Below are 72,089 nucleotides of genomic sequence, written 5' to 3' on the forward strand. Positions count from 1 at the left end.
CTATATATGTTGCATAAACTCTTGACGATTCAAGAAACGTGCCCAAAAAATGTATGGTTTTAGCAATAAATTACCAAAACAAATGTTGTGTTAACCGCAAATCACGTTATTATCATATGATTGAGAGTGTATCGTAAATATCAGATGCTCGAACTTATTTATCTTGAGCGGTAGACAGACAATCAGAACAGGCTGAAAATTGTTTTTGTTTGGCAAATTGATTTTTTTTTTTTTTTTTTTTTTCAAATTGTTTTCAATTGTTTTGCTTTGTGAAGGATCCCAACAAGTTTAACACACGTGTTCACAAACTTGTTGACTTTTGTTGACAAGGTCGATTGCTGATGACAGTTAACGTGGAATTAACTATTAAGAAGGGTCAATTTGATACCGAGTAATGATTCATTGCCATTTTTTTATATAACTTTTCACCATTTTGCCTATGTGGTTAGGTGGTCTCCTATTACTTTTTGAGTTTTAAAAATAAAATAAGATGATGGACTACCTTGCTACATAAGTAATGTGGTGAAAAGTATGGTTGGCAATTCGGGTTCACGGGTCGGGTTCGTGTCAACCCGACTGACCCGATTACATAAACGGGTCTGACACGAACCCGACCCAATTATTAACCGGGTTGTGACACGTGACCCGATTAATAATCAGGTAACCCGAACACGACCCGACAAGCACGATTAATAAACGTGTCATCCGCTTACCCGACCCGACACAACCCGACCTGGTATCAATTTCACTGTTTTCACATGTTTCAATCTTCAATTTTAGTTTTTACCTTCAATTTTTTTTTTTTTAATCGAGTTATAATCGTGTTGGTGGGTCAACCCGCGTAATCGGGTTATAATCGTGTTGGCGGGTAATCGTGTTAGCGGGTCAACCCGCGTAATCGGGTTATAATCGTGTTGGCGGGTCAACTCGCGGGTTGACCCGCCAAACGCGATTATAATCGGGTTGACTCGATTATGATCCGAACCCGATTATAACAAACTCAAACCTGGTTTTTTCGTGTCGTGTTCGTGCCAGGTTCGCGGGTCGTGTCAAAAATTGCCAACCCTAGTGAAAAGTTGTACAAAAAGGTGGCAATGAATCATTACTCATTTGATACCACTGTTGATACCACTTGGTAGGGGATCAGGATCCATGATGCCTTAGAAAAGTGGGTAAATAAAATAATAAATGTATCTCTTAGAGTCTTATATTTTAATTTATTATCCGTATGTTTTATGATTTTTTTTTTCTCTGGCTTGTGTGAAAAATATATGTCAATAAAAAATTACTGTCGAAGAAAAATAAAGTTTACTTTCAAGAATCTCCAAAGCTCGATTGTAATTTTAATAAATGACTTCATAAAATTAATAATAATAATAATAATGATTTTTTTTTACTTGAGGCAAGCTTCTTTGGTTATACTCGTTACAAACATTAACTATTAAAGAAAAAAATAGAAAAAATAGAAAAAATAAAAAAAATAAAAAAAGACAAAATAAAATTACATTGATGCCACCACGCATAAGCTAAAAGCGGCCATAACAAAAAAGAGCCTTTGCTCAAATATTACAATGATGCCACCACGCACGCACAGAAATATTTTTGGGCCCGTTGACAATCTCCTCTCCTTTATAGTAGTGGCGGCAGTTACTTTATATTTGTTTCTATTATTATATTTAGAAAAAAAAAAAATTATGAAAAATATCAAAAAAACCTTCCACAACATATGTCCTATATTTAGATGAGAGAGTTGAGAATGAATAGTAATTTCTTATATATACATGTTTACTATTCATTCTCTGTATTATTTTAATATAAAAAAAGTCTATTGTGGGGTGTTTTTTTTAAAGGGAAGTAAAAAGAAGTTTTGTTCCCTAAATATAAGAAAAATGGTTGGGAATCTTGCTGCTAGTGCTCTTATATGAATCTTTGTAGCCTCACCAAGTTTTAATAAGTGAAAATACTCACCAATTTTAATGAGTAATATTCACTCACCAATTTTGTTTCTCATTTCTTTATCACATGATCATCACATTTTTTTTTTTTTTTTTCTCATTTTCTTCTCCTATCTCTCATCTCTTTTACACGATGATGTCCTTATTTCATGGACATGAAGGTTTATTTATTTCTGACATAAACTTTGTGGTTATTTCATTTATCTTTCTTTATTTCTTGAATTTGGTTAAAAAGCAAATAAAAACTTATGTGAATTTCTTAGCAATAATCTAATCTCAAGATGAAAATATATTGTAGCTTGTTGTATAAAAAGATTAAATAGAGAAAGAATAAAGAAATCTGAAAAAAAAAATTATTTAAATAAAATAGTGATAGTGAATAGTTAAAATAGTGAGGCTGGTAAGAGAATTTTAAAAAAGAAGTTCACTGGAATATAAAAAAGTAGTTTTTAACTACTTTAGTGAGTACAATTTGGCGAGGTTACAAAGAATGTAATTATATTGGGGGAATAATTTTTTTTTTTAGTGATAGTAAAATATGATTAATGTAATATAAAGTTTAAAGAGTTTATATATAAAAAAAAAATTATATTGTAGTGAGTTTTTTTTATTTAAATAGTAATAAAAAAATTTTAATGTAATATAAAAAGGGAAAAAAATTAACAAAGTTTTGAAATTGATTTTTTTTTTTTTTTTTGGACAAAAATGAAAATAAGAGAAGAGGGTGGAGGAGGGATTGTCAGACGGATTAAAGCGACCAAAGCAAAAAGGAGCTACCACCTAACCTTTCTATCAAGAGAAATGATACTTACACTCTTTGTTTACAACAGCCGCACATTCAGCAAATGCTTAAACTAGGCCCAAACTAAAGCATGTGTCGTCACCGGCCCCGACATATACAAGCTCAGAATTATCAAAAATCAAAGAACTAATTCAAAAATAAGGTAACTTTCATGAAATTAAACCAGAACCCATTATAACAACAGATACAACATAATGAATTTTGAAAAAAATTAATAAAGAATAAGAAACTAAATCTTAGTAAAAAAAAAACCTAAATTAATAAGATCATGAAAGTAGGTAAAGTAACTTCTAATTGGGAGTTATCATCGATTAGAGAATAAATAAAGAGAGTCACCGGAGGTGGAGACGGCATTGGTATAGAAGAACGACGGTGGAGAGAGACAGAGAACGGCAGTGAGATCTATAAACATGGAAAAACATTATACCCATAAAAATGTTAGCTCAACGGAGAGAGAGAGAGAGAGAGAGTACCTTTGTTTTTAGTGTCGCCGGAGATAGATCTGGCCGCCAAAACTGCCGGAGACAGAACGCCTGTGAAGGATGGTGGAGGGTGGCCGACCGCCGTGAGAGAAGCCACTGAGAGGGACGGGGACGATCGGCACCGGAGCGAGCGGGAGAGAGAGAGGGGGGCAGCGGTTTTTGGTGGAGGAGGCAGAACTCCGGTGAAGCGGCGCTGGGAAGGGGATGACCGGGACGACGGACGGAGGAGGCAGATCCGGCCAGAGAGAGAGAGAGGGAGGGAGGGACTGCCGGAGAGAGAGAGAGAGTGTGACGTCCCATATCGCCCAGGAATGAGGATGTGCTTATATGTATAAATACACCCTTTATGACACAACACGTTTTAAAGCCGTGATGACCATGAACCTATCAGAACTCCGCAGTTAAGCGTGCTTCTGCGAGAGCAATCCCAGGATGGGTGACCTCCTGGGAAGTCTGGTTTGGGGAGCCAAAAGCGGACAATATTGTGTCATTGGGAGTGGGTCGTTACAAATGGTATCAGGGCCATTGCCCAGCCTGAGATGGTGGGAGTGTGCACAAGCCCAATGAGGAACGCCAGCAGGGATGATAGGTCCAAAGAGGGGGTGATTGTGACGTCCCACATCGCCCGGGAATGAGGATGTGCTTATATGTATAAATGCACCATTTATGACACAACGCGTTTTAAAGTCGTGATGGTCATGAACTTATCAGAACTCCGCAGTTAAGCGTGCTTATGCGAGAGCAATCCCAAGATGGGTGACCTCCTGGGAAGTCTGGTTTGGGGAGCCAAAAGCGGACAATATTGTGTCATTGGGGGTGGGTCGTTACAGAGAGAGAGAGGCTGCGGGCATCGGTTTCGACGAAGGAAGAGAACTCCGGTGAAGCAGCGCCGACAAGGAGACTACCCACGACCGACTGTACGGAGGAGATTTCAGAGAGAGAGAGAGAGAGGGGGGGGGGGGCTGCGCTGTGCTGGAGGGGAAATGAAATTTCATTTCCCCCTCCCAACCGGTTTTGAAGCCAAAAAAAGAAAAATGAAAAAACAAAATAAAAACAGCCTTCCACGTCAGATTATTGTGCGGTTGTTGTAAACAAAGAGTGTAAGAATCATTTCTCTTCCATCAAATACATCATCCTCCTTTCCATCAAATATGTAACAAATATTACATCCGTGCCATCAAACTCCTTTCCGTGGAATACATCATCCTCCTTTCCATCAATATGTAACAAATATTACATCCGTGCCATCAAACTCATTTCCGTGGAATATGTAACAAATATTACCTCCTTTCCATCAATTATGTAACAAATATTACATCCATGCCATCAAACTCCTTTCCGTGGAATACATTATTCTCTTCCATCAAATATGTAACAAATATTACATCCGTGCCATCAAATTCCTTTCCGTGGAATACATCATTCTCCTTTCCATCAAATATGTAACAAATATTACATCCGTGCCATCAAACTCCTTTCCGTAGAATACATCATCCTCATTTCCATCAATATGCAACAAATATTACATCCGTGCCATCAAACTCCTTTCCGTGGAATACATCATTCTCCTTTCCATCAAATATGTAACAAATATTACATCCGTGCCATCAAACTCCTTTCCGTGGAATACATTATCCTCTTTTCCATCAAATATGTACCTCCAGAAAACTTTTGGAGAGTCAAAAGCTCACCCAGAAAACTTTTACGGACGTCAGTTCTGTATACAGGGTTGATATTAGAAAATTGGCATTCTTACTAAGAGAAATGATACATATATTTCCCTTCCATATCTAAGATTTAAATCAACGATTAAATTTATAAAATTCAATATATGTCTCAAAAATTTTAATTTATAAATTTAAAAATAAAATGTGTACGTGGAGGTATATCTTTCTCTTCTACAAAACTAAGACACTAAATTGTCCATCATCTATGTTAAATTACAGCTGCATTGACCAAAAAAACTAAAATGCTATGAAATGGAACAAACTTAAATTTAGATTTAGTAAGTAAATAATAAGCATAACATGTATAGAAGAGATCAAACTGCTCCCTTCAATTTTTTCTACAAAAAAAAAAAAAAAAAAAAAACTAAAATGCTATGAAATGGAAATATCAAAATAGAGAGCTAACATCAGGTAAAATAATAGAAAACAAAGGCCTCGCATTACAAACAATCTTTAGAGCTATCTTAAAGAACCACGGAACTACTTCAATCCTCAAAGTGACATGATTTAACCTAAGTTGAGAGTTCAAAATTCTTAAAATTAAATTTATGTTTAACATAAATAATAATTAAATCAGATGATGATAATTATTTTATATTTATGATAATTTAATCATAATTAAATTAGATGATGATAATTAATATTCTATAATTAAATCAGATGGCGGCATAATCCAGCAAATAATCTACATACCAAAAAGGGAGACTCCACACACACGGGGTATAATCCAGCAAATAATCTACTTACTAAAAAGGGAGACTGTACACACACACACAGATATAATGTCTTTGCCGAAGTCAATACACACACACACAGAGACAGATATAAATGTCTTTGCCGAAATTGATTGTTTCTATTTTGATAATATGTATATTTTTGAGATATTGTTTGTAACATCTATATATACTTGTTAGTAGTGCCCGAACCATAGGCCCAGCTCAAGGCCCAGACTAACCAAATCGAACCCAAGTTCTGTGGTGGGCTGGATGTATAGTGGCCTGAAGAACCTTAAGGCCTTTTTTATACTTGAGGCAAGCTTCTTTGATTATACTCGTTACAAACATTAACTATTAAAGAAAAAATAGAAAAAATAAAAAAGACAAAAATGGGATCATAATCGGGAATTTTGTACCATTAAGCACATATCATAAAGTTATAAACTCCCCCCTCCTCCCTTGTCCATGTATTCCTCAGAAAAAGGAAAAAGAAAAAAAGAGTTTACAATATGGGCCATATATAGTGAGAGTGGGCTGTACAAAGATGAAATATATACGAGGTATAATAACCAAGAGTACCAAAATCAGCGGACATTTCCTTTATATTGAAACTTTGGTTTTTATGTCGGTCGTCGTTTTTAGCTTTGCCGTTTTGGTTGGCTTGTCGAAAACGCAACGGCAACAAGGATAAAACGCAACAGCTCGACTTAGAGCATATTTGGGAATTGTGTTAAAAAAAATAGAGCTTATGAGCTTTTCATTTTCAAAGATTTTTCAAAAATGTGTTTTGATATTTTTTAGAGCAAAAAAGTCAAAAAAATAAAATAAAATAAAATAAAATAAATGAGTTCTTTTACCAAACAAACCATTTTTTACTTTACACAGCTTTTTATGTACTTTTTAAGCTCCTTAACGCAATTTCAAACATATCCTTACAAAAGTACGGAGATATTTTTTATATATACTTAATATTTCAAATAAAAATGGGCTACCCAATATTGACAGGTTCCAACAAGCTAGTTTTTTTTTTTTTTAATAAATGAATATTTCATTAACCACAACAAAGAATAACAGTACTGCATGTTAAACCAACATATCAAGGCTAATTAAATCCCAGTTTCGACAGAGAGCAATTTTTTCAGGGCTCTGTTGAACATGTTGCAGGTTCTTCTCTTCAGCCTTAGGAGGAGATCACCATGCCGAATAAGATTCATTTGCCACCACAGATTATATACAGCTGCACTCCAAGAGATCTTACCTTCATTTGGTTTTTATTATTTTATTTACCCACTTTTCAATACAATTGTACTCAGGGATTTTTGTAAAGGGGGGGGGGGGGGGGGGAAAAACTTATATAAATACATAACTACATAAATACAAATGTAATTTTTCTCTATGTGTGTGTTTTTATGTGTTTATGTAAAATAAAAATATAAAAGCTCTTAAATTTAATTCCATATTAAATTGTAAGTCATGTATACAAAAGTTACATGTCTATAAAATCATCTTAGAAGAAATCAAGAGAACTTTTCTTTGGAATACACAAGTTTCCTATTTTTCTATAAACATGTACAAAAAAAAAAAAAAAAAAAAAAAAACATAGCTTCTCCTTCAAGTTATGCTCAACAACGATCACTAATGGAATAAAATTTTGAAATTCTTAGCAATTTCTTTTTCAATATAAACTACCATATGGTCTGCAAGATACCTATCTTTCATATTACTACGCAATCTAGTTTTTATAAGTTTCATGATAGAAAAGTTTGTTTTGTAGTTGCAGTAGAACGAATCTAAGTGTTTTTTGCTAGCCCATATTTTTTTTATTAACTTCAAGAAAAATTTATGGACCAGGAATTAACCTGAAAATTTTTTATTAGAATTTCATTATAGTTCTTATTACTACTAAAAAGTGATATTTATTCTAGTTTTTATTACCACTAACAATAAAAAAACTTGAATAATTTTTTTACATCAAAGTACCCATTCGATTTGAAATTATAATTTCAAATTTTCATAATATCACAAATACACAATAGTATATACTGCCAAACACTCCATTGCCCTTCTTTATTTTCACTTTTCTTAAAAATAATCAACTTTAAAACGGTATAATCTTTTTTTACTTTTTATATCACATCAATATTTTTTATTATTATTCAAATAAAAAAATTTACTACAATACAATTTTTTTTTTTTACTTTTCCATACAATTATTTATACTTTATATTACATTAATCACTTTTTACTACTCAAAAAAAAAAATTTAAAATCAACGATCTTTACGTAACACCACCATAATCGAGTACCTATTCGTTTGTCTACGACCATGCATGTTTTAGTGCAACACTTTTTTTTTTTTTCCCCTCTGCAAATAAACCATTGGATTCAATATATATATGGTTTATTTAATTGTCTTTGATTATTGTTCAAGAAGTCGTAAGGAGAAACGAATTTTCACACACGAATATTTAGATAGCCTAGCTCTGTATAATACTCTCTGCGAATCCTGGAAGAAAGGACCTATCAAATCACTACAAAAATTTTGTCAAATTGCCATGTGCATTTTGACACGTGTACGGCACTGTACACGTGTCAAAATGTTTGCCACGAGTATTTTGACACGCGTCTTACGCGTGTTAGATGTACAAGACTCTAATTGCACATTTTGACACGTGTATTTAAATACACGTGTCAAAACGTTTTTTTTTTAAAAAAAAAAATCCAAATTGAATTTTTAAAACTTAAATTTAGAATTTTTTTCCAATTTAATTTTGTTATTGTTTATTTAAATTTATTTGGGTTAATAAATTTTTGTTTTTTTTTTCCAAATTTTATTATTTTCGACGACAAAAATACAAAAAAAACAAACGGTACATTATTAGAGAGAGAGAGACGTAGAGATCCAGAGAGAGACGGTACATTATTAGAGAGAGAGAGACGTAGAGATCCAGAGAGAGAGGGAGGCAGAGAGAGATAGGGAGAGAGAGAGAGAGAGTAGAGAGAGAGACATAGAGATACTGAGAGAGAGGCAGAGAGAGATAGGGAGAGATACACAAAGAGAGAGAGAGAGAGAGAGAGAGAGAGAGAGAAAGAGATAGAGAGGAAGAGAGAGAGAAAGAGATAGAGAGGAAGAGAGAGAGAGAGACCGAGAACCGAGCAGAGAGAGCTGGAGAGGGCGGCTCACCGGCGGGAAGGGCGGATGCGCAGTGGCCGGAAGCTGGCCGCTGCGGCTGTGACGGAGAGGGAGAGAGAGAGAGGTAGAGAGAGAGAGACCGAGTACCGAGAACCGAGCAGAGAGAGGTGGAGAGAGGGCATCTCACCGGCGGGAAGGGTTGATGCGCGGTGGCCGGAAGCTGGCCGGTGCGGCTGTGACGGAGAGGGAGAGAGAGAGAGAGGGAGAGAGAGAGAGAGAAAGAATTCAGATCGGAAATGGGTTTCTGCTACCCATTTCCGATCTATATATATATATATATATATTTAATCTATTATTATATTATTATATTATTTGAATTTTAAAAATTATATATATATATACACACACATATATAAGCGGGAAAAAACACATATAACCGGGAGAAAACACATATACACGTTCTGGCCAAACAATTGGGCACGTGTACAATCCGGGACGTGTATTTAAATACACGTCCCTAATTGTTAAAATTCTATTTAATTCAAAAAAAAATTATATTTGAAAAAAAATAACAGTTTGACACGTGTATTAAATATGCGTGTCCAATTGTTGAAATTCTATTTAATTAAAAAAAAAATTATATTTGGGAAAAAATGACAGTTTGACATGTGTATTACATACACGCGTCCATTTGTGGACACGGTACAATTAGACACGTGTATTAAGATACACGTGTCTAATTGGACGCGTGTCTACAGTAATCAGTACTGTAGACACGCGTCCAATTGTTGTGATTTTTGTAGTGAATGTAGAACCCTCTGACAGGGTAAATAGACATGGGCTCCAAATACTTCGGTGGTGAATACTGAGCAGTGAAGAAACACAAAATTCTAGGTGGCCGGAGGGTGGGAGATGGGTGGCTGAGTTTGTAGGCTCTCACTGTCACCAACGCCCGAGAAAAGAGAACAACAGAAAATGAAGTAAAAAGATAAATTTCACACTAATTCATAATCTCACCCAAATAACAAAGAGAATAGATTAAACTAGAGTCTCAGTGAAAAAAAAAAAAAAAAAAAAGTCGAAAGAATAATAGAATATCCTATCCGCAATCGACAAGTAAAACTGGCCGAGCTTTAGTAATCTTTTTCCATCTTACATTCTGAGCCCACAATATAAAGGGCATTGGCACCTAGGGTTGTTTTTAACCCCTGCTTCATTTCCATCCTTGTTGCTGTGGTTGTTTTTTTTTCTTTTCTTTTAGATCAACTTAAATTTAGATTTAGTAAGTAAATAATAAGCATACATGTATATAAGAGAACAAACTGCTCCCTTTTCAGTTTTTTCTCCAAAAATAAAAAACTAAAATGCTATGTAATGGAAATATCAAAACAGAGAGCTAGCTAACAACAGGTAAAATAATAGAAAACAAAGGCCTAGCATTACAAACAACCTTTGGGGCTATCTCAAAGAACCGCAAAACTCCTTCAATCCTCAAAGTGACATGATTTAACCTAAGTTGAGAGTTCAAAATTCTTAAAATTAAATTTATATTATGTTCTTCACTGATAACATAAATAATACTTAAATCAGATGATGATAATTATTATATTTTATGATAATTTCATCATAATTAAATTAGATGATGATAATTAATATTCTATAATTAAATCACAAGGCCTTTTTTTTAACTTGAGGCAAGAATCGAACCCAAGTTCTGTGGTGGGATGGACGTGTAGTGGCCTGAAGAACCATAAGGCCTTTTTATTACTTGAGGCAAGATTCTTTGTTAATACTCATTACAAACATTAACTATTAAAGAAAAAATTAAAAAGACAAAAATGGGATCATAATCGGGAATTTTGTACCATGAAGCACATATCATAAACTCCCCCCCTTGCATGTATTGCTCAGAAAAAGGGAAAAAAGAAGAAAAAAGAAAAAAGAAAAAAAAAATAGCACATATTATAAACAGTAGAAAAGAGGCCCATTTGGGCCATATATAGTGAGAGTGGGCAGTACAAAGATGAAATACGAGGTATAATAACCATTAACCAAGGTCCAAGAGTACCAAAATCAGCGGATATTTGCTTTATATTGAAACTTTGGTTTTTATGTCGGTCGTCGTTTTTAGCTTTGCCGTTTTTGTTGGCTTGCCGAAAACGCAACGGCAACAAGGATAAAAAATAGAGCATATTTGGAATTGTGTTAAAAAGAAAATAGAGCTTTATAGTTTAAATGAGCTTTTCTTTCTTAAAGATTTTTCAAAATACGTTTTGACATTTTTTAGAGCAAAAAAGTAAAAAAATAAAATAAAAAATTGAGTTCTTTTATCAAACATACTATTTTTTTATTTTACACAACTTTTTATGTACTTTTTAAGTTTTTTAACACAATTTCAAATATATCCTTACAAAAATACAGAGATATTTTTTATATGTACTTAATATTTTAAATAAAAATTGGGCTACCTAACCATTTTTCTAATTAAGTGGGTCATAAGTAGTCTCTCATAATCACCTGCTCGAATTTTCTCAAATTCGGATAAATAATTGTAGACGATCCTAAATCCCTCTAATATTGGTAGGTTCCAACAAGTTAGTGTATTTTTTTTTTTTTAAAAAAAATAACAATAATAAATGAATATTTTATTAACCACAACAAAGAATAACACTGCATGTTAAACCAACATATCAAGGCTAATTGAATCCCAGTTTCGACAGAGAGCAACATTTTCAGGGCTCTTTTTAACATGTTGCAGCATCTTCTCTTCAGTCTTAGGAGGAGATCACTAAGATTTATTTGCCACCATTGATGATATACAGTTGCACTCCAAGAGGTATTACCGTCATTTGGTTTTTATTATTTTATTTACCCACTTAATTTTCTATATTGCACTCAGGGATTTTTGTTAAGGGGGACTAACTTATATAAATACATAACTACATAAGTACACATGTAGTTTTTTTTTCTATGCATGTGTTTGTATGTGTTTATGTAAAATAAAAATATAAAAGCCTTTAAATTTAATTCCATATTAAATCGTAAGTCATGTATGCAAAAGTTATATGTCTATAAAATCATATTAGAAGAAATTAAGAGAACTTTTCTTTGGAATACACAAATTTCCTATTTTTCAATAAACATGTACAAAAGATTAAAAAAAAAAAAAAGATCCAAAAAAATAACATAGCTTCTCCTTCAAGTTATGCTCAATGACGATCGCTAATGAAATAAAATTTATCCATTATCATCTCTGAAGTGAGATTCTTAGAAATTTTTTTATCAATATAAACTACCATATGGTCTGCAAGATACCTATCTTCCATTCTACTATGCAATCTAGTTTTTATAAGTTTCATGATAAAAAAAAGTTTGTTTTGTAGTTCCAGTAGAATGAATCTAATGTTTTTGGCTTGTCCATATTTTTATTAACTTTAAGAAAAATTTATGGATCAATAATTAACCTAAAAAATTTATAGATGTATAAGATTTTTGTTAGAATTTCATTATAGTTCTTATTACTACTAAGAAGTGATATTTATTATAGTTTTTATTACCACTAACAATAAAAAAACTTGTATAATTTTTTTACATCGAAGTACTCATTCGATTTGAAATTATAATTTCAAATTTTCATAATATCACAAACACACAATAGTATAAACTACTAGTAAAATAAACTAAGAATAATTTATAGGGTCCAAGAAAATGGAACCTTTGGACGTAAACTCTTTCTCTTAACAAGATCGATCCCCCAAAACCCCTAACAACACCAATGATAAGAGTCAAGTCATAACAATGTTGCAATGTGCATGTAAGATTAAATGACAAACCCATTTAAAAAGTCAGAACGAATTTGATCAAATATATAAAATGGAAATTGAGAAAGTACATGGTCCATAAAAAATGATAACTCTTAGAAAGCACATGGTCATAATTCGAACAGCTACTAGTAAGAGAAATAAGTAACAATATTTATTTGAGAGCCCCTTCTATAAGGACCATCTGTAAAACTCCCATTTTACAACCTCCATTCAAACTTTGCCACGTTAGCTAAAACCACCATAAAGAAAAAGGATGAAAGCAGCTAATCCCTTCATGGATATGAACACCCACGACCCTCAACCACCGACGACTGCAGCAGTCGGCTCCACCCTCACTACGGTCGGTGCCACCCTCAACCACGGCCAGCACTTTCTTCTTTTCCTTGACCCCTGACCCACCGCACCAGTCCACCGAACTACCTTGTCGGGCAGCCTTCATTGTGATACCCAACAAGCCACCAACGACGAACACCCAAGCCTCTAATCTGGAAATCATTCCACCACCCTCAATCCAACAAAGCCAATACCCAAATCCCAGCTGCCGTTGATACCCAAACTGCAAAACCCACAAAGAGAAACCTATAAACCCCTCACCACATTGCAATCCACCACCGCACATGAAGTGGTGTCCCTGCCTCCACCCAAAATTTCATTTTTGCTGCCATAGCTCCATCAACTGGTCCTTCGGCGACAGAGAGAGATTCTGGGAGATTGAGAGGTGCGTGGCTTTCAGCTAGGAGAGGTGGGGCAGTGGCGTTCGGCTGGGGTGGTTTGCAGGTTGCTCGTTCTTTGGGCAATCCATGGGAGATTAGAGAAGAAAGTAGGGAAAAGATTGAGTATTTTTGTGTTTATTGTATTTTTTTGGTTTTTATGAGTTGTTCGCTTATAATTGGTTGCTGTAAAACGAGGGTTTTACAGCCCATTCTTATTGAAGGTATTCTTTATTTATTTATGGAGAAGCTTAAGCATATAATATTTTAAATTTCTAATTACTATAATGTTGGCAGAGTGCTAGTCACAAGAACAAGATGGTGCCATACTGTAATAGAATTAAAAAATATATATGTTCTTGGTGCCATACTGTAATAGAATTAATATATATATATATATATATATATATATATATATATATATATATTCTTGTCAAAATGCCAAATTAAGAGTACCATAAAAAAAAAAAAAAAAGAAAAAAAAAAAGAAGAAGCTATAAGAGATTAGTCTTTCACTTCACTTGGAATCTTAAAATTAGAAAGGAAAGATTGAATCGGAATCCTAAACATCAAGACTACAAATAAGAGATTTATAGTCAAAAGGAAAAGCTATTATCAAACTACATAAAATGAAAACCATGTTAAGAATTTATAAATATGAAGCAATTTCCAATACGGAAGTAAACGGCCCCACCCAAAGCTAGAATTGAGAAAGTAGAGGAGAAAAGAATGAGAGAGAAGATTGTTTACACGATTAATATCATGACATGATAGAGTCATACTATACCGCTAGTCCTGGCAGACGTCAGTAGTAGAAACAAGGGGAATTTTTGTCTTTCAAGATGAAAGGGGTCAAAATGTAGAAAAAATGTTTTAGGGAGGACAAAAAAAATTATTTTAGGACAGATTTATAAATTTACAAATTTTAAGATTAATTTCAAAACTTTTGGGGGACGAATATACATGCGTGTGGGTCCGCCCCTGGCTGCCTACTCCAAAAGATTTTACTTTCATTTGGTTTTCATTATTTTATTTACGAGAAATGCTTGGTTGTACACTCTCATCCCACTCCTATCCCACCTTTGTCTACTTGGACCAATAATGTTGTTAAAAAAAATGGGTCCCACTACACTCTCTCCACTATCTCTAACATTATTGGTCCAAGTAGACAAGAGTGGGATAGAAGTGAGATGAAAGTGTACAACCAAGCATTTCTCTTTATTTACTCACTTTTCTAAAAAGCATCTACGTTGACTTATTGTTTTAATTTTTACTATTCATTTAATATATATAAATTATAGATTGTTACAATGGTCAGCAAACTCTTAATCATTGTACGAAACACCAGGGGAAGGTTCCTACGGCCTACCAGACTATCAGTCATCTGCTTCATATATGTTATATATACTAGTCGTATCATCACGACATCTGCCACTGCCAGGCGACCAACAAACCACCGGCCATTACCTTCTCCACGGCAACGGCAAAGCTATATATGGCACTCCAAACCGCACCCACGCCGACGGCTCCTCCCGCCGCCATAAGCCCACATAAGTACTCTCTTAGCTCTCTCGGTCGCACCCTTGCCATGGTCACGGTTCTTACGATCTTCACCATGGCCATTACTGCCATCGCCAAGAACGTGGCGATTTATGTGTTTTCCAAGTTGAAACAAGTGCTCACTGGCTCAGCTGCCGACCAACCTGCTTTCCCAACTGCCGACACGGTGGATATTGATGAGGAGGCGCTTTCGACTTTCACTTCGACCACTCCGGTGGCCAGTGAATTGAATAGTCCAGGCTATAGCGGCGTCTAAATTGGATTATTCATTTCGCTTTTCCTTAGGTCAAGTATATTGACGGGAAAGATTAAGCGGATTAAGCTGTTGTTTGAAAAAAAAAATATGTATATATAATGAATAATAAATATTCATTAGAAGTTGATACATGTCACTGCCTTGCATGCATCTCGTGTTTTGGCATATATATTTTTCATTCAAAATATACTCAATTCGTAACCTGCCACTTTTGTAGTATGCAGTATTTTTCAAGCGTTTCTATGTTTAGAAATGGATAAAATTATGTAATTTAAAAATTTACAATTTTTTTAAAAAGTGATAGGGATCCTTATCCGACTTGGTGCGTATCTAGAGAGAGAAAAGCGTTTACACGGGTGATGCAGAATATATACGATCGATCGAGTACATATTCTTTTATCTACGACCTTGCATGTTTTAGTTTTCTAAAGAAAGAGAGAAACTTAACGCAGGTGATGCAGAATATAATCGAGTACATACTCGTTTTTCTACAACCATGCATGTTTTAGTTATCTTTTCTTGGAGAGAAAGCATTTTTTATACATGCACGCCTCAGCGTAACACTTTCTTAACATTTTTTATGATTAGTCTGAATGTTTGAATAGTGTGTTTCGTCGTGATGTTGTGTTGTTTCTTTCTTTCTTTCTTTGCTTTTCTTTTTTGAATGAATATATATATATATATATATATGGTGTTTTACTGTGATTTCCTGGTATTCTTTTGGTTTTTGAATGAGTGCCTTGGGTCTTGGGGTATTCTTCCTCCAGTGGTGCTTCCACTTCGTGAGGGAGTGATACCGGTGAGGGATCTAAGAAACTTTTGTTTCAGGGGCGAGGAAGTTATTGTGAAGCCCGAACACTCAATTTTTTTTCCATTTCGCAACGTTTCTATGCCGAGACGGGCAAGATACTTGGCCGTATTGGGTCTGGGAACGTTCGACACCGTGGAGGAGGTGGCGCGTGCTCACCATATAGTGCGTCTCATTGCCAACTTCACATGCACGTATGGCACTGAGCGTGGTATGCACAGTAAGTGACCCTCCTTAACTCGTTTCTTTACCTACAAAGTGATTGTGCTACCAACACGCGCACGCGCGTGGGCTGTTTGGGTGGGAATATCCAAAAGCCCATTGAGAATCTGATTTTATAATAAATTTTTGCTCTAATATTCGTTTCATAGTTATATAAAATTACTGCATGCTTGTGTCCTGCAAAAGTTTCCTTTATAATTTTTTTTTTTCTTCTGTTTTTCTTTTACCCTTGTGATATATTTATTTCACTGTGCAAATGCATTTTGGGGACAAAAATTATCATTGGCATAATACATAATGACGTTTTTGTCCCGCAAATCGGATACCTCCCGAAAACTTGTGGAGGGCAAAAAGCTCATTCCGTTGGCAATATTTATTGTCTTGCCCAAAAATTACGTACTTTCCGCAAGATTTTGGACAGTTTCTAGAAGACTTACGAGCTCAAAACCGCATTTTATGACAAACTCAGTCCAGTATACAGGGTTGTTCTTAGAAAATTAGCATTTCTACTAAGAAAACTGATACACTAATAAAGATATATCTTTCTCTTCTACAAAACTAAGACGCTAAATTGTCCGGCATCTATGGCAAATTACAGCTGCATTGACCCAAAAAAAAGTTCTTTGGCGAAGTCTGCATGATCATTCCCCATGATCACCTCTATTTGGTTCTTAATAGAGACGAAGTAGCTTAGTTAATCTGACAAAAGCATCAAGGCCTAAGGAGATTCTGCAGAGTAATGTCCTAATTAAGGCATATATACTAAAAGCGAAACATGATCGAGATGCAATAGCTCACATGTGGTCAACATTTAATCCAGTTCTCTATGTATCTTTTTGCATTTTGAAAAAAATAATAGAAATATAACTAGAGAGTCAACTTCGGTGGATGCTGAAATAAGTTAGCATAATTCCCATAGTAATTGCCATTTAGATTTAGTAAGTAAATAAATAACCATAACATGTATCAAAGAGAACAAACTGCTGCTGCCTTCAGTTTTTTCTCCAAAAATAAAAGACTAAAATGCTATGACATGGAAATATCAAGACAGAGAACTAATAACAGGTAAGATAATGAACATCTTCTTGGAGATAACTTTAAAAACGACGATCATCTGTATAGATAAAATTAATATTACATCTTCTACAAAACTGTGTTCCAACATGCAAAATATTAATTAAGCATTGCTTCATCCATCACACCTACCCTACAAAATTATTGCTGAAGAAGGAAAATTAAGTTTATTTCCAAGAACCACCAAAACTCGATTCTAATTTTAATGGATGATTTCATAAAATAAATAATAATGATAAAAAAAAAAAAAAAAAAAAAAAAAAAAAAAAAAAAACCCTCAAGAAGGGGAAATCATTCTCAAGTCATTCTCTCAATTGTTGACATTTTCAGTGAGATACTTGTGTGAGAAAATCATCCCAAGTGATAACATCATTACACTTTCCAATTTCCAAGCTTCTCTGTTGGGTGGCATTAAACAGCCACACCATTCAATCAATGTGAAAGTCTTATGCTCAAAATCTAGATCTTGATGTGGAAGTAATCGGGGTCAAAGTGATGCAACCGTACATAACCATCTTCGCCTCCGCTTGAGAAACTATAAGTTGAAAAATATCAAATAGGTAAGAGCTACAAAATTTAAATTTTAATTCAAGACATCATGTCATTTAAACGATACAAATTTCCTCCAAATTGTATATAGGGCAATTTTGGTCAATCAGATTACAAAAGCATTTAAAGTGAAGGCTAATAGAACTACCACTAATAGGAGAAATAGAATGTGCCTTGATTTAAACTGAACAATTGAATACGACTGGTTTCAACAAATGATTACAGAAAAGCAGCAAAAATACGAAATGTGCATAAGCCAATTATAGATTGATGCATGCCATTCCATTTCTATGGGAAACTTGAGAATATTGATTTAACTCCTATTCCTTCACTAGAGATCCAAAACGACCATCACACAATACTCTCTCTACCTTTAAAGATACCAATACTACTTTTTTTTATAAGACCTTTAAAGATACCAATACTACCAAGAAAACAGTTAGTACTACTTCAAAAAAGTCTCCACCAGCCTAAGTTACAACCCAATTTAAGACAGATACATATTTATGTATGCAAATAACCTAAAGACTCATAGACCTGATACATATACCAGAACACCTATATAAACATAACCTATCGCTATTATCATAAGTTTCCACCCAAATATCCCTGCATTTTATACATATTAAGGTAAAGTACAATTGTGCTTCTTCAACATTAGATAATGTTTCAATTTGGTCAAATCTTCCAATTGCGCCAATGTCACCCTTCAAATTTAAGCATTTTCAATTTCATCGTTCGGTCTATATCCATTTGAATTCATCTCACTCAAGTAGACACATGCGAGTTATATAAATCAATGTTACGTTCTAAGGAGACATATGCTTTTGTAGCATGAAATCCTTCTTAGTGTTCATAGAGCTCAGAGCTTATGTTTGTGGCAGATTTTGACGATTTAATATTTTAGGTATTTTTAATTGATTATTTATGAAAAAATTTACTCGGGGCAAGACAAGGAGCCTTTAGTCAACACTAATTTAGAAAACTTAATTTGCTAGAAAAGAAAAGAAAAGAAAAAAAAAAACCTTTTTCCATCAGGGTTGAACGCCAGAGCATTTATCAGTCCAAAATGCCCTTTCACACCTCAAATTTCTTCTTGAAGAATCTACGCATATGAAAATGAGAGTACATCATATACTGAGGAGACTAAACAGCCACGGACTGTTATATTATTAGAGAACTTTAATGAAAATATGATTCTACCTTCTCAAAGAATTTAGCCTCAAATTTTCCAGCACAATGATCAGTAGTCGTGACATTAGATGCATCTTGACCACCTCCAAGCACCACCTAAGAAATAAAGCATAAAGGCATTGAAATGGATTAGATGATGTAAAATGATGTAAATGCATAAATAAGAAATATAAACCAATCAAACCACACATGGCCTGGAATTGTATAAGAACCTAACACTGCCAGAAACATTTTGTAACACTCACTCCCCTCCCCACAAAAAAAAAAAAAAAAAAAAAAAAAAACAAGCGCACAAAAGTTCACCTTTTGTATGTGAGTGTGTTTAACCTTGACAACAACCTAGACTAGGTTGATAATTCTTCAATCCCAACACATCAAATGACAAAGAGCCTTCACCTCAAAGTACCACAAAATCATATCCATCTGCATAATTGAAGGTTTTTAACCCAAAGTCAATAAACTCAGAACCTCAGAAGAGAGAACCTTTAGAGCTATCTTAAAGAACCACGAAACTACTTCCATCCTCAAAGTAACATGATTTAACCTAAGTTGAGAGTTCAAAATTCCTAAAATTAAATTTATGTTCATCACTAATAACATAAATAGCACTAAACTCCCCATTGAAATACTAACTAATGAAAGGTCCAACCATAGTCCAAACCCTTAACACAACTTGAACACTCAAGCCTGAACAATTTGGGCATATAAATTTTGAATGGAAGTTGTCAAGGTTGCTTGGTTGTTTAAGTTGACTTCAAGCTATAATGTTGTAATAAACCTGCTACCAATCCCACATACTCGTGGTCAACTGTTGAAGGACTTGCATATAACATCAAACTAGAGTAGCTGAACGACAAGAAACTTTATAACAATCATTATATCATTGATAGGTAAACACAAGCATGTTCTCATATAGGATTGAATCAATGACTTAATTCACCACCCAACTCTTTTTTATGTGGGCAAGAAATGTCATTTGGTCCAAAGATCATTGATGACTTCCACCCCTACCAATCATGAAGGTGTCATCCAGTCCCAAGTCATCAACAATCGGCCGAAGACTTTACCAGAAAGCTAAGGACTTTCACAATCCACCATCTAAAACCACCCAATTGCTTTATCCAAGTTGCAATTTCATTCAAAACTTTCAAATTCCAGCCCAATCAAATCACATTCAAAATGAGTGCTACTTCATATTTCCTCTTCCTAATCAAAATAATCCTTAAATGTACAATTTGCTTTACCAACATAATTTACCCACTCACAAACACGAGTATAGTATGGGAAAAGAAAATCTGTAGATTATATAATACTATTCAAATCTGAATTTCAAATAACAAAACTTAAGCATACATTTAACAGTCCATGTAAAAAATAAAATATAAAAGCAAGGAACATAAGAAGTGATGAGGGCATTAATGCAGCAAAATAAAGTGCTTTACTAAGATTATAGTCGTGCAAAAAAGAGTGATAAAGAGATACATTCATTGTTCCTCAATCAGCAAACCATACTAAAGTTCACATTTATTGAAGGATTAATACAATGACCCCCATGCCCAAGTGAGATATTGACACTTTGCACTCACATCACAATTCAACCTAATATTCACGCAGGTTTCTAACGAGTACACTAACATATGTCACCAATGTTTCTATGACCAACATTAAGGTGTTCCATCTAATGAATCCTTAATAATTTCTCTAAACATTTCATCATTTCAGTTTAGATCTTACATCCTCAACAACATTTTTAGTGAAATAGCAGGTTCTTGGTTTGAAGTAGCAACAGAATTGATTTGAATTTCTAAGAAAACTTTGTGAGGTAAGCAAGCAATATCACTGGTTCAAATGACACTGCTATTTGACTTCACGAATGCATAACAACATTAAATACTACTCCCTCTATCCCATTCTGTCCTCTCAAAAGCCGACTTTACAAAGATATAAAGCATTTCACATACAAGAAAAACTTCTTAATTACCCATTCTTTTTCATTTTATTTGGCTTTAATTCCAAAATTGAGGATAATACGGTAATCGATACTCTGTAGTAAGTAGACAAACAACTTCTGAAATCCCAGAGACGATTATGAGACTAACGAAATAAGAATGGGGGAGTATAGATAAGGATAATGTTCTCCTATTTGATTGGTTTTCAACCAGTATCTCTCGTGTAATTTAGTTATACTTTACAATATTTCATGCCAAATCTTATGATTCCACGTTTATGCTATTCATTGTCTATGTACAATTACCATACATAAAAACATGCAATCAAAACATACAAGATGGGGCAAGTTCTGTTACAAAACTTGGCAGAGCTCCAAATATGCTGAAATATAATATAAAAATATGTTAAGACATTACTTTAAATAAGTTCACCCCAATATGTAAACTATTGTATTTTCAGAATCCAGGTGTTTGAAAAGCAAAAGAAAGCAAAAAGATTCATCAATTTTCACAGTATATCTGTCGGAAGATATCAACTAGGACTATGCTCAGTTGCAAATAGAACAAAGGCCTCTTCAAAACCCAAAACAAAAACATAACACTTTCAATACAATGCTGAACCCCGTCAGGGCCATCATATTTAAATAAAGGTCATACAATGTAGTCATAATGCATAGATGCATGATGGTAATGTCATGAGTGCAAAACTTTGCATTTTAAAAAGCATTACATACATGATCAAGAAGTGGAGAAATCGGCGCTCGGTCACATACGTCTTGATAAGAGTCAATGTCCTTATGTCCCAAAGCTAAATATCCGCAAGAAAACAAATAAGAAACAGGTAGAAAGACAGATAAACCACAAGTCATGAAGAAGATTTTAAAATATATATAAAAAATAAAACAAAAAGAATGGAATAAATGGATTGTGAGAACAGTGCCTTATCAGATTTATCAAGTGAACCAGTGAGGAAATGAGAACCATCTACAGATTTTGTAAGTGCCGTAATTGTTTTTTTGTGGCCAGATTCCTTGTCTGACTCTTTAAGCTGTTTTCCCGTCTGCACGTTTGATTAAAAGAAAAAAAGAGCACAGCCAATATAAATGTTAATCAAATAAACTTCAGAGAAGAACGATAGCCAAAATGGAGTCACTGAAGAGTAACGAGCAAACTAAAACTTACGTTGCACTTTGAAGAAACCCAACATGAACCCAAAGAATAGCAGTCACAAATAGTGAAATGCTAACTGTAACCAAAGCACCACCAAAACGATTTCTTTGAAGATAACAAGGCAACCATCAAATTCATACAGTCACTTACCTCAGAATCCCATATACGAACCAGAGCATCTTCTCCAGCACTTATGATTGTCGTATTCAGAGGACCCCAAACAGCTCTAGCTATTAATTCTTCCCTGAGGACCCTTGATCGTAAGAACAGATTCACCAGTCTCTGCAACATGAATGATTGATGATTTTAAGTCGGCAAAAAGCTCATTTGAGATATTAAAGCTTCCAAAGATCTTACGATACAGAAACACATAGCATTCCTCTAAGATCTTCATTCAAAGCAATGCAGCTAAAGAGTCAAGGAACCCAAGATTGCAAGACCAAACTTTTATAGTATAAAAATGCAATGGTACTGGATAACAGTTATTCACATGCTATATCAATTCAAAACAAAATTGCAGGGAACAAAAATAAAAAATAAAGATTATCCAATTCGTTTGATATAAGGGCCAGTTCTTTTTTGATGAATAATTCAGACCAAACTTTGATATAAGGGCCTGTTCTGAAACCTAAAACAAGTAATGCAAAGGATCAAATTAAGCAATCAGGACATATCACTGCAACTTATTCAGCTAAGCAATGAACAATGACAAGGTTGCCGGCTCATCTGGTCCCTCCTGACTGATGCCCAGCGGATAAAATAGTACTATGAGTACCGCTATGGGTCTAGGCAGGGAGTTCCAGCGCCCGGTTATGCCCTACCCTTTTTTGTCAGGGAAAAAAAACAATGATAAAACTCGGTGTTCTTGGTAAAGAATTCCAAAAAATACTACAACGTATAGGAAAATCAAAGTAACGGTTAATCTAAGACTTACCACATGCAATTCTCCTAAACTAGACTCTAATATCCTACATCTCAAGAACTATCCACGAACCACTCACATATATTCCTCAATAAATTACATCAGCTATACAACTATCACCCGTTTGATACACAAAACATATGCCAAAAACGTGGATTTTATTGGTAAAAGAAATTGACATTGACTCGACAAACCAACTACAATTAGCCCTTTCGAGCATAAATTCATGAAACGGAGCATAATAAAGCTTACGGTCAGCAGGGTCTCTGGCGATGATTTTAACGTGAATGGCGGAAGGAGAGTCCATGAATGGATCGGTGGTAATGACGGCGAGCTGATCCCCGACCGCGAGGTCCACAGCCCTGGCCGGAGAGCCGAAATTGAAAGTGAACAATTGCTCCCCAGTTTGCACATTCCAAACCTTCGCCGTCTGATCTGCGCTCCCCGTGATCAGCGTCATGGAATCCCCTATATTTCAAAAAACCAAACAAATTTTTATTACAGAAAACCAAAGAACATGCAGTGAATGAATCAGAGAGCGAGAGGGACTTGCTTGAGACGTCGCAGCACCAGACTGCGCCGTTGTGGCCGCGGTAGGAGCCGAGGCGGTCGCCGTTGTCGGCCAACCAGACGGTGGGGGTGGGGGTGTGTCGGCCTCATCGCTTTCACGCAGAGTTCCAAGGAGGAGAAAAATCACGTAACCGTAACGAGAATTTGTCTTCATTATCAATCGATCCTACCATCGAATTATACACAAATTCTGTCAATTTTTATTTCTTTATTTTTATGGAGTCTGTATAAAATTAAAATTCTACACTTTTCAAAAAGAAAAAAGAAAAGAAGTAGAAGAAAAAAAAAAAAAAAAAAAGAAGCAGATGGGTGGTTGCAACTTGCAAGCCACCCTTTTATCAAGAGAAGGTCTCAAGTCACTTTCAAATCTCTAAGAAGGATGTCTCAAAGTCACTATTAAATCTATAAGGCCATCTCCAGCAATAAAAGTTATAATAGGTGAAAAAAGCCAACTCTCTACTATATACTCCTTCAATTTCCATGATAGATTGCCAGTCCCACCAACAGAAGCAGACTACGGTACTACCTAATTGGCTAAAGCCTAATTGTATTTGTACAACAATATCAACAAACAACACAAGTCCGGAAGTCCCACGACTTAAGCAAGAAAGATTCAAACTCACCATTTAGTTTAATAGGAAAAATTGAAGAAATTCATATATATATAATTATATATATATGAAGCAATTATGTGTACTCCTATAAGACAAATCCACGGTCCTATCACCTGTAACACACACAAAAAAGAAAAGAAAAGAAAAAAAACTGAGTTAATTTAAACTCCCTTGCATTACTTACACAAGTGCTATATACTTGGTAAAAATGTCAAGGGAGGTTTAATAATACACAATTTAATGTGCCTAAATCATTAAATAGGAAATCATAAATTACCTTGAGTCTTCATGCCTCCAACAAAATAATATTGTACAAGATCTTCAACAAAATAACATTGTCCAACATAGTCTCCAGACCAAAATATATAGTAACATTACAACACTTAAAAAAATAAATAAAAACACTATCAATTAATTTGCTTCTGGTTCTAGCAAAGTTACCACCACCTTATTATGATCCTCCTAACATAAAAAATAAAGGAGTAATTAGTACAATGTAAAAAGCAAAATTAAATTAACAGACACAGTTAGGAAAAAAAGAAGAAACTCACTGCGAACTTCTTTTTAAGCCCATACATTGATCCAACCCAATCTACCCCACATAATAACTTCTGAACTGTCTCAGTTGATAATGAAGCTATGTGAGGATCTATAACTCTTCCTCCAGCACTAAAAGTAGACTCCAAAGTTACAGTACTAATTGGTATTGACAAAATATCTCTTGCAACTTCAGACAAAATACGATACCTATAGGTATTTATTTTCCACCAGTCCAAGGCATTAAATTCCAAACTCATATCTGTACATATACTCTCCTCAAGATATGTATCTAATTCTGATTTAACAGGTTGATACACCGTATTATCACTTTTGAGGAATGATTGGTAACGTTGCAGACCACTCTGATCAACTGCACTGATTGGACAATTACTTGAAGAGCATTCTTGAGCATTGCTTGCAAGATTCGGTTGCACAAGATTTGAATTATGTTTAATAACATACAAATCATATATCCAATTCAAAATTTTTTGGACATATTCAATATTCTCTTGAGCTTCAGCCTCTTCATAGATCTTTAAAAAGTAAAATTCTATCAACGTCATCTTAAACCTTGGGTCCAAAATTGCTGCAATTGCCATGATCAAACAGTTCTCACTAAAGTATTTATCAAACTTGGCTATCACTCTTCGTGTCATGGATCTGATGTAGTCATTTTGATCATCACATTTCTGGGTTAGGACGAATTTCAGATTACAAATTTCAGGAAGGAATAAATTTGATGTTGGATAGTCACTCTCAGATATAATCTTGATTACTCCGTTGAAAACCTTCAAAAGTTCACACACAGATTCAACTTTAGCCCAATCCTCATCCGATAACACCCAAGTAAATTGTTGATCTATGCATCTATACCTAGAAAACACCTCCCTAAACTCGCAAGCAGTTGTTAACATCAAATGCGTGCTATTCCAACGAGTAGGTACATCCAAAAACAGCTTCTTGGAAGACAATTGCAAGCTCTTTGCAATTCCACTAAATTGCATTAAACTTCCCTCCGATGCTACCAAGTATTTGATACCGTCCCTCACACAATCAACAATCTCTCCAATCTCACCAAGACCATCATGAACCATCAAATTAATTATATGCGCACAGCAGCGCACGTGAAACAGCAGCCCCCCATCAACTCTAAAGTGGTTCAATGCTACATCATTTGACTCTGCATTGTCTACGGAGATTGAATAAATTTTTTTCTCAATACCCCAGTCTCTAAAACATTTAAGAAGGGCGTCAGCAATAAGATCTCCGGATTGTGGAGTTGGAATATTGCAGATGTTTAACACACGGCTATTTAAATGCCATTTAGAATCTATGAAATGACATGTCACAACCATATACAAATATTTTTGACAAGAAGTCCACATGTCAGTTGTGATGTGAACTTTGGGAACCTTATTTATTGAAGCTTTCAATTTCGTCTTTTCTGATTCGTAGGTGGCAAAGCAAAGACTTTCAGTAGTAGCTTGAGAAATTTCTCGCCAATGCGGTGTGCAAGCCTTCATAAATTTATTAAACACGACATGCTCCGCAATTCTAAAAGGATACTCATGGCAGAGGAGGATCATGTGAGAAAAAAGTTCTCTCACCTTACTTTCATCAAATTGAAAATTTAATGTGGTGCTTACACCACCAGACTCGGTACCATCAACCGACAAAATCTTCTGTATCTTTTTTGAGTTTTTGTGCTCCAAACATATCTCCAAGTGTCTACTCAAGGAAGTTGTAGAGCCTGATTTTGATTGGGTGAAATTCTTATTACACCGTTTGCATTGATTCATTTTTACACCTCCTACCTCAACTTTTGAAAAATCATCCCACACTTTTGAGCCCTTCCTCTTCAACTTTCTTTCATATGCATTCTTTTGCGCGCCTCCTTCATTTGGATCCTCATTAGTAGGAGTAGCAGCAGTATTTTGAACCAGCTCAACAATTGCTTCAACAATAGAATCAAGACTAATTTCTAAAGAATCCTCTTCCACATCCTTTATAATTGAAGCAAGTTGAAGACGTATAGCCTCCGCTTGATGACGAATAATGTCTTTTTGTCGTTTTCGAGGGTCCTGGTGCGATCCTTTTCCCACACCATTACTACCCAAAAGAACAGTAAGTAATGAAACCCATTTGTCAACCAATATTCTCAAGAAGAATCATTTCTTATCTTAAAACCAAAGAAGAAGAAGAAGAAGAAAAAAAACCCACCTAGCACTAGTTTCACCAACATCGTAGAGTGAAGGGCCTGGTTGGTGTTGAAGGGCAAGTGGAACAGCAAGTGCCCCAGCTGAGACTGCAAGGGCCGCAGGAAGCAGGGACCAGAATTGGTTTCTATGTCTTGAGCTATTGGAGTGGAAGACATGCGTGGTGAGCCGTGCTTTTGGAGTTTCAAGATTCTGGAAACGTGAGCTTCGGATATTGGAGTAATCGAAGCCCTGTAAGGGGGAACGTAGACAAGAAAACCGAGACGAGAAAAACAGGACGAACAAACCCCGAGCTGGAAAATACAACACTATGTCTTCGATTTAACTTAAATGCAAGTAAAAGGCCAGATGTGCAACACTAAATATGTCTTAGATTTAACTTAAGTTGAACAAGTTAAGTTATGAACAATGCTCCTTACACTTAGGGAAAAGGCAAGCTTTCCGTAGTGCTGGACGTTCATAAGGAGCCACCTGGAAGTATAAGAAAGAAGAAATTAGCAGAAGTCCCATATAAGTTTACTCAAGAGGTAAACTTAAGCAAGTAGCAAGTAGTAGTAATTAAAACAGTTTCGAAAGTTAAGCAAGTAGCATAAAATTGAAGGTTGCTTTGCCAATGCCTTCAAATTTCGAATATACTTAAGTGGTTAAAATTGAATTCATGCACTTAAATCTAATTGGGGTCACGGGTGTTGTAAAGGGCTGTTTTAAGAGTAAAATGAAAAATTGCGAGCTGAATGGAAGCTGGGTTGTATTGAGTAAAGATAAGGGCTCTTAGAGAGGCCCGATCTCTCAAGAAGGATGAACAATTCAAGTCTATTCTCAGTCTACCTAGCTCTCCTTCCTTCCTGGTTTAAATAACCCAATCGGTTAGAATATATTCTAACCGATTGCCAGCTCTTCCTTCCACGTAAACGTAAAACAAAACAAAAGGAATACAAATAAAAGATGCTCCTAGGCACACCGTTACAGGGCTAAAGCAGTAATTTAACATAGATGAGGTGGACTTATTCTAGAAGCTCAGAGAAGATCTCTTCTGCTACCGAAATTCTTCTATCCTCCGGGCTGTATCCTTCTGTTACCCGGATCCCTCTTGTCATCATGGGCTGATGCTGTCCAAGGCTACTTCCGACTATCCCCTCTAACAGGCCCATAACAAGGCCTCCCCCATTAAAGCACCTTGCCCACAAGGTGCAGGTATTGTTTCTGTAGAGTCCACAAGAGCTCCCAAGTGTCATCTTCAACTAAAGCACCCCGCCAACGGACCAAGACCTCTGTCGCTGCGCGGCCCTGGTGTTTGATCACGCGACGATTCACAATGAGCTTCGGTTCCGGACAGATCTCGCCGTTAGTATCCACAGGAAGCAGTGTGGATAACGGGGATGAAGATAGGCCTATTTTTTTCTTCAAACACGAGACATGAAAAACAGGGTGTATGCGAGATTCTGGTGGAAGTTCTAGGCAGTAAGCCACAGTGCCAACTCTGCTCAAAACTTTAAAGGGACCAAAAAATCGAGGTGAAAGTTTGAGATGTTTCCGCATAGCCACTGATTTCTACCTATATGGTTGGAGCCTCAGGTACACCCAATCCCCCACATTAAATTGACGATCTGATCTATGTTTGTCTGCATAAGTTTTCATGCGGTTTTGGGCGTGATGTAAATGTTCTTTGAGCAATGTAAGTACCGTTGTGCGGTCCCTTAACTGAGAATCAACAGCCAAATTTGCCGAGGTGCCCGGGACATAGGAAAGGAGGGCTGGTGGCGCGTAGTCGTAGACGGCTTCAAAGGGAGTGTACCCTGCGGAAGAGTGGTGGCTGGTGTTGTACTACCACTCTGCCAATGGTAGCCAAGTGCTCCAAGCTTTAGGTTTGGCCCCCGCGTAGCAACGGAGGTAAGTTTCGAGGCACTTATTGAGGGCCTCAGTTTGTCCATCCGACTGCGGGTGGTAAGCTGAGCTGAAGGCCAGAGTGCTGCCCTGCAAGCGGAAAAGCTCTCGCCAAAACGAGCTTGTAAATGTAGGGTCTCTATCCGAGACAATGGTAGCTGGCATACCGTGCAACTTAAAAATATTGGCGAGAAAGACTTGAGCTACTTGTGAGGCAGAAAAAGGATGAGCCAATGGAATGAAATGGCCATATTTGGTCAATCGGTCCACCACCACCAAAATAACTGAAAAACCATTAGATTTTGGGAGACCTTCAATAAAATCGAGAGAGATGTCCGACCATACCCGAGAGGGAATGGGTAATGGCTGTAGTAATCCTGCCGGTAAAACAGTTTCATGCTTATTCTCCTGGCACACCCGGCATTCACGGACAAAAGCCTTGATGTCTGACTTCATTCCTTTCCAAATGAAGTTGGTCTTAGCGCGGGCAAGGGTTTTATGATAACCTGAATGACCTGATGTTGGATTGGAGTGAATATACTCCAAAATTTGATTTTGAAAGGGAGATCCTTTGACAAGCCAGAGACAACCCTTACAGAGAAGTAAGCCTTGCTGGAGAGTGAATCCATTAGAAGTGGGTATACCCTTCCGGAATTCCTCCAAAAGAGTTTGGGCCTTCTTGTCACCAATGTAAGAGGATTTTAAGTTTGCAATCCAATCCGGAGTAGGAAAGGAAATCAAAGAAGCTGAGAATTCCTCCTGGTTAGACTCCTCATCCCCTTGCCTTGATAAAGCATCGGCGACCTTGTTATCTCGGCCAATTTTAAACTCGATGACAAAATCGTATCCCAAGAGCTTTGTCAACCAACGTTGCTGGGCCATGGTACCGACCTACTGCTCTAATAGAAACTTAAGGGCCTGGTGGTCAGTACGAACAATAAAAGGATGCCCAAGCAAATAGGGTTGCCATTTTTGAACAGCGGTGACCAAGGCGAGGAGCTCTTTCTCATAGGTGGATAGAAAGAGTGTTCGACCTTTCAAAGCTTTACTAAGGAAAGCAAGAGGTCGACCTTCTTGCATTAAAACCGCTCCCAACCCCGTGCCACTTGCATCACACTCGATAACAAATGGAAGGGAAAAGTCTGGAAGGCACAGAACCGGTGGAGAAGTGACTGCCAATTTGAGAGCTTCAAAAGCCTGTGTAGCCTCTGAAGTCCACACAAAAGAATTCTTCTTCAACAGGCCGGATAATGGAGCTGCCAGCAGGCCATAATGGCGAATGAACTTCCGGTAATACCCGGTGAGGCCTAAAAATCCACGCAAGGCTTTAATGGAGCGTGGAATAGGCCAAGAGACCATAGCTTCCAGCTTAGAAGGGTCTGCCCGCACCCCCTGCTGCGAAATCAGGTGTCCAAGATACTCGATCTCAGGTACAGCAAACCGACACTTTGAAAGTTTAGCAAACAAGTGATGTTGAACCAAAACCTGCAGGACAGTTTGCAAATGCAATAAATGGTCAGTCCTGGAGCTACTGTAGATCAATATGTCGTCAAAAAAGACGAGAACAAAACGTCAGAGAAACGGTTTGAAGATTTCGTTCATAAGGCCTTGAAAGTTGGCTGGTGCGTTTGTAAGGCCGAAAGGCATGACGAGGAACTCATAATGTCCCTCGTGAGTCCGAAAAGCCGTCTTAGGAATGTCGTCTTGATGCATCCTAATTTGGTGATATCCCGAACGTAAATCCAACTTGGAAAAAACCACTGCCCCATGAAGTTCATCAAGCAATTCGTCAATGATCGGAATTGGAAATTTGTCCTCGATTGTTTTGTGATTAAGGGCCCGATAGTCGATGCCAACTACCATCTGGTTTGCGGACAAGAAGGACAGGGGCAGAAAATGGGCTTTGGCTAGGGCGAATGACTCCCGATGACAACATTTCTCGGATAAGTTTTTCGATTTCAGACTTTTGGAAGTAAGGGTAACGGTAAGCTCGAACATTGATGGGATTGGAACAAGTTAACGGAATTTTGTGGTCATGGGAACGAGGGGGTGGAAAGTCAGTGGGTTCAGCAAATGCAGATTTATAGGTAAGAAGAAAGGATTTTATATCAGGTGGGCATGGTGGACATGATTGGTCGGAAGTGCCACAAATGAGTTTAAGAAAATGACCCCCATCCTCCATAGAGAACTCCATAGGCCCCAATCCTTTTAACAAGACCGGTACTCCATTGGAAGAGTACGCCATGGTCATAAGGGAAAAATCCCAAAGAACCGGTCCAAGGGTTTGTAACCACTGAACCCCGAGGACCATGTCACATCCGCCCAAGGAAATGAGGTAAAACTCTGCCTGAATAGGATGACCCTGCACTTTGAGAGAGACAGCTGAAACACGACCAAAGCATTGAATGGTATCCCCATTGGCGATCTTCACTTGCAGCCTGGGAGTAGATAGAACGGGAAGGTGTACTTTGGCCAAGAAAGTCGGATCCAGGAAGTTGTGGGTACTTCCTGAATCAATGAGGATGCTCACCACCTGTGACTGCAACACTCCCATTAAACGCATGGATTTGGACCCTGAAGAACCAGAAATTGCACTGATAGAAATTTCCGGATCTTTGCACTCCACCACATCAAATTCTGGAACCGAATCAACCACATCGGTAGAGTCATAGTAAACTTCATCAGAGGGGTCATCCGAAGGTAATTCCAATCCGGACATGAGGAATAACCTTGGAGATTTACATTTATGTCCCGGAAGCCACCTGTCATCACAGTAATAACAGAGACCTTTGTCACGTCTCTCTTTCATCTGGGCGGGAGAAATATGTTGGATGGGTAGCCCGGAAGCAGCTTTGGCTGGTATTGCCATAGTGCTCGAAGTATGGGGCTGAGATGAGCTAGGGGAGCTACTGGACTGTCCCCAAGATTGATGTCGGCCAAAAGAGAAGGAAGAAGATGAAGAACGGAGGGGTTTCCGGAAGGTAAGGAGATATTCCTCCTGCAATTTAGCCAACCCAAACGTCGCCCCCAAATTAGGCGGGTGTAACATTCTCACAGGTAGGTGGATATCATCCTTTAGTCCGCTAAGAAAACAGCTTAGTCTGTTCTGTTCCGAAACACCTCGCAGCCGATTGGACAAAGCCTCAAACTGAGACGTATACTCTGCCACCGTGGAAACTTGACGAAGCCGCATCAATGATTCCATCGGGTCATCATAAGTTGGCCCAAAACGGGTGAGCAGGGCCTGGAGGAAAGCATCCCAAGTGGGAAATTGGCCAGCGTCGTCTGCGTCCTGAAACCAAATAAGAGCCTCACCCTCCATGTGGAAGGAGGCCATGAGTAGACGGTGATATAAAGGAGTTTGATAGAATTCAAAAAATTGGTCCGCCTTGTAAGACCAATTAGCAGGGTTGTCACCGTCAAACCGTGGAAACTCTAAACGGAAAGGACGAGTATGGAACAACTGATCCTCACGTCGATCGGGAAAATCATCCTCAAACCTGAGTTGGTGATCATCATGCACATCCCAACCATCCTGGCCTACCGGCCGTCGAAGGATACGAAGACGATCCTCACGGCCTTCCGGGCCAGCACGACCCTCACGGCCAGGGAAGCGATGGTCCGCACGGCCATGAGCAAAGGGAAGCTGAAAAGGAAGTGGCTCGTCAGGAGGTGGCTGTCTGGGCTGGGTAGCTAAAAACGTGCGGAACATGTCAGTGAGCTCTGTTAACTGCTGCTGGACAGCGACATTGGTAGTTTCTTGTTGGGCAATGTGGTCATGGCAAGTTTTGAGGGATTCAGTGAGGTGAGCGAGTCGAGTACCGTCAGCCATGCAGGAAAGAAAAAAAAATTTGGGCAGGGACGAACAAGGCGGAAGCAATGGGTAAGAAGGACTGGCTCTGGATACCACTTGTAAAGGGCTGTTTTAAGAGTAAAATGAGAAATTGCGAGCTGAATGGAAGCTGGGTTGTATTGAGTAAAGATAAGGGCTCTTAGAGAGGCCCGATCTCTCAAGAAGGATGAACAATTCAAGTCTATTCTCAGTCTACCTAGCTCTCCTTCCTTCCTGGTTTAAATAACCCAATCGGTTAGAATATATTCTAACCGATTGCCAGCTCTTCCTTCCACGTAAACGTAAAACAAAACAAAAGGAATACAAATAAAAGATGCTCCTAGGCACACTGTTACAGGGCTAAAGCAGTAATTTAACATAGATGAGGTGGACTTATTCTAGAAGCTCAGAGAAGATCTCTTCTGCTACCGAAATTCTTCTATCCTCCGGGCTGTATCCTTCTGTTACCCGGATCCCTCGTCATCATGGGCTGATGCTGTCCAAGGCTACTTCCAGCTATCCCCTCTAACAAGCCCATAACAGGTGTCTATCATTTTCTTTTTGATAAGTAGTAAATTTTATTAAAAAAATAAGACGCCCCTACATACACATGAAGTATACACAAAAATAAACAAAACTGCCCTCGAGAAGAAACTCAAATGAACCCTCAACCCTAAGACCCCTCAAACCCATAACCCACATGAGGTATACATGCTGCAGCATGTGAGTCTTGCCTTTTCCTCGCCGAGAAGACAAGATTGCATTGCCGTAGGCCCGTAGTTAATAGAGCTATTTAGGTTCAACACCTCCCTCCTACCTTTGTTTTTTGGACGCGCAAGCTTTACAATCTAAAGAAGGTCCTCTTATCTTCTTGTGGTTGATCACATTATTTCTATAATTTCAAATATGTTCAAACTATGCAACGACCTTCATTTTCCCTATCTATACAAATGTGCTACACTTCAGTCAGAGTCTAATGTAGATTTTTTTTTTTTTTTTTTTTTTTTGAAAGAAGTCTAATGTAGATTTAAGATTTGAGCATAGGCTCCAAGAAAATCCATTTTGAGCTCAAAATAACACGTGTACGTTATTCCTAAATACACATCACATGAGCATTTAAAGTATTTTTGTTTATCTGCTCTGCCCATGAATTGCACAAAATATACGCCACAATAACAACACTAATTACCTGACCTTAATTTCTCAGTAGCATTACATTTCCACACAATCGAAAGCGTTCGCAAACTGAATTTAACATTAACCAGATAATTGACTATATATATAAAGGTATAAGAAAGTATACCGCCTCCTTGGAAATGATCGCCGGCTCGCGTGATTTAAGGACATGTTTGGCAAAGTATTCCCTAGCTCCATGTCCCTATTATGTCAACATGACTTAACAACGTCAAATTTTTGCATGAAAATTAATTTAGACAAAAATTATTACAGATAAACACGTACATCTAATTTGAGTCTAATTTTTCACTTCCTCGATTACCAAAAGAGAATGGAGATCCAAGGTATCATACTTCCTTCGCTTCATTTTCGGCCAAATCAAGCTTAAATTTAATTAAATCCATCATTATAAGAAATACTTCACTGCTAAAAACAACATAAAAAGCATATCGTTGACTGAAAACGCGCGCTGAGAAAAATAAAATAAAATCGGAGAAAAAATGACATTTAGATCTGTGTGAAGTATAAACCAATTAAGTGAGAACCAAATTACAGGGTACAGATCGACTATTCAAAATCCAAAACCACAAGCTCAAGAACATAAACCAAAATATCATCAGCGGTCCAATATCCAATAAAACTTTGGAATTTGCAACGGAAAACGGATATAACGACAAGAAAAACTATCTGATCGTGAAAATGAAATTGAATAAGGAAAAATACGAGAGCCGATGATCGAGAAACTCACAGCTGAGGCACCGCCACCGACGATCACGTGCTTGAAGCTCTTCTCCGCCATTGATAATTTGATACGATGACTGGAAAGCTTTTGGCCTTTGCTGTGGGCTCTGTGCTCGATCTGTGACTTTATAAGTGTATTCGAGAGATAGAGAGGACTCTTGTTCTCGGTTCCAATTTTCTTTTGCCTGCCTCGAGCTTGACACTAGCCTTCACTTTGTGTTCGAACTCGGCTCGTCAGAGTGTGATTCATGTACGAGTTCGAACTTGAGCATTTTGACCGAGCTCGAACTCGAGAATTCTGACCGAGCTCAAATTCGAGTATTTGGTGTTGGAGTCGGATATATTATTTAATTTTAGATTTTTATTTTTATTTTTATTTAAAAAAAAAACACATATTAAGCGAATTCCAAGAACACATTGAGCACACACGAGAGGTCCGACAACAGTCCCTTCCCTCCCCATTCACCCCTCGTTTTTTTTTTTTTTTTAAGTCCTTCCGGCCACTCGTTTCTGGCTGCCCAAGACCCGTCACTCACGCATTAATCAATTTATCCACCAATTCCAAGAACATCGAAGCCATTCGTTATTTTTAATCATAACCGTACAACCAGTAGTAGGCTTAACAAGATATTTTTAATGGAATGTGTTATACTTATGTTACATCACTCTATATTAATTTTACATTAAAATATATCGAGTGTAGAACCTACCTCTATATATATATATATATATATATATATATATATATATATATATATATATATATATATATATATATATATATATATATATATGAGAGATTTACATAGAGAACCTACATGTATGATCCACATTCTTTATATTTTGATGCAGAATTAATCTAAGATAATATAATTCATTTCCCATTCCCAATTCCTCTTATTTTGTATGTGCCCTCCCCATTCTCTCCTACCAACATTTTCCATCTTTCACAGACCACCTAAGAACCAAACTCCTTTGATCATATCTCCTCACTGAGGAATCACGGAGACTTGACACACTCTCACGGCTAGTGGTGGGCTCGTGCAGCATGCGTGTGCAACACCGTCGACATGATGATGCAGTTTTTCGAAGGGAATTCGTTGGTCTAAGTCTTCAAGGATGCGTATGGATCGTGGCTCCTTCAGCATACCGGAGAGGTGGCGCTCGAGTACTCGGCTCGACTCGACATAGTATTTTTATCGATCGAGCTCGAGCTCAAGTGAGGGTGTTTATCTATTGAGTCAAACTCGGATAAGGATTTTTAAGCCCGACTAGTCGAGCTCGATCGGCTCGTTTAGAGGACCTCTTCCACGGCATGAAGATTATCGAATGGACGAACGCTATAAAGAGATACCGAGATAGCCGGGGATTGTCAGAAAAATAATACTTCCACGCCCCCGCCTCTTAAACGACAGTCGACCAGGATGAAAGTGTACGGTGCTCCATCTCCTCTAGCTCCTCCGGGCCCCATAAGCCCACAGAGCTCCCATGCGTACGACCTCGCGAAGACCGCTTTGGTCTTCGGACTGATCATCATGATTGTGTTCCTTAAGAAGCTGGCGAATTACTTCATGCATAAGCATAACCAACACACCGGTGTGGAACCTGCTGGTCCAGCAAATGTTCACCCGCAACGTCTACGTCCGGCGGGCCCCGAAGGAATCGATCTGGAGCTTTCGGTCGTCTTGCCCGCATGCAACTGACCGGCAAAGCAACCGTCTGCGCCGGCTACTTTACTTCCTTTCTCCTATCGTCTGATTAGTCTGAATGTATGAATAATGTGTTTCGTCGTGAAGCTGTTCTGTTCAGCCCGTTCCGATCCTCCAGTGTTGTTTCTTTCTTTCTTTTTTCTTTTTCTTTTTTTTTCTTTTTTTTTTTGTAATGAATAGTAAGTGCGTCTATATCACTATCCATATATGGTGTTTAATTTACTGTGTTTTCCTGGTATTCTTTGTTTTTTTGAATGAATGTGCCATGGGCGGCCACCTTCAGCCCCCACTATTTTTTTTAATCCCCGGTAAAAGTCCTCCAGATAGTATTGTTTGCCCACCCTCTGCCACTCCCATCACGCGAGTCTCTGTATTTTTCTTGTTTTACAGTTACTGTTTCAAACATTTAGGTTAAAAGAAGGAAGACGACGACGACTTCTGAAGTCTTAGTTTTTTTACTAAAACGATGCGTTTTGATTATATATGTCAAACGAATTGTTACACGCGTATATTTCGGTTTAATGCCGACATCACTTGAATCCACGTAAATAACCCAAAACGTGGCCTGGAAATGGTTTTTGTATAGTATTTAAATAATGCAGATGTCTTAAAAAAAAAAGAGCGTAACATGAGATTCAATAGCTCACATGTGGTCGACATTTAATCCAGTTCTCTACAAGTCAATCACAATAGAAAATATGGTATTTATATATCTTTTTGCATTTTGAAAAAAATAATAGATATATAATTAGAGAGTCAACTTCAGTGGATGCCAAAGAAGTTCGCAAAATTCCCATTGTAATTGCCATTTAGATTTAGTAAGTATATAGATAAGCATAACATGTATCAAAGAGAACAAACTGCTACCTTTAGTTTTTTCTCCAAAAATAAAAGACTGAAACACTATGAAATGGTAATATCAAAATAGAGAGCTAACAACGGATAAGATAATGAACATCTTATTGGAGATAATTTTAAAAACGACGATTATCTGTATAAATAGAATCTTACATCTTCTACAAAACTATGTTCCAACAAGCAAAATATTAATTAAGCATTGCTTCATCCAACACCTACCCTACAAAATTATTGTAGAAGAAGGAAAATAAAGTTTACTTCTAAGAACCTCCAAAGCTCGATTTAAATTTTAATAGATGACTTCATAAAATAAACAATAATAATAAAAACCCTCAAGAAGGGAAATCATCATTAAGTCATGCTCTCAATTGTTGACACTTTCAGTGGGATACTTGTGCGAGAAAATCATCAATATTGATAACATCATTACACTTTCCAATTTCCAAGCCAAGCTTCTCTGTTGGGTGTCATTAAACAACCACACCATTCAATCAATGTGAAAGTTTTATCCTCCAAATCTAGATCTTGATGTGGAAGAAATCAAGGTCAAAGTGATGTAAACGTACATAACCATCTTCGCCTCCGCTTGAGAAACTATAAGTTGAAAAATATCAAATAGGTAAGAGCTACAAAATTTAAATTTAAATTCAAGACATCATGTCATTTAAACGAAACAAATTTCCTCCAAATTTGTAGGACAATTTTGGTCAATCAGATTACAAAAGCATTTAAAGTGAAGGCTAATAGAACTACCACTAATAGGAGAAATAGAATGTGCCTTGATTTAAACTGAACAATTGAATACGACTGGTTTCAACAAATGATTACAGAAAAGCAGCAAAAATACGAAATTAGCATAAGCCAATTATAGATTGATGCATGCAATTCCATTTCTATGGGAAACTTGAAAATATTGGTTTAACTCCTATTCCTTCACTAGAGATCCTAAACGACCATTACACAATACTCTCTCTACCTTTAAAGATACCAATACTACCAAGAAAACAGTTATTACTACTTCAAAAAAGTCTCAACCAGCATAAGTTACACCCCAATTTAAGACAGACACATATTTATGCAAATAACCTAAAGACTCATAGACCTTATACATATACCAGAACACCTATATAAACATAACCTATCGCTATTATCATAAGTTTCCACCCAAATATCCCTGCATGTTATACATATTAAGGTAAAGTACAATTGTGCTCCTTCAACATTAGATAATGTTTCAATTTGGTCAAATCTTCCAATTGCGCCAATGTCACCCTTCAAATTTAAGCATTTCTGTCTAATTCCATTTAAACTCATCTCACTCAAGTAGACGCGTGCAAGTTATATAAATTAATGGTACGTTGTAAGGAGATGTATGCTTTTGTAGCATGTAATCCTTCTTAGTGTTTATAGAGCTCAGAGCTTATGTTTGTGGCAGATTTTGACGAGTTAATATTTTAGGTATTTTTAATTGATTATTTATGAAAAAAATTACTCAGGTTTTCGATAATAAATGGTTTAGAGTATGGGGGCAAGACAAGGAGCCTTTAGTCAACACTAAATTAGAAAACTTAATTTGCTACAAAAGAAATAAAAAAATATACCTTTTTCCATCGGGGTTGAATGCTAGAGCATTTATCGGTCCAAAATGCCCTTTCACACCTCCAATTTCTTCTTGAAGAATCTATGCATATGAAAATGAGAGTACATCATATACTGACGAGACTAAACAGCCACGATTCTACCCTCTCAAAGAATTTAACCTCAAATTTTCCAGAACGATGATCAGTAGTCGTGACATTAGATGCATCTTGACCACCTCCAAGCACCACCTAAGAAAGCATAAAGCATTGAAATGGATTAGATGATGTAAAATGATGTAAATGCATAAATAAGAAATATAAACCAATCAAACCACATATGGCCTGAAATTGTATAAGAACCTATCACTGCCAGAAACATTTTGTAACACTCATAGTAATGTGCCTCCCCTCATCACAAAAAAAAAAGGGGGGGCGCAAAAGTACACCTTTTGTATGTGAGTGTGTTCAACCTTGACAACAACCTAGACTAGGTTGATGATTCTTCAATCCCTACACAACAAATGACAAAGAGCCTTCACCTCAGAGTACCACAAAATCATATCCATCTGCATAGTTAAAGGTTTTTAACCCAAAGTCAATAAACTCAAAACCTCATAAGAGAGAACCTTTAGAGCTATCTTAAAGAACCACGAAACTATTTCAATCCTCAACGTAACATGATTTAACCTAAGTTGAGAGTTCAAAATTCCTAAAATTAAATTTATGTTCGTCACCGACAACATAAAAAGCACTAAATTCCCCATTGAAATACTAACTAATGAAAGGCCCAACCATAGTCCAAACCCTTAAAATAACTTGAACACTCAAGCCTAAACAATTTGGGCATATAAATTTTGAATGGAAGTTGTCACGGTTGCTTGGTGGTTTAAGTTGACTTCAAGCTATAATGTTGTAATAACCCTGCTACCAATCCCACATACTCGTGGTCTACTGTTGAAGGACTTGCATATAACATCAAACTAGAGTAGCTGAACGACAAGAAACTTTATAACAATCCTTATACCATTGATAGGTAAACACAAGCATGTTCTCATATAGGATCGAATCAAATGACTTCACCACCCAACTCTTTTTTGTGTGGGCAAGAAATGTCATTTGGTCCAAAGATCATTGATGACTTCCACCCCTACCAATCATGAAGGTTTCATCCAGTCCCAAGTCATCAACAATCGGCCGAAGACTTTACCAGAAAGCTAAGGACTTTCATAACCCACCATCAAAAACCACCCAAATGCTTTATCCAAGTTGCAATTTCATTCAAAACTTTCAAATTCCAGCCCAATCAAATCACATTCAAAATGAGTGCTACTTCATATTTCCTCTTCTTAATCAAAATAATCCTTAACTGTACAATTTGCTTTGCCAACAAAATTTACCCACTCACAAACACAAGTATGGTATGGGAAAAGAAAATCTGTAGATTATATAATACTATTCAAATCTGAATTTCAAATTACAAAACTTAAGCATACAGTTAACAGTCCATGTAAAAATAAAATATAAAAGCAAGGAACATAAGAAGTGATGGGGGCATTAATGCAGTAAAATAAAGTGCTTTACTAAGAATCTAAGATTCTAGTCATGAAAAAATGAGTGATAAAGAGATACATTCATTGTTCCCCAATCAGCAAACCATACTAAAGTTCACATTTATTGAAGGATTAATACAATGACCCCCATGCCCAAGTGAAATATTGACACTTTATACTCATATCACAATTCAACCTAATATTCACGCAGGTTTCTAAGGAGTACGCTAACATATGTCACCAATGTTTATATGACTAACATTAAGGTGTTCCATCAAATGAATCCTTAATAATTTCTCTAAGCATTTCATCATTTCAGCCTAGATCTTACATCCTCAACTACATTTTTAGTAAAATAGCAAGTTCTTGGATTGAAGTAGCAACAGAATTGATTTGGATTTCTAAGAAAATTTTGTGAGGTAAGCAAGCAATATCAATGATTCAAATGACACTGCTATTTGACTTCACGAATGCATAACAACATTAAATACAACTTCCTCTATCCTATTCAGTCCTCTCAAAAGCCGACTTTACAAAGATATAAAGCATTTCACATACAAGAAAAACTTCTTAATTACCCATTCTTTTTCATTTTATTTGGCTTTAATTCCAAAAATGAGGATAATACGGTAAAACCTTAAACCTTAAACTAGTGGACAAACAACTTCTGAATCCCAGAGATGATTATGAGATTAACGAAATAGGACTGGGGGAGTATAGATAAGGATTATGTTCTCCTATTTGATTGGTTTTCAACCAATATCTCTCCTGTAATTTAGTAATACTTTACAATATTTCATGCCAAATCTTATGATTCCACGTTTATGCTATTCATTGTCTATGTACACTTACCATACATAAAAACATGCAATCAAAACATACTAGATAGGGCAAGTTCTGTTACAAAACTTGGTAGAGCTCCAAATGTGCTCAAATATATATAAAAATATGTTAAGACATTATTTTAAACAAGTTCACCCCAATATGTAAACTATTGAATTTTAAGAACCCAGGTGTTTGAAAAGCAAAAGAAGACAAAAAGATTCATCACTTTTCACAGTATATCTGGCGGAAGATATCAACTAGGACTAGGCTTAGTTGCAAATAGAACAAAGGCCTTTTCAAAACCTAAATCAGAAAACATAACACTTTCAATACAATGCTGAACCTCGCCAGGGCCATCATATTTCAATAAAGGTCATACAATGTAGTCATAATGCATAGATGCATGATAGTAATATCATGAGTGCAAAACTTTGCATTTTAAAAAGCATTACATACATGATCAAGAAGTGGAGAAATCGCAACTGCGTTGACTGGGCGTTCGGTTACATACGTCTTGATAAGTGTCAATGTTCTTATGTCCCAAAGCTAAATATCCGCAAGAAAACAAATAAGAAACAGGTAGAAAGACAGATAAACCACAAGTCATGAAGAAGAATTTAAAATATATGTAAAAAATAAAACAAAAAGAATGGAATAAATAGATTGTGAGATCAGTACCTTAGCAGATTTATCAAGCGAACCAGTGAGGAAATGAGAACCATCTACAGATTTTGTAAGTGCCGTAATTGTTTTTTTGTGGCCAGATTCCTTGTCTGACTCTTTAAGCAGTTTTCCCGTCTGCACGTTTGATTAAAAGAAAAAAAAAAGAGCACAGCCAATATAAAAATGTTAATCAGTCAATCAATAAACTTCAGAGAAGAATGATGGCCAAAATGGAGTCCCTGAAGAGTAACGAGCAAACTAAAACTTAAGTTGCGCTTTGAAGAAACCCAACAAGAACCCAAAGAATAGCAGAGTCACAAATAGGGAAATGCTAACTGTAACCAAAGCACCACCAAAACGATTTCTTTGAAGATAACTAGGCAACCATCAAATTCATACAGTCACTTACCTCAAAATCCCATATACGAACCACAGCATCTTCTCCAGCACTTATGATGGTCGTATTCAGAGGACCCCAAACAGCTCTATTAATTCTTCCTTGAGGGCCCTTGATGGTAAGAACAGATTCCCAGTCTCTGCAGTGCAACATGAATGATTGATGATTTTAAGTTGGCGTAATGCTCATTTGAGATATTAAAGCTTCTAAAGATCTTACGATACAGAAACACATACCAGTCCTCTAAGATCTTCATTCAAAGCAATGCAGCTAAAGAGTCAAGGAACCCAAGATTGCAAGACCAAACTTTTATAGTATAAAAATGCAAGGGTACTGATAACACAATTGCAGGGAACCAAAAAAAAAAGATTCTCCAATTTGTTTGATATAAGGGCCAGTTCTTTTTTTTTTTTGATGAATAATTCAGACCAAACTTTGATATAAGGGCAAGTTCTGAAACCTAAAACAAGTGAATGCAAAGGAACAAATTAAGCAATCAGGGCATATCACTGCAACTTATTCAGCTAAGCAATGAGCAATGACAAGGTTGCCGGCTCATCTGGGCCCTCCTGACTGACGTCCAGCGGATAAAGTAGTACTATGAGTACTGCTATGGTTACATCTAGGTAGGGAGTTCCAGCTTCCGGTTATGCCCTAACCTTTTTGGTCAGGGTAAAAAAATAATGACAAAACTAGGTGTTGTTGGTAAAGAATTCCAAAAAATACTACAACGTCTAGGAAAATCAAAGTAACGGTTAATCTACGACTTACCACATGTAATTCTCCTAAACTAGACTCTAATATCCTACATCTCAAGAACCATCCATGAACCACTCACATATATTCCTCAATAAATTACATCAGCTATACAACTATCAGCCATTTGATGCACAAAACATATGCCAAAAACATGAATTTTGTTGGTAAAAGAAATTGACATTGACTCGACAAACCAACTACAATTAGCCCCTTCGAGCATACCTACACTTTTGGATCACACCAATATTTAGCTACATTTTCAAACTCCTCACGATCTTCCATGGATGCAGGCTCTACCAACGCAATGAGACTTTGAGATGTCTCACCTGGCTGGATGTTCAACAAACGCTTTAGTTCATATTTATGCTCCTTCCTTCTCGTTCCCAACCCCTGGATGACTCTTTTTGACCACTTCTGGCGGCAAGCTAATATCAAAATATAACTTTCTCTACAATCCAAGAACCAAAACAATGTTAGTACTACATGATCTGCATGAAATACCTTAAATATATTTATAAAAATATTACTTACCCGCACGATTTCCCACATAGGATCCATCTTCTCATCGGGTACTGCCCTCCAGTTTGGGTAACCCATGGGGCAAAGACCCCATATTTTAACAAGTAAAGCACCAAAGCGGGCTAACTTCTCACTACCCACTCTTATTGCATGACCATTATTATTCAATTGAATAACCACTTGCAGCCCATCACGCAACCCCCATGTCTCCAGGTGAGGGCATGCTAATCGTCTAGCGAAATCCATTTTCATCTATAATTAAAAAAAAAAAAAAAAAAAAAACCTATCAAATGGTTATAATGTGTAAAATATAATTAAAACAAACTGTAATTAGCATACCTCTAGTGAGATTGTCTCCCGGTTGATAGCGATGTGGCGGTGCCTGTGCTGTAGGGGTAGACTCTGCCTCAAGCCCATTGGTGGAGGCGGGATGTATCTGCACATCATCATCTAAGTCATGTAGGTGGCCAAAAGGAGGTACATCCTACGAAATGAAAGCTCTTGTACGTGGATCTTACGTCTCCTCGTCCTCTATGGCTACTGCGGACATGTCCGGTACATATACTGATTCAGTTGTCTTACGTTTATAAATCATTGGCGTCATTTATACCTGCCTAATTAAAAAAACTTCAATCCCTGTAAACCCAGCCTGCAAAATATTTTCACAGAAAAATGTTATTGGACAACTAATTCTGAAATTGATGACAAAGAAAATGCACCGCCAAGCTACACTATCTAAAAGACCAGGAAGATCTCTATAGACAATAAAATCATGTATATACAACTAATTCTGACAAACATCCCTAGAGATTTTCACAACTCCAGAATTAGTGTTAATCTTGTCTAACAAATATAACAAATTCTACCAGGAAACAAACTCTTAAAAAATACAAGAGACCTAACAAGAAAGAAATTGCACTGAATACAAAAGCCAACTAAAGTACCTTTGAAATAAGGCTTCCAAAAGGACCACATCAACTGCCAAATAAAAACGACAACTAAGAGTCACAAAATTTCCAACCTCTGAGTCATTGTTCTCCAGGTTATTTTAACAAGCAGCTTCTTCCCGATGTTATGAGAAGTGAAGAAAATGAAATAGTACAATCTCTATCTCTGCTGAAGATTCAGCAGTTATTCTTTTGGTGGGTATCCCGTCAAGAACTAACCCCAACTTCTTCTAAACCAATCCATGTTCTGTTCAGATTCTTTTGAAATAATATATAAACTTTACATGAGCCCATTATTTGGAAACTTTACATAGCTTAACTACATTAGACAAAAACAAGCATATTCTGATTTAATATGATGTAAGATACATCCCATTACAGAATTCTCTAACACATTCTGATTTAAAACATATTTATTGAAAAAAACAAAGGATTAACAGATACCTCAACATATTCTGAATAAAAATGCTGAAAAGTAAAATAAAGCATGTAATAAAGCAGGTGATAAAGAGGCAGCTTAATAGAATAAGACAACTAACACAGAGCATTTTATCAGAGGAAGCAACCTCTGATAATATGATTGGAAATAACTATAAATAACCATATTCCAAACGCAGTGATACAGTGACACAGGAAAATCAAAGTACCTTGTAATCTTGGCAGGCACACGTCCTTGCCCTCATAGGGGATTCATACGCTGCCATCCTTTTTTTTTTTGTGGTAAATTGAAATACTCAGGAAGTTAACTAATACTTACAGATTCATTCAATGTACTCATAAATAATTCAATCATAAACAACAAATCACGGATAATGTCAATTTTTTTTTTCTCGCTTTCCAATATTTGAGAAAAAGACGGAAAAAAATTTTGAATCTTACAATTCTAGAGGTTTGAGGGGTCAGAATCCTAATATTATTTCTCTCTTTGTCTTCTCTGCTACTAATCCAAGCAAAAACAAAGCAGTGTATCGGAGGATGAGAGTGGAAGCGATCGAGAGAGAGAGAGAGAGGGGATAACATACGGATGGGTTCGAGAGAGGACATCGAGCTGGCGAAGTGGGCTGGAGTCGGCGGCGTCGCGAAGAGGTAAGGCGACGCCGGCGGTGAGATGAGTGCAGCGCTGCGTCCCGGAGGAGAGAGAGAGATGAGGGCAAAAAGAGAGATATATATGCCTGTTCCCGGGTTTTACGCGCGTGTCAGTTAGTAAAGGAAAACTGGCTAACTAGAATATCAAGCGGGTAAGGAAAATTAGTATTGGGCGGGAATTTTATTTTCGCAAAAATTTTCTGGCATATGCTTAAATGGCCGGAATTTTAATTTATATGCCATTAAATTATAATATTTTGGCACATATTTAAACGCCAAAAAAAAAAAATTACAATTTTCCTGATGCATAAAATTATGTATCAAGAAAGTTGAACATTCCTGGCACATTGTAAAATGCCAAGAATTTTTTTTTTTTGTTTCTTGACATTTTCCAACAATGTGCCACAATAAAAAAATATGAACCTGACATGTCTAAGAAAAAAATACCAAGAAGGGCCTTTTTTTTTTTTTTTTTAATTTTTTAGTAAATACTCATTTTACAAATCAAACGAACCCTTGGCCTCGTTTGGTTTGCGGAATATCTATTCCATTAGAAAAAGGAATAACTATTCATGGGAATAGATGAAGGTGGAATGGAATAACTATTCCTATTCTTTTGTTTGGTTGTAACGGTGGAATAGAACATTGCATATGTATTCTTTTGTTTGGTACAGTGCAATACATTGGTGAATGGAATCATATTATAATCAAATTTTCTAAAACACCCTTATAATACAAATATAATTTATATTCTTAAGGACATTTTTTTTTTCTTTATTTAAGAAACATAAACAATCATACTATGACCTTTTTTTGTTTTTTTTTTTTTTTTTTTAATTTCATAGAGTTCATGGCTTCTTTTTTTTTTTTTTTTTTTTTCATATACAATTACGCTACAAAATGATTTATAAGGGGGGAAAAAAAAAAAAAACACACACACACACACACACACACACACACACACACAGACATAATCATCATATCACCATCATAAAAAAATAAAAAAAAATAAAAAAAAATAAAATAGATCATCTGCAAAGCGCTTTTTATTTTATTCTTTTTTATTTGTTTTCCAGCAACAAACATTCATTTTTTGCTTACAAAGTAAAATGATTTATAAGAAAAAAAAAATAATCATCATAAAAAAAATAAATCATCTACAAAGCCCTTTTTATTTTATTATTTTTTATTTATTTTTCAGCAACAAACATTCGTTCTTTGCTTACAAAGTTTTTCTCAAACCTCCACAAGACAATCGAAGTCCCCCCAATATTAAGAGGTACTCGTTTTGCTACATCTAAGTGCATTCTGTAGTCTAAATCATAGGAGGAGGAAAAAAAAAAAAAAAAGAAAAAAAAAAAAGAAAAAAGAAAAGAAAGACTACCCCACAACAAATTAAGTTGGTTGAGAAACAGAGAGAGGAGGATGAGAATATAATTGCAGAGATGGAGAGAGATACTGATGGTGCATTTGAGTGATGAATTTTTGAAATCAGAATTAAATTCTTATTCTGTTTGCGAATTTTGAGATTTGACTTTTTAGAAAAAAAAAAAAAAATTGAATAAAATATGATTTGTTTATAAAAAATTGAATAAAATATAATTTGTTTTTTTAAAAAGTTGAATAAAATATGATTTATTTTTGAAAAAAGTAGAATCAGAAATATTTTATTGTCAAAATTTCGTATCCAAACACACCATGAGTTGAGAAACAGAGAGAGAGGGATAAGAGACTTGGGTGTTGAGAGGGTTGGGATTTTTGGGCAAAAGACGAATTTTATTTATTCCCACAGGAAAGGAATAGGTATTCCACTCCTTTTTGAGTGGAATACCTATTCCTCTTCGTAAGGGAATAGCTATTCCGTGGGAATAACTATTCCCTTAAATAATATACAACCAAACAAAGGAATAGCTATTCCGTAGGAATAGTTATTCCTTTCCATGGGTCTAATCCGCAAACCAAACGAGGCCTTAATGTTTTGAATATAAATTACCGCCAGAATAAGAAATGTTGAACACAACTGAAGCAAACTACGGTACTGGGTACTACCTAATTGTATATATATAACAATGTCAACAAACAACACAAATCCCACGATTTAAGCAAGCAAGCTCCAAACTCACCATTATTTTAATAGGAAAAATTGAAAAAAAACCATATATATATATATATATATATATATATATATATATCAATCATGTGTCCTTCTCTAAGACAAATCCATGGTCCTATCGCCTGTAACACAACAAAAAAAAAATGAAGAAGAAGTTAATTTTAACAATCTTACATTATTTATACAAGTTCTATATACTTGGTAAAAATGTCAAGTAATGTTTAATAATACACAATTTAATGTGCCTAAATCATTAAATAGGAAATTATAAATTACCTTAAGTCTTCATGCCTCCAACAAAATAATATTGTACAAGATCTTCAACAAAATAACATTGTCCAACATTGTCCTCAAACCAAAATATATAATTATATTTAACAAGATCTTCAACACTTAAAAAATAAAAAATAATAATAACACTAACAATTAATTTGCTTCTGGTGCTGGCAAAGTTATCTCAATCTCATCATGATCCTCCTAACATAAAAATAAAGGAGTAATTAGTACTATATAAAAGCAAAATTAAATTAAAAAACACAATTACGAAAGAAAAAAGAAAAGAAAAGAAAGAACAAACTCACCGCAGACTTCTTTTGAAGCTCATGCATTGATCTAACCCAATCTGCCCCACATAACAACTTTTGAACTGTCTCAGTTGATAATGAAGCCCTGTAGGGATCTATAACCCTTCTTCCAGCACTAAAAGTAAACTCCGAAGTTACAGTAGTAAACGGTGTTGACAAAATACATTTGGCAAATTTAGACAAAATACGATACTTAAGGGTATTTGCTTTCCATCAGTCCAAGGCACTAAAAAATTCGAAACTCTTATCAAGTTTATATATACCCTCCTCAAGATATATTTCTAATTCTGATTTAACAGGTTGATGCACCGTTTCAAAACTTCTGATGAATGACATATAAATTTGCAGACCACCACCCTGATCAACTGCGCTGAATGGACAATTACTTGAAGAGCATTCTTGAGCATTGCTTACAAGATTTTGTTCCTCAACATATGCATCATACATCTGATTCAAAAAAATTTGGACATTTTCAATATTCTTCATAGTTTCAGCCTCTTTATAGATTTTAGAAAAGCAAAATTGTATAAACACCATCTTAAACCTTGGGTCCAAAATTGCAGCAATTGTCATCAACAAATTGCACTCATCCCAATATTTATCAAACTTGGCTTTCATTTTTTGTACCATGGATTGCATGTAATAATTTTGATCATCACATTTCTGGGTTAGGACTTCTTTCATTCGCCAAAATTCAGGAAGGAATAAATTTGCTGTTGGATAATCACTCTCAGATATAATCTTGGTTACTTGGTTGAAGATCCCCAAAAGTTCACACACAGATTCAACTTTAGCCCAATCCTCATCCGATGGCACCCAAGTAAATTGTTGATCTTTGTATCCATAATAGGAAAATACCACCCTAAACTCATAAGCAGCTGCTAACATCAAATATGTGCTATTCCAAAGAGTAGGTATATCCAAAAACAGCTTATTTGAAGACAATTGCAAGTCATTTGCAATTTTACTAAATTGCATTAACCTTCCCTTCGATTTTACCAAGTATTTAATGCCGTCCCTCACACAATCAACAATCTCTCCAATCTCACCAAGACCATCCTGAACCATCAAATTAGTTATGTGCGCACAACAGCGCACATGAAGAATACTCCACCCACAAGCACTAAAGTGCATCAATGCTACATCGTTTGCCTCTGCATTGTCCACGGTGATTGAATGAATTTTATTCTCTATATCCCAATCTTTAAAACATTTATGAAGGGCATCAACAATAAGAAGTCCGGAGTGTGGAGTTGGAATATTGTAAAAGTTTAACACACGCCTATTTAAATGCCATTCAGAATCTATGAAATGACATGTCACAACCATATACGAATCTTTTTGACAAGAAGTCCACATGTCAATTGTGATGTAAACTTTGGGAACCGAATTCAATAAAGCTTCCAAATTCTTCTTTTCTAATTCGTAGGTGGCAAAGCAAAGACTCTTAGCATTAGCCCGAGAAATTTCTTGCCAATGCGGTGTGCAAGCCTTCATAAACTTATTAAACAGTACATCCTCCACAATTCTAAGAGGATACTCATGATAGAGGATCATGTGAGATAAAAGTTTTCTCACTGTACTTTCATCAAACTGAAATTTTTTTAATATGGTGCTCACACCACCAAACTCATTACCATAAACCGACAAAACCTTATGCTTCTTTTTTGAGCTGATGTATTCCAAACACGTCTCCAAGTGTCTACTCAAAGCAGTTGTAGAGCTTGATTTTGATTTGGTGAAATTCTTACTACAACGTTTGCATTGATTCATTTTTACACCTCCCACCTCAACTTCTGAAAAATGATTCCACACAGTAGAGGTCTTCCTCCTCGGCTTTCTCTCATGCACATTCTTTTGCGCGTATCCTTCATTTGGATCCTCATTAGTAAAAGTAGCCACAGTATCTTGAACCAGCTCAATATTTGTTTCAACAGTAGAACCAGGACTAATTTCAAAAGAATCCTCATTCTCATACTCTTCAAGCGAATCAAGTTTGAGTACTATATCCTCCAGATCATTATTAAGGTCTTTTCCAATGTCCTGGTCCAATCCCTCACCCTCAAACTCGGATCTACCATTAATACCCAAAAGAACAATAAGTAATGAAACCCATTTATCAACCAATATTCTCAAGAAGAATCATTTCTTATCTTAAAACCAAAGAAGAAGAAAAAGAAAACCCACCTAGCATTAGTTTCAATATCTGAACAGAATGCAAGGTTTGGTTGGGATTGAAGGGCAAGTGCTCCAGCTGAGACTGCAAGGGCCGCAGGAAGCTGCAGGGACAGGAATGGGTTTCTGAGTCTTGATCTGGAGTGGAAGACATGCGTGGTGACCAGTGCTTTTGGAGTTTCAAGATTCTGGAAACGTGAGCTTCGGATATTGGAGTAAGCGAAGCCATTTAAGCAGGAACGTAGACGAGAATAGCAGGACGAGAAAACCAGGACGAAAAAACCAGGAGCTGGAAAATACAACACGGAATGAAACCAACTTGATTTTAAATGCAAGTAAAAGGCCAGATGTGCAACACTATGTCTTAGATTTAACTTAAGTTTAATTGAACAAGTTAAGTTATGAACAATTAATGCTCCTTACACTCAGGGAAAAGGTAAGCCTTGCTTAGTGCTGGACGTTCATAAGGAGCCACCTGGAAGTAAAAGAAAGAAGAAATTAGCAGAAGTCCCATATAAGTTTACTCGAGCTAATAAAACCACACCAACTGCAGTAGTTGTAAAACAGTTTCGAAAATTAAGCAAGTAGCATAAAATTGAAGGTTGTTTTGCCAATGCCTTCAAATTTTGAATATATTTAAGTGGTTAAAATTGAATTCATGTACTTAAATCTAATTGGGGTCACGGGTGTATATCATTTTTTTTTTTGTTATCAGTAATAAATTTTCTAAAACAAAACATAAGGGGCTCCTACGTACTCATAAAGTATACATAGGAATAAACAAAATTGTTCACAAGCTAGAAGAAACTCAAACCCAGAACCCATGGAGTATACAGGCTACAACATGGAGTATATATACACACTACAACACCTGAGTCTTGCCTTTCCCTCGCCGAGAAGACACGCTTGCATCACCGTAGGCTCGTAGTTAATAGAGTTATTTAGGTTCAACACCTCTCTCCTGCCTTCGTTCTTTGGACGCACAAGCTTTACAATCGGAAGAAGGTCCTCTTCACGGGTGTATATCATCTTGAAGTTATATTGATCACATTATTTCTATAATTTCAAGTATGTTCAAACTATGCAACGACTTTCATTTTCCCTATCTATATAAGAAAATGCATTTTGAGCTCAAAATAAATTCGTAAATACAAATCACATGAGCATTTTTTTTTTCTCTGTTCTGCCCATTAATTGCACAAAATATACGCCACAATAACAACACTAACTACCTGAACTTTCTCAGTAGCATTAGATTTCCACACAATCGAAGCTTTCGCAAACTGAATTTAACATTAACCAGATAATTGACTATACAAAGGTATAAGAAAGTATACCGCCTCTTTGCAAATGATCGCCGGCTCGCGTGATTTAAGGACATGTTTGGCAAGTTCCCTAGCTGCATGTCCCTATTATGTCAACATGACTTAACAACGTCAAATTCAGCATGAAAAATAAATAATTTAGACAAAAATTATTACAGATAAACACATCTAATTTGAGTCTAATTTTTCACTTCTTCGATTACCAAAAGAGAATGGAGATCCAAGGTATCATACTTACTTCGCTTCATTTTCGGCCAAAACAAGCTTAAATTTAATTAAATCCATCATTATAAGAAATATTTCACTGCTAAAAACAACAACATAAAAAGCATATCGTTGACTGAAAACGCTAAGAAAAACAAAATAAAATCGGAGAAAAAATGACATTTAGATCTGTGTGAAGTATAAACCAAGCGAGAACCAAATTACAGGGTACAGATCGATTATTCAAAATCCAAAACCACAAGCTCAAGAACATAAACCAAAATATCATCAGTGGTCCAATATTCCAATAAAACTTTGGAATTTGCCCCGGAAAACGGATAAAACGACAAGAAAAACTCTATGATCGTGAAAATGAAATTGACGAAGGAAAAGTACGAGAGCCGATGATCGAGAAACTCACGGCTGAGGCACCGCCACCGACGATCACGTGCTTGAAGCTCTTCTCCGCCATTGATAATTTGATACGATGACTGGAAAGCTTTTGGCCTTTGCTGTGGGCTCTGTGCTCTGTGACTTTATAAGTGTGTTCGAGAGATAGAGAGGACTCTTGTTCTCGGTTCGAATTTTTTTTTGCCTGCCTCGAGCTCGACACTAGCCTTCACTTTGTGTTCGAACTCGGCTCGTCAGAGTGTGATTCATGTACGAGTTCGAACTCGAGCATTTTGACCGAGCTCGAACTCGAGAATTCTGACCGAGCTCAAATTCGAGTATTCGGTGTTGGAGTCGGATTATTTAATTTTAGATTTTTATTTTTATTTTTATTTTAAAAAAAAAAAAAAAACACATATTAAGCAAATTCCAAGAACACATATTGAGCACACACGAGAGGTTCGACAACAGTCCCTTCCCTCCCCAGTCACCCCTCGTTTTTCTATTTTTTTTTTTTTTGAAGTCCTTCCGGCCACTCGTTTCTGGCTGCCCAAGACCCGTCACTCACGCATTAATAAATTTATCCACCAATTGCAAGAACATCGAAGCCATTCGTTATTTTTAATCATAACCGTACAATCAAGTAGGCTTAACAAGATATTTTTAATGGAATGTGTTATACGTATGTTACATCACTCTATATTAATTTTACATTAAAATATATCGAGTGTAGAACCTCTATATATATATATATATATATATATATATATATATATATATGAGATTTACATAGAGGACCTACATGTATGATCCACATTCTTTATATTTTGATGCAGAATTAATCTAAGATAATATAATTCATTTCCCATTCCCAATTCCTCTTATTTTGTATGTGCCCTTCCCATTCTCTCCTACCAACATTTTCCATCTTTCACAAACCACCTAAGAACCAAACTCCTTTGACCATATCTCCTCACTGAGGAATCACGGAGACTTGACACACTCTCACGGCTAGTGGTGGGCTCGTGCAGCATGCGTGCGCAACACCGTCGACATGATGATGCAGTTTTTTGAAGGGAATTCGTTGGTCTAAGTCTTCAAGGATGTGTATGGATCGTGGCTCCTTCGGCATACCGGAGAGGTGCCGCTCGAGTACTCGGCTCGACTCGACATAGTATTTTTATCAATCGAGCTCGAGCTCGAGTTAAGGTGTTTATCTATTGAGCCAAACTTGGATAAGGATTTTTAAGCCCGACTAGTCGAGCTCGATCGGCTCGTTTAGAGGACCTCTTCCACGGCATGAAGATTATCGAATGGACGAACGCTATAAAGAGATACCGAGATAGCCGGGGATTGTCAGAAAAATAATACTTCCACGCCCCCGCCTCTACAACGACAGTCGACCAGGATGAAAGTGTTCGGTGCTCCATCTCCTCTAGCTCCTCCGGCCCCCATAAGCCCACAGAGCTCCCATGCGTACGACCTCGCGAAGACCGCTTTGGTCTTCGGACTGGTCATCATGATTGTGTTCCTTAAGAAGCTGGCGAATTACTTCATGCATAACCAAGACACCGGTGCGGAACCTGCTGGTCCAGGAAATGTTCACCCGCAACATCTACGTCCGGCGGACCCCGAGGGAATCGATCTGGAGCTTTCGGTCGTCTTGCCCGCATGCAACTGACCGGCAAAGTAACCGTCTACGCCGGCTCTGCGCCGGCTACTTTACTTCCTTCCTCCTATCGTCTGATTAGTCTGAATGTATGAATAATGTGTTTCGTCGTGAAGCTGTTCTGTTCAGCCCGTTCCGATCCTCCAGTGTTGTTTGTTTCTTTCTTTCTTTCTTCTTCTTCTTCTTCTTCTTCTTCTTTTTTTTTTGTAATGAATAGTAAGTGCGTCTATATCACTATCTATATATGGTGTTTAATTTACTGTGTTTTCCTGGTATTCTTTGTTTTTTGGAATGAATGTGCCTTGGGCAGTTGGGCGGCCACCCTCAGCCTTCACTAATTTTTTTTAATCCCCTGTAAAAATCCTCCAGATAGTCTTGTTTGCCCACCTCAGCCACTCCCACTACGCGAGTCTCTGTATTTTTCTTGTTTTACGGTTACTGTTTCAAACATTTAGGTTAAAAGAAGAAGGAAGACGACGACCACTTCTGAAGTCTATAGGTTTTTTACTAAAACGACGCGTTTTGATTATATATGTCAAACGAATCGTTTCATGTGTATATTTCAGTTTAATGCCGACATCACTTGAATCCACATAAAAACGTGGCGTGGAAATGGTTTTTGTATAGTATTTAAATAATGCAGATGTCTTTAAAAAAAAAAAAATTAAAAAATTAAAAAAAAGAGCGTAACATGAGATGCAACAGCTCACATGTGGTCGACATTTAATCCAGTTCTCTACAAGTCAATTACAATAGAAAATATGGTATTTATATATCTTTTTGCATTTTGAAAAAATAATAGAAATATAATTAGAGAGTCAACTTCGGTGGATGCCGAAAGAAGTTAGCAAAATTCCCATTGTAATTGCCATTTAGATTTAGTAAGTAAATAAATAATCATAATATGTATCAAAGAGAACAAACTGCTGCCTTCAGTTTTTTCTCCAAAACTAAAAAACAAAAATGCTATGAAATGAAAGTATCAAAATAGAGAGCTAACAACAGGTAAAATAATGAACACGATCTTCTTGGACATAAGTTTTAATTTAAAAACGACGATCATATGTATAGATAGAATTTTACATCTTCTACAAAATTAAACTGTGTTCCAACAAGCAAAATGTTAATTAATCATTACTTCATCCAATACCAACGCTACAAAATTACTACTGAAGAAGGAAAATAAAGTTTACTTTCAAGATTCTCCAAAGCTCGATTCTAATTTTAACAGATCACTTCATGAAATAAATAGTAATAATGAAAACCCTCAAAAACAAAAATCATTCTCAAGTCATTCTCTCAATTGTTGACATTTTCAGTGGGATACTTGTGTGAGAAAATCATCCCTAGCGATAACATCATTACACTTTCCAATTTACAAGCCAAGCTTCTTTGTTGGGTGGCATTAAACAGCTCCGCCGTTCAATCAATGTGAAAGTCTTATGCTCAAAATCTAGATCTTGATGTGGAAGTAATCAAGGTCAAAGTGATGTAAACGTACATAACCATCTTCGCCTCCGCTTGAGAAACTATAAGTTGAAAAATATCAAATAAGCAAGAGCTACAATTTTTAAATTGTAATTCAAGACATCATGTCATTTAAACGATACAAAATTCCTCCAAATTTGTAGGACAATTTTGGTCAATCAGATTACAAAAGCATTTAAAGTGAAGGCTAATATAACTTTTACCACTTATAGGAGAAATAGAATTAATGTGCCCTGATTTAAACTGAACAATTGAACACGACTGATTTCAACAAGTGATTAATTACAGAAAAGCAGCAAAAATAGGAAATGAGCATGAGCCAATTATAGATTGATGCATGCCATTCCATTTCTATAGGAAACTTAAGAATATTGGTTTAAATGAAAATATGATTCAACCTTCTCAAAGAATTTAGAATCAAATTTTCCAGCAGGATGATCAGTAGTCGTGACATTAGATGCATCTTGACCACCTCCAAGGACCACCTAAGAAATTAAGCATAAAAGCATTGAAATGGATTAGATGATGTAAAATGACGTAAATGCATAAATAAGAAATATAAACCAATCAAATTACCACATATGGCCTCAAATTGTATAAGAACCTATCACGAATAGGCCCAACTAGGGGTGTAAACGAGATGAGCTACTCATAAGTTTACTCAATATTGGCTCGAATAAACTCGACTCGTACTCGAATTGATTATTAAATGAGCTACTCGTGAACACGGAATTAATCGTAATCATTAAACGATGTAAACTCGTATAAAGTTCGTGAACCCGCTCGTATAAGGATCGACTCGTTTATTAATATATATACTAATTTGTTAATATATATAACTTATTTTTATAATATAGTATATTAACAAACAATATACTATATGTAAACGTAAATTAAGTAACAAATAACAATGGTTATTGGACAGTATATATTAATTGATTATATATAATTTATTGGTTATGTGTATATAAAATAGTAAAATTGAATAATATCAATACTTAATTGTAAGTCATATGATATAATGAGAATCCATATACTTAATTATATTATTCATGTAATATAATAAGATTATAGGACTATATAATCATATAACAATACAACATTGTGGCATTTGACATTTAATCACTTTATTATATGTTATAAGTATTATCATTAAATATTTAATAATCACTACATCATTTATTTTTATTTTTATTTTGTAAATTATATAGTTTATTTAACATACAATAAATATATATATTGGTTATATGTTATATAATGTAATATTAATTTTTAAATGAGATCACCCCTCTTTTTTGTATGTTAAATAAACTATATAACTTACAACAAAATTGGCCAAGCAGAGCTTAATTTTTAACATTCGTCATGAGTGCGCGCTCGACTTGAGCTCATTTAGTCGACTTGAACTTAATTTTTAAAACTTGTTAGGAGCTCGAACTTGGCTCAGGCTCGTGATAAATAAGCTCGAGCTCAGCTCGGACTCATGATAGATGAGCATGGCTCGAGATCAGGATTGTGGTAAATTTAAATGAGTCGAGCTTGCAAAAGCACTACTCCCTCAAACTCGGCTCATTTACAGCCCGTGGCCTAGACCACCCAAGTTCTGTGGTGGGTTAGACGTGGAGTGGCCTGAAGAACCTTAAGGCCTTTTTTTTAACACTTGAGGCAAGCTTCTTTGGTTATACCTTTACAAACATTAATATTGTGTAAATATCTACCTAAATAAATAGATAATTATTTTGTACGTTTTTCCCGCAAGTGCACAAGATCAAAACGATAGTATAGTAGGCAATACGAGATCATTCCCACAATGATTGATAAATTATGCTTAAAAGATTTCCTAAATAATTAAGATGAGTGAGAAGAAATAAAAATATTAATAAGATAATAAAAGAAAATAGACAAAAATATTGTGAAAATATAATAGAAGTAAGGTAGGCTTCGATATCCACCGCTAATCATACTCAATTAAGATTCACAATATCAATGCTACCATCATAACTTGATACTTAATGCTTACCAGCCATAAAGGAATAATATATTCTCCTAAAGTTATTGATTTCCCTGATCAACGAGTTAGGCATGGTATCTACTCTAACTTTTTTCTTCCTTTAAGGATTTAACATAGTATCTACTAAGTTGTTCTTCAAGAAAGCATAAATCTATGGAAACCGGCAAACACACTCAAATTGGAACATGGTATCTATTCCAGTTGTCTTCATGTTGATTAATCCAATGACCTGTGATGAGGTTCTTTTGTTACTTTATTATGCCCAAGACTCGGTCATCCAAATTGACATAAATAGCAAATCCATACCACATACATATGATGATCAAGCCTAAACATGAGAGGAATTCAAGAAAATAGGAAATAATTAAGTTAAGCATTAATATATGAATTGTAACAAAGGCACCAATTGAAAACCTTAACGAGACATAATTAGGACTTCAATCGAGCCCTAACTAAAGTATTAGTTACAATTAATATAAACTAAAATTATATACATGCAGAAAATAAATAAAAGAAGAAAGAAAATAAAAACTAGAAAGAACCTCCTTCTTAATGTAGCCTTTGATTATTCCTCAAAACTTGTGTGTATTTTTCTTCAAAGGTTAAAGGCCTATTTATAAGGATTAAAGAAGCTCTAGAAATCCTAGAACAATTATAAATAGGTCTTCTAGTCCAAGTAGAATAATTACAAGTCTTTTCCTTTTCTAAAATTTTCGTCAAAGTAGGAAAATGATTTCAAAATTCGTACAGATTTGCGGTCCTTTATTGCAGTGCGATTTTGATATAACAATAATTAATTATTGTTAATTAATAAGTGATTAGTAAATAAGTTATTTTATCAATATATATGCATATATTTATTAATAAATATATACGAGTCGAGTTAATAAGAGAGCCGAACCTTTTTACCAGTATGTTCGCGAACTTTAAACGAGAGAGCCGGGTTTTATACGAGTATGTATTGTTTAATAATCGAGTATAGTTTTGTGTCCACGAATAGCTCATTTAATAATTGAGTCGCGCACTAGCTGAGCCTTATCGACGCCTAGCCGGGAAGTACCTCGACTCTAATCCACAACGTCTGGGAATTTCTTGACGCCTAGATGACCAAGTAACTATAGGGCGGTGGCCGGAATGCACAGAAAATCCACACTTGCAGTCTTGATTGAGACGCCAAGTCGAGAGGCACTTCGGACTAAAGTTTTACAATTTTCAAAACTCCAGTTAAGACCTATAGAAAACAAAGAATCTCGAAGCCAAGGCACTTCAGCAAGCTGAGAGGCCATCCGGGTAACTTGAGATTTGTAGCGTATGAGACGCCGCTGCAACTTATGGAATTTGCCTTGCAATTCCTCAAGCTCTTGTAGAGCACCTTCTTGCTAGGACACAGCTAGATCTCGGGACTCCAAAGCTTTTCTTTTCTTAGCTAGTGCTTCATCTCTTTCAGCTATTACTTGATCTCTTCTTAGTATAGCCGCATCTCTGAATTCCAGGGCCTTGTTTTTCACAGTTACGGCCTCATTTCTCTCTGAAAAGGCCCAGTCCCTATCAAGAATTGCCTGCTTTCGAACAGTTCTTTCCACATCCCTCTCGGACAAAATACGATCTCTTTCGGCAAGAGCTCAGGCCTTCTCGTTCAAAGCAGTGTTCTTGGCAATCAAAGTCTCCCTCTTCTCGGCTTGAGAAGTTTGCGACTCAGCACGCAACGCCTCCCGATCAGCTTCAGAGACTGCCATTTTCGTTTGAACACAACTGAGTTTAGAGCTACAGCGCTCCACTTCGTTCTTAAGCGCCTCCGAACCTTCAAGAGTGTCATTTAAGGTCTTCTCGTATTCTTTCACGAGACTTTCTTGACCTCGACACCATTTCCTAGCCTCGGCCAATTCAGTGCATCGAGCCTCAATGATGGTCTCTCGCTCAGTTAATTTCTTTTCAAGCTAAGAGATCCGAGATTGTAGATGGACTTCGGGTCAGGGTTAGCTTCGCAGTATTTCTCGAAATTCATCCAAGAGGGGACAAAGTTCACTACATGCTGAAACAACATACAACAATAGTTAAAACAAATATGCGCATGGATGAAAGAAAAATGATAGTATGAGTCGAAGTTAATCGAATACCCCAAGTTCGGCCTTCATACAAGATTTGGCGTATTCACAGGCATTAGCCTGCTCAAACTAATCGACCAAAATGTTGGGAACAACTTTACTCACCGCCTCTAAAGGACACCCCAACAATTTTTTCCATTCAAAATGAGTTCGAGGTTTCCCAGAAGGACCAGGTTCGCCTAGGTTTTCCTCAGAATCCGAAAAATCTAGGTCCTCATTTGGCCCAACTCAAACTAAAGAGGGAGGACGGAGAGCGACTGCACAAGTGAAACTTTCGCCTAGGCCCTTGCGAGAATTGGAACCCAGGAGGGTAGGCAAGATGTTCTCATTAGAAGGCCCGAAATTTTGTTCTTGCTCCCGAGCAGCTTCGACTTCCATCTCGCCAAAGGCATCTTGTTGGTGTGGAATCTTGGAATCTCCAACCTGATCGGATATAAACCTAGGATCACCTACTGAAATACTTTCGGCCTCGAATTCGCTAACCAACTCCAAGTCCCCTATGGATGGAGCGAGTGTAGTGGCATTATGGGGGGTTAACGATTCCCCCAAGAGTTTGAATTCCGGTGGGGCATAGACTTGTGCCAACTCGAGTGTACGCCTATGGATGAAGTCGCCATCCTCCTCAATGTGTAGACTTTTGGAGACTTCGCCTTCAGCCTCTTCTCTAAACTCTTCTCCACGCTTACGCTTGGATGAAACTTGTTCGTTTGTTTGGGAGTGAGGACTTTGCCCCTTGGCAAGCGTGGAATTCTCGCTAATTCCCTAGGTTGGCTCAACTTCCAAGCCGTGGTCGCCTCAACGAGCGCTCGTCCGGCTATCCTCGACGAGATCGTAAAACATCGGGGGAGATCGTAAATTCTCCCTGGCTATCTCCATCTCTTCTTCTAACAAGTGGAATTGAGAAGTTGGGTCCTTGATGACCACAACTCGATTCGAAACTACAGCATTCCTGGTATAATCCTCTACTACGGCATCAGTTCGGGGCTCTCTTGGTATGAGAACCCTCTCAACAAGAGTTATGTCCGAGGTAGAAGGCGGAGTGAAATCCACCAAGTTTTCGGAACAAACCACACTCTGGGTTATAAGCGTTGCTCCAGGGTGAGCTTCTTCAACACTTGTACTTATAGGCCCTTCGACTCTTCCTTTCAAAAAGGACGTTGGTTGTGGGGCTTTCTTTTGTCCCTTCTTTTTCTTCTGAGAGGGGCCCTCGGCTGTGTCTCGTCGCTTAGCACTTTTGGAAGCAGAAGACTTGAAAGATTTTTCTTCCAAGCAGTCTTTTTTTAGGGCTTTTCGGCGCACCCAGACGCCACTTCCCCGGTAGTAGTGGCTTTCTTGGAGGGATTCCCCTTCTTGTCCAAAGGGACTTTACCTGTTGGAATGAAGTAGCCGAAGCGCCGCCTTAAAGTGTCCTCGGTAACAACTTGATTGAAGTCAAATCCGACCGACTTCTCGTCTCTCCAATTATGGCGATCCTATGAATGGCGTAACATTTCTTTAACTTCATCTTTTTGGACAGTCCAAATGTGGCAGAGTCTTTAAATCATCGGTCAACAACCTCCATTCCCGAGAAACTCTCTGTTTTTTAGAAAGCACGAGGCCTAGCGGACACTTCCATTCCCTGGATACACGGAAAATCTGTTGTTTCCAGTATCGATTGTTGGAGTATTTACCCCCATCCAAATGGACAAATACGGGTTCTTGTTATACTTGAATTTCCACAAGCCCATTCTTGCGGAAGGACGGTCGATAAATATTAAAAAATTGCTCGATGCTCATGCTAGTATCGAGCATATTCTTCCAAGAAATAAAGGTAACGAACAAATACCTCCAAGCATTAGGAATGATTTGACTCGGCGCGACCCCTAGGAAGATCAAAAGTTCCCGAGCGATATCTAGAAATGGAAGATGGAGGCCCGCCATAAACATCCTCTAATAGAGAGTGATTTCTCCATCTTCAATGGTAGGTGTTTCAGGATTTTGAAAATAGAGGCTGACAGAGGGCTGAATGTCGTAGTTATAGCGGAGGAATTTTTCATGACGAACAAACAGCCTAGCCTTTTCTCGACATTCGAGCGGTCTAAGACCCGAACTACCTCTAGATTGAGATGTCATCGGAGGAGCGGCGCTATTGAAGGATTGTTTAACGATTGTGGGAGGCTGGACACTGCCGAAAGCTCCAGAGCTGGTCCTGTGTCCATTTTATATGAGAAACAGATTGAAAAAGGGAGGGTTCAAAGAGAAGAAAATTGAGACTTAAGAAAGGCAAGAATGAGCAAAGTTTATAAGGATTCTACTCCTATGTAATTCAATTAATTCATTCAATAGAAGATTAGATCATCTTCTATAATTCTTGTTCCACACGTCTCTGCTTTCTCTGTTCTTTTCTCTATAGCTTTGCACTTCTGCAAAGTTTGTTATTAACCAGATAATTGACCATACAAAGGTATTAAGAACGTATACCGCCTCCTTGGAAATGATCGCCAGCTCGCGTGATTTAAGGACCTGTTTGGCAAAGTACTCCCTAGCTGCATATCCCTATCATGACTTAATAACGTTAACGTCAAATTCAGCATGAAAAATAATTTAGAAAAAAATTATTACAGATGAACACATATAATTTGAGTCAAATTTTTCACTTCTTCGATTACCAAAAGAGAATGGAGATCCAAGGTATCATACTTCCTTCGCTTCATTTTCGGCCAAAACAAGCTTAAATTTAATTAAATCCATCATTATAAGAAATATTTCTCTGCTAAAAACAACAACATAAAAAGCATATCGTTGACTGAAAACGCTAAGAAAAATAAAATAAAATCGGAGAAAAAATGGCATTTAGATCTGTGTGAAGTATAAAACAAGCGAGAACCAAATGGCATTTAGATCTGTGTAAAGTATAAAACAGGCGAGAACCAAATTACAGGGTTCAGATCGATTATTCAAAATCCGAGAACACAAGCTCAAGAACATAAACCAAAATATCATCAGCAGTCCAATATTCCAATAAAACTTTGGAATTTGCACCGGAAAACGGATAATGATCGTGAGAATGAACTTGACGAAGGAAAAGTACGAGAGCCGATGATCGAGAAACTCACAGCTGAGACACCGCCACCGACGATCATGTACTTTAAGCTCTTCTCCGCCATTGATACGATGATTGGAAAGCTTTTGGCCTCTGCCGTGGGCTCTGTGACCTTTTAAGTGTATTGGAGAGATAGAGAGGGAGGACTCTGTTTCTCGAAATTTTTTTGTTTGCCTGGCTCGAGCTCAACACAAGCCTCCACTTTTTGTATTCGAGCTCGGCTAGCTAGGATGCGAATCATGTGCGAGCTCGAGTATTTTAACTGAGTTCGAACTTGAGTATTCAGCTCAAGTTGGATTATTTAAATTTAATTTTTAATTTTTTTAAAAAAATATATATTAAACTAATTCTAGCAAAAGAGTTGCTTCTGTTTGGTCAGGACAGAAAACAAGAGTTTTATACTCACCAATAAAAGATAGACACATTAGTTTAGAACAAGAAAAACAAGTATTGGCAAAACATTGGATATAATCCCCTGTTTTTTCACTCTTTTAGTCTTAAAAGAAAAAAGAAAAAAGAAAAAAAAAAAAAACCTTCCCAACCACTGCCCACCTTAAACGCCGCCGCCACCATCGATTATCTTGCTCCGCCACCGACAGGGACGGAGTTACAAGCTCTTATTGGTAGGGGCCAGGGGCCAAAAAAAATTTGTTGATAAGGACCAATATGCTAATTTTTATTTTATTTTTTTTTAAGAAAATTGAGGGAGGGCCCTTGCCAGCCTCCCTAGTTCCGTCCCTAGGCCCACCAGTAAGTTCAACCCCCCCTCTTCCTTATAGAATCAGATGGTCTGATTTCAATCCATCTGTCTATCTATATTTATTTTAAGAGCAAACGGTCTGATCTATTTATTTTTTAAGACCAAACAATCTGATTTCGATTAGACGGTTTGATTTATATTTTTGTTATAGATCTAAACCTAGGATTTAATTAAGTAATCCAATTGCGTGGACTTAGGGTGTCTTCAATTTTTGTTATACATAAACAAGTATGTGCTTTATTTATTTGTTTATTTCACATTATTGCAGCTTGAAATAGTTCAATTTTTGTTTAGTTTTATAACATATGTAATCTACGTGTTTAAGTTCAATATATGTATTGATATTAAGATTAATCCAATATGTAGAAAATAATACTGAATTGATTAAAGGGAAAAACAAATTAAAGAATATAAATAGAAATATAAAACATTTTATGATTAGTGTAAACTGTAAAACATAAATTAAAAAATCGATGATAACCCTGTTTTGAATAATACTAATAATATAACTTGTCACAAAAATTTTCAAAAAAAAAAAAAAAAAAAACTTGTCGCAAAATTGACTATAGTATGATAGTATCTATAAGAGTATAAAAGCATGGACAAATTAAAAAATTTGGGACAATTAAAAAGATCACAACTATTTTACATGCGTTAGATTAGTAAAAAAAAAAAAAAAAAACACTATTTAGAAGCATATTTATGTTATCTTGATATGAAAAGCATGAGTTTGTTTGGTTTTTAATCAACTAAATTAAAAGACCACAACATGATCGACTTTGTTTAGTTCTCAGTCACTGCAATATTAATTTATACCCAAAGTTCAGCTTTCACTCGTTTCTCTTTGCCCGGGCTCGTACAGCTAGCATGCATGCGCAACACCGTTGTTATGACGATGCAGTTTTTCAAAGGGAATTTGTTGGTCTACGTCTCCAAGGCTGCGTATGGAACGTGATTCCTGCAGCAGAGCGGACTGGAGAGGTGTTGCTCGAGTACTACTCGGCTTGACTCGACATGGTATTTTTATCGAGCTCGAAAGATGGTTATCTAGCAGGCCGAATTCGGACAAAAATTTCTAAGCTCGACTCGAACACGAACTCGAGCTCAGCTCGATCGTTTAGACGAGCTCTTACCCGGCATGAAGATTATCGAATTGACGAACTCTATAAATTGAGAGTTAGCGGGATATTTGTCAGAAAAATAACTTCCACGCCCAGCCTCTTCAACGACAGTCGACAAGAATGAAAGGGTACGGCGCTCTGTCTCCTCTCGCTCCTCCGTCACCCATAAGCCCACAGAGCTTCCATGGGTACGACCTCGCGAAGGCCGCTTTGGTTGCAATCTTCGGGGTGGTCACCACTGTGCTCCTTAAGAAGCTGGTGAATTACTTCATGCGTAACCAACAAGTCGCTGCAGAACCTGGTGGCCCAGCTACTGTTCAACCGCCACGTCTACCTCCGGCGGACCCCGTAGAGATCGATCTGGAGCTCTCGGTCGTCTTGCCCGCAGACAACTGACCGGCAAAGCAACTGTCTGCGCCGGCTACTTTACTTCCTTTCTCCTGTCGTCTGATTAGTCTGTTTGAATAATGCATTTCGTCGTGATGTTGTTCCTGCCCACCGGAGTGTTGTTTCTTTCTTTCTTCTTCTTCTTCTTCTTCTTTTTTTAAATGAATAGTAAGTGCGTCTATATCATATACGGTGTTTTACTGGTATTCTTTGTTTTTTGAATGAATGTGCGGTGGCCGGGGTGGGGGATCTAAGAAACTTTTGTTTCAGACCAAGGCCGGCTCAGGCGACACCCCCAAGCTCCAGGGAAGGAAGGCTCCCAAGTAGATATATATACGTGATAATATAGATTAATTAAAAAAAAAAAAAAATTGGTCGCCTTAGTTCAATTATTCATCGAAAAAAAAATTGGTCGCCTAAGGCTCCCGGAGAGGACAGGTTTGTAACCAAAAAAAAAAAAAAAAAAACCCAATCATGTTGCACAACGATTTTCCTCACCCAAAAAAAAAAAAATTTGTATTACCTCTCCCTTTGGAGACTCTAGTTTGGACGGAAAAATTAAATGTGAGCCCAAAAAACACAACAATTTTGAGAAAGAAAAAGAAATAAAGTGATTGTGAAGCCCGAACTTAACACTCGAGTTCGTTTCCATTTCGCAACGTTTCTGTGCAGGGACGGAAATGATATAGGAAAAAAGGGTTCAGAAATGACAAAGAAAAGGAAATATTTCTCACAACTTAAGGCACCCCCATTTTGCCCAAAAAGCCACCCTTTTTTCTTTTTCATTTTTTTTTAAATTTTTTTAAAAAAAAGTTTAATATTTTTATTTTTAAAATTTTTTTATTTAATTTTTTTTTTTATATTGTACCACGTGTCACCGTCATTAGTTGACATGTGGCAGACCGTTAAATATTGGATAGAAAAATAAACAGAAGTACAAATTTCGTCTTTCCAAAACTTAGGAACCATCTATAAAGAAAAATGAAATTGAAGTACTAAAAAATAAAGTTTTCAAACCGCATGTACCAAAAATGTATTTAATCCTATATTTAAACACATCTTGTGATATATATATTTAACTGCAAATGCATTTTGGGGACAAAAAATATCATTGGCATAATACTTAATGACTTTTTTGTCCCGCAAATCGGGTACCTCCAGAAAACTTTTGGCAGGCAAAAAGTTCATTCCATTGGCAATATTTATCAGTCTTGCCCAGAAATTACTTACTTTCCACAAGATTTTGGGTGGTTTCCAGAAGATTTACGAGCTCGAAACCGTGTTTTATGGCAAAATCAATCATGTATTAGTATACAGGGTTATTCTTAGACAATTGGCATTTCTACTAAGAAAAATGATACACATATCTCCTATACATCTCCATACAATTAACCATTAAATCAACGATTGAATTTATGAAACCCAATACATGTTTCATAAATCCGATGATAGATTTTAAAATAAAATGTGTAAGAAATATGTCTTTCTCTTCTACGAAACCAAGACACTAAATTGTCCATCATCTATGGCAAATTACAGGTGCATTGACCCAAAAAAAAGTTCTTTGGCCAAGTCTTCATGATCACCTCTATTTTGTTCTTAATAGAGACGAAGTAGCTCAGTTAATCTGACAAAAGCATTAAGGCCTAAGGAGATTCTGCAGAGTAACGTCCTAATTAAGGCACACTAGCTAATTAGCATAACATGAGAAAAAGAAAAGGCGTAACATGAGATGCAATAGCTCACGTGCATGAAGTCAACATTTAATCTTCTCTACAAGTCGATCACAATAGAAAATATGGTATTTATATATCTTTTTGCATGTTGAAAAAATAATATAAATATAATTAGAGAGAAAGAGGTTAGCAAAATTCCCATTGTAATTGCCATTTAGATTTAGTAAGTAAATAAATAACCACAAAATGCATCAAAGAGAACAAGCTGCTGCCTTTAGTTTTTTCTCCAAAAATAATAAAAAAAAAAAAAACTAAAATACTATGAAATGGAAATATCAAAATGGAGAGCTAACAAAGGAAAAATAATGAACATCTTCTTGGAGATAACTTTAAAAACGACGATCATATGTACAGATAGAATCTTACATCTTCTACAAAACTGTGTTCCAACAAGCAAAATATTAATTAACCATTGCTTCATCTAACACCCACGCTACAAAATTACTGCTGAAGAAGGAAAATAAAGTCTACTTCCAAGAACCTCCAAAGCTCGATTCTAGTTTTAATAGATGACTTCATAAAATAAATAATAATATTTATTAAAAAAAACCCCTCAAGAAGGGAAATCATTCTTAAGTCATTCTCTCAATTGTTGACATTTTCAGTGGGATACTTGTGTGAGAAAATTATCCCAAGTGATAACATCATTCCACTTTCCAATTTCCAAGCCAAGCTTCTCGATCTGTTGGGTGGCATTAAACAGCCACACCGTTCAATCAATGTGAAAGTATTATGCTCCAAATCTAAATCTTTATGTGGAAGTAATCGGGGTCAAAGTGATGTAAACGTACATAACCATCTTCGCCTCCGCTTGAGAAACTATAAGTTGAAAAATATCAAATAGGTAAGAGCTACAAAATTTAAATTGTAATTCAAGACATCATTTCATTTAAACAATACAAATTTCCTCCAAATTGTAGGACAATTTTGGTCAATCAGATTACAAAAGCATTTAAAGTGAAGGATAATATAACTACTACCACTAATAGGAGAAATAGAATGTGCCTTGATTTAAACCGAACAATTGAATACGACTGATTTCAACAAATGATTACAGAAAAGCAGAAAAAATAGGAAATGAGCATAAGCCAATTATAGATTGATGCATACCATTCCATTTCTATGGGAAACTTAAGAATATTGGTTTAACTCCTATTCCTTCACTAGAGATCCTAAACGACCATCACATAATACTCTCTCTACCTTTTAAAGATGCCAATACTACAAAGAAAACAGTTAGTACTACTTCAAAAAAGTCTCCACCAGCCTAAGTTACACCCCAATTTAAGACACACATGTTTATGCAAAGAACCTAAAGACTCATAGACCTGATACATATACCAGAACACCTATGTAAGCATAACCTATCACTATTATCATAAGTTTCCGCCCAAGCATCCCTGAATTTTATACATATTAAGGTAAAGTACAATTGTGCTACTTCAACATTAGATAATGTTTCAATTTGGTCAAATCTTCCAATTGCGCTAATGTCACCCTTCAAATTTAAGCATTTTTCAATTTCATCGTTCTGCCTATATCCATTTAAACTCATCTCACTCAAGTAGACACATGCAAGTTATATAAATTAATGTTACGTTGTAACTTGTAAGGAGACGTATGCTTTTGTAGCATGTAATCCTTCTTAGTGCTTATAGAGCTCAGAGCTTATGTTTGTGGCAGATTTTGACGAGTTAATATTTTAGGTATCTTTAATTGATTATTTATGAAAAAATTTACTCTGGTTTTCGATAATAAATGGTTTAGAGTACGGGGCAAGACAATCAGCCTTTAGTCAACACTAATTTAGAAAACTTAATTTGCTAGAAAAGAAAATAAAAAATATACCTTTTTCCATCAGGGTTGAACGCCAAAGCATTTATCGGTCCAAAATGCCCTTTCACACCTCCAATTTCTTCTTGAAGAATCTACGCATATGATAATGAGATCGAAGTACATCATATACTGAAGAGACTAACCAGCCACAGACTGTTATATTATTAGAGAACTTAAATGAAAATATGATTCTACCTTCTCAAAGAATTTAGCCTCAAATTTTCCAGCACGATGGTCAGTAGTCGTGACATTAGATGCATCTTGACCACCTCCAAGCACCACCTAAGAAAGCATAAAGCATTGAAATGGATTAGATGATGTAAAATGATGTAAATGCATAAATAAGAAATATAAACCAATCAAACCACATATGGCCTGAAATTGTATATTAACCTATCACCAATATATATTCGAACCTATCACCAATATATCTTCTATCCATCGGATTAAATTAACCTCAAAATTTATATGTAATATATATTCCACTGCCGGAAACATTTTGTAACACTCATAGTAATGTGCCTCCCTTCCCCACCAAAAAAACAAAAAGCGCAAAGTACACCTTTTGTATGTGAGTGTGTTTAACCTTGACAACAACCTAGACTAGGTTGATGATTCTTCAATCCCTACACATCAAATGAGAAAGAGCCTCCACCTCAAGAGTACCACAAAATCATATCCATCTGCATAGTTAAAGGTTTTTAACCCAAAGTCAATAAACTCAGAACCTCAGAAGAGAGAACCTTTAGAGCTATCTTAAAGAACCACGAAACTACTTCAATCCTCAAAGTGACATGATTTAACCTACGTTGAGAGTTCAAAATTTCTAAAATTAAATTTATTTTCGTCACCGATAACATAAATAGCACTGAATTCCCCATTGAAATACTAACTAATGAAAGGTCCAACCATAGTCCAAACCCTTAACACAACATGAACACTCAAGCCTGAACAATTTGGGCATATAAATTTTGAATGGAAGTTGTCACAGTTGCTTGGTGGTTTAAGTTGACTTCAAGCTATAATGTTGTAATAACCCTGCTACCAATCCCACATACTAGTGGTCAACTGTTGAAGGACTTGCATATAACATCAAACTAGAGTAGCTGAACGACAAGAAACTTTATAACAATCCTTATATCATTGATAGGTAAACACAAGCATGTTCTCATATAGGATCGAATCAATGACTTCACCACCCAACTCTTTTTTGTGTGGGCAAGAAATGTCATTTGGTCCAAAGATCATTGATGATTTCCACCCCTACCAATCATGAAGGTGTCATCCAGTCCCAAGTCATCAACAATCGACCGAAGACTTCACCGAAAAGCTAAGGACTTTCACAATCCACCATCTAAAACCACCCAATTGCTTTATCCAAGTTGCAATTTCATTCAAAACTTTCAAATTCCAGCCCAATCAAATCACATTCAAAATGAGTGCTACTTCATATTTCCTCTTCCTAATCAAAATAATCCCTAAATGTACAATTTGCTCTGCCAACATAATTTACCCACTCACAAACACAAGCATACATTTAACAGTCCATGTAAAAAATAAAATATAAAAGCAAGGAACATAAGAAGTGATGGGGGCATTAATGCAGCAAAATAAAGTGCTTTACTAAGATTATAGTCATTAAAAAATGAGTGACAAAGAGATACATTCATTGTTCCTCAATCAGCAAACCATACTAAAGTTCACATTTATTGAAGGATTAATACAATGACCCCCATGCCTAAGTGAAATATTGACACTTTGCACTCACATGACAATTCAACCTAATATTCACGCAGGTTTCTAAGGAGTAAGCTAACATATGTAACCAATGTTTCTATGACCAACATTAAGGTGTTCCATCTAATGAATCCTTAATAATTTCTCTAAACATTTCATCATTTCAGTTTAGATCCTACATCCTCAACTACAATTTTAGCAAAATAGCAGGTTCTTGGATTGAAGTAGCAACAGAATTGATTTGGATTTCTAAGAAAACATTGTGAGGTAAGCAAGCAATATCACTGGTTCAAATGACTGCTATTTGACTTCACGAATGCATAACAACATTAAATGCTACTCCGTCTATCCGATTCTGTCCTCTCAAAAGCCGACCTTACAAAGACATAAAGCATTTCACATACAAGAAAAACTTCTTAATTACCCATTCTTTTTCATTTTATTTGGCTTTAATTCCAAAAATGAGGATAATACGGTAAGACCTTAAACTAATGGATACTCTGTAGTAAGTGGACAAACAACTTCTGAAATCCTAGAGAAGATTATGAGACTAACGGAATAGGACTGGGGGAGTAGAGATAAGGATAATGTTCTCCTATTTGATTGGTTTTCAACCAATATCTCTCTTGTAATTTAGTTATACTTTACAATATTTAGTTGGCTTGGGTTTTGGGTGCCTCTCTTGGGTTTTTCGGGTTTGTTGGTGTGTGTTTTTTTTAGGGGAGGGTTGTGGTGGGTTTTGGAGGGTTTGTTGGGTTGGGGTGCTTCGAGGCAAGTTTGGAAGTTTGATTGGGGGTTTCTACTGTATTTGGGGGGGGGTGGGGTCTACTGTATGTTGGGTATTTGATGGGGATTCTACTATTCTTTGGGTTTTTTGTGGGTTTTCTTGGGTTCTCTTTTGTGGGATAGTTAGGTTGTTCCTGTGTATACTACCTGTGTACTTAGGGGCACCTTACGCTTTTTTAATAAATTTTCTTACTTATCAAAAAATATTTCATGCCAAATCTTATGATTCCACGTTTATGCTATTCATTTTCTATGTACAATTACCATACATAAAAACCTGCAATCAAAACACACTAGATAGGGCAAGTTCTGTTACAAAACTTGCCAGAGCTCCAAATGTGCTGAAATATAATATAAAAATATGTTAAGACATTATTTTAAACAAGTTCACCCCAATATGTAAACTATTGTATTTTCAGAACCCAGGTGTTTGAAAAGCAAAATAAGACAAAAAGATTCATCAATTTTCACAGTATATCTGGCGGAAGATATCAACTAGGACTAGGCTCAGTTGCAAATAGAACAAAGGCCTTTTCAAAACCCAAAACAAAAACATAATACTTTCAATACAATGTTGAACCTCGTCAGGGCCATCATATTTAAATGAAGATCATACAATGTAGTCATAATACATAGATACATGATAGTAATATCATGAGTGCAAAAGTACGCATTTTAAAAAGCATTACATACATGATCAAGAAGTGGAGAAATCGCAACGGCGTTGACTGGGCGTTCGGTCACATACGTCTTGATAAGAGTCAATGTTCTTATGTCCCAAAGCTAAATATCCGCAAGAAAACAAATAAGAACAGGTAGAAAGATAGATAAACCACAAGTCATGAAGAATATTTTAATATATATAAAAAAATAAAACAAAAAGAATGGAATAAATGGATTGTGAGATCAGTACCTTAGCAGATTTATCAAGCGAACCAGTGAGGAAATGAGAACCATCTACAGATTTTGTAAGGGCCGTCACTGTTTTTTTGTGGCCAGATTCCTTGTCTGACTCTTTAAGCAGTTTTCCAGTCTGCACGTTTGATTAAAAGAAAAAAAGA

General features: G+C 36.4%; 5 protein-coding genes and 1 pseudogene across 5 annotated transcripts in view; all 6 read right to left on the reverse strand.

Moving 5' to 3' along the window:
• Positions 1 to 17,550: 17,550 nt before the first annotated feature.
• Positions 17,551 to 24,527, reverse strand: LOC133879212 (eukaryotic translation initiation factor 3 subunit I-like; annotated as a pseudogene).
• Positions 23,650 to 34,942, reverse strand: LOC133880660 (zinc finger BED domain-containing protein RICESLEEPER 1-like). The gene is made up of 7 exons (XM_062319642.1): positions 34,634 to 34,942; positions 34,013 to 34,087; positions 27,413 to 27,464; positions 26,998 to 27,286; positions 24,789 to 26,886; positions 24,247 to 24,699; positions 23,650 to 23,789 (listed from the first exon to the last, which is right to left on the reverse strand). The coding sequence occupies exons 1-6, from the start codon at positions 34,682 to 34,684 to the stop codon at positions 24,649 to 24,651; spliced, it is 2,616 nt and encodes an 871-aa protein (XP_062175626.1). The 5' UTR covers positions 34,685 to 34,942; the 3' UTR covers positions 23,650 to 23,789; positions 24,247 to 24,648.
• Positions 34,943 to 37,330: 2,388 nt separating this feature from the next.
• On the reverse strand, positions 37,331 to 43,249 carry LOC133879213 (eukaryotic translation initiation factor 3 subunit I-like). Its single transcript, XM_062317743.1, has 7 exons — positions 43,194 to 43,249; positions 42,221 to 42,347; positions 41,827 to 41,946; positions 41,605 to 41,694; positions 38,954 to 39,022; positions 38,795 to 38,874; positions 37,331 to 37,787 (listed from the first exon to the last, which is right to left on the reverse strand). The coding sequence occupies exons 1-7, from the start codon at positions 43,247 to 43,249 to the stop codon at positions 37,712 to 37,714; spliced, it is 618 nt and encodes a 205-aa protein (XP_062173727.1). The 3' UTR covers positions 37,331 to 37,711.
• LOC133880382 (uncharacterized) lies at positions 42,248 to 43,962 on the reverse strand. The gene is made up of 4 exons (XM_062319336.1): positions 43,826 to 43,962; positions 43,499 to 43,738; positions 43,294 to 43,415; positions 42,248 to 42,347 (listed from the first exon to the last, which is right to left on the reverse strand). Exons 1-3 carry the CDS (start codon positions 43,934 to 43,936, stop codon positions 43,329 to 43,331), a joined length of 438 nt encoding a protein of 145 aa, XP_062175320.1. The 5' UTR covers positions 43,937 to 43,962; the 3' UTR covers positions 42,248 to 42,347; positions 43,294 to 43,328.
• A 3,951-nt stretch (positions 43,963 to 47,913) lies between these two features.
• LOC133880509 (zinc finger BED domain-containing protein RICESLEEPER 2-like) lies at positions 47,914 to 52,682 on the reverse strand. The gene is made up of 6 exons (XM_062319457.1): positions 52,342 to 52,682; positions 51,729 to 51,800; positions 50,815 to 50,866; positions 50,404 to 50,680; positions 48,214 to 50,290; positions 47,914 to 48,109 (listed from the first exon to the last, which is right to left on the reverse strand). Exons 1-5 carry the CDS (start codon positions 52,390 to 52,392, stop codon positions 48,430 to 48,432), a joined length of 2,313 nt encoding a protein of 770 aa, XP_062175441.1. The 5' UTR covers positions 52,393 to 52,682; the 3' UTR covers positions 47,914 to 48,109; positions 48,214 to 48,429.
• A 14,290-nt stretch (positions 52,683 to 66,972) lies between these two features.
• Positions 66,973 to 72,089, reverse strand: part of LOC133880529 (eukaryotic translation initiation factor 3 subunit I-like) — a 6,978-nt gene continuing 1,861 nt past the window's right edge. Inside the window, exons 4-8 of the mRNA XM_062319480.1 lie at positions 71,942 to 72,061; positions 71,722 to 71,811; positions 68,701 to 68,787; positions 68,518 to 68,597; positions 66,973 to 67,488 (exon numbers count right to left, since the gene is read on the reverse strand). Of these exons, the coding sequence (XP_062175464.1) occupies positions 67,413 to 67,488; positions 68,518 to 68,597; positions 68,701 to 68,787; positions 71,722 to 71,811; positions 71,942 to 72,061 (453 nt within the window). The 3' untranslated portion in view covers positions 66,973 to 67,412. The remainder of the gene's footprint in view (positions 67,489 to 68,517; positions 68,598 to 68,700; positions 68,788 to 71,721; positions 71,812 to 71,941; positions 72,062 to 72,089) is intronic.

The sequence above is a fragment of the Alnus glutinosa genome, chromosome 10 (assembly GCF_958979055.1).
Source record: "Alnus glutinosa chromosome 10, dhAlnGlut1.1, whole genome shotgun sequence".
Lineage (NCBI taxonomy): Eukaryota > Viridiplantae > Streptophyta > Magnoliopsida > Fagales > Betulaceae > Alnus > Alnus glutinosa.

Bases quoted from the DNA above. Each gene is read 5' to 3' on its own strand.
- LOC133880509 (XM_062319457.1), bottom strand. From the start codon at position 52,392: ATGGCGGAGAAGAGCTTCAAGCACGTGATCGTCGGTGGCGGTGCCTCA. The intron at 51,801-52,341 runs GTGAGTTTCTCG...TTGACATAATAG, and splicing joins TCGGTGGCGGTGCCTCAGCC to GGACATGCAGCTAGGGAACT. The intron at 50,291-50,403 runs GTGGGTTTTCTT...TATTAATGGTAG, and splicing joins GATATTGAAACTAATGCTAG to ATCCGAGTTTGAGGGTGAGG.
- LOC133880382 (XM_062319336.1), bottom strand. From the start codon at position 43,936: ATGATGATGTGCAGATACATCCCGCCTCCACCAATGGGCTTGAGGCAG. The intron at 43,739-43,825 runs GTATGCTAATTA...TTTTAATTATAG, and splicing joins GGGAGACAATCTCACTAGAG to ATGAAAATGGATTTCGCTAG. The intron at 43,416-43,498 runs GTAAGTAATATT...CTTGGATTGTAG, and splicing joins CTATGTGGGAAATCGTGCGG to AGAAAGTTATATTTTGATAT.
- LOC133879213 (XM_062317743.1), bottom strand. From the start codon at position 43,249: ATGGAAGATCGTGAGGAGTTTGAAAATGTAGCTAAATATTGGTGTGAT. The intron at 39,023-41,604 runs GTATGTAATGCT...ATGCTTTCTTAG, and splicing joins TTTCTCCACTTCTTGATCAT to GTGGTGCTTGGAGGTGGTCA. The intron at 38,875-38,953 runs GTTAAATTCTTT...TCATATGCATAG, and splicing joins ATCGTTCTGGAAAATTTGAG to ATTCTTCAAGAAGAAATTGG.
- LOC133880660 (XM_062319642.1), bottom strand. From the start codon at position 34,684: ATGGCGGAGAAGAGCTTCAAGCACGTGATCGTCGGTGGCGGTGCCTCA. The intron at 27,287-27,412 runs GTAAGGAGCATT...TGTATTTTCCAG, and splicing joins AGCTTGCCTTTTCCCTAAGT to CTCGGGGTTTGTTCGTCCTG. The intron at 24,700-24,788 runs GTGAGTTTCTTC...TTTTTATGTTAG, and splicing joins GGCTTAAAAAGAAGTTCGCA to GAGGATCATAATAAGGTGGT.